The sequence below is a fragment of the Diplotaxodon limnothrissa genome, linkage group LG12, assembly GCF_057381915.1.
Source record: "Diplotaxodon limnothrissa isolate DT_005_m linkage group LG12, D_limnothrissa_male_GT1.1, whole genome shotgun sequence".
NCBI classification, from domain to species: Eukaryota; Metazoa; Chordata; class Actinopteri; order Cichliformes; family Cichlidae; genus Diplotaxodon; species Diplotaxodon limnothrissa.
The window spans coordinates 13,406,078-13,478,166 of record NC_140607.1 but is presented as its reverse complement, the minus strand read 5'-3'; the positions used below and the strand labels follow the sequence as shown (position 1 = coordinate 13,478,166).

Below are 72,089 nucleotides of genomic sequence, written 5' to 3'. Positions count from 1 at the left end.
AATAAATAAACTTGACAACGCCACCTAGGGGAATTACACCCCCAGGAAATATATTTAAGAAAAATAAATAAAAGGAATAAAAGAAGACCGCACAGATTCAAGGATGCACACTGAGGCAGGTTGGCTTCCAATATTAAAACAGTTTTATTTATAGAAATAAATAAAATATTATAATATTTTATAAATAAAATATTAAAAGTCAAGATGTAGCGTCATTATTGACAGTGTCCTACAGTAAAAATAAACAATCGTGGAACTTGGACTTACCAGCAGCCGTGGAACCAAAAGAAAAATCACACCAAAAGAATCACTGCAGACCAGGGGCGGAGCGTGGGGGTGGCTTACGGGGCTTAAGCCCGGGTTGTTTTGTCAGAAGCCCGGGGTCTTTTGGAGTGTAATTTTTTCATAGCTAGATGCCTGGCTGACAACTGTATAAAACAAAAAGTACACACAATATTCAAAGCACATAGTGCACACTGTGGGAATTTAGGACTGTGCGTGAATCCCCCCTGATATTGGTATGATCCGAGCTCAGGCACTAAGCGACTGAGCGAGGGGGCGGGACATCTGCTGCCTGTGAGTGCGCTGTTGGAGAAACGGAGCCAGCCATACTAAGGAGAGCTTAAGTTTGACCAGGTACCAAAGCAAATCATTCACACCGTACAAATAATGTAAATATGACGGTGCATCACGAAAGATTGATATGAAACTGATCACTTGACCAATATTATTTTACTTGCTCTTCAAGTGAATCAACAAATGGCGAAATGAAAAGCCGAACAAATGCTATTTTTTTTAGAATCTTAGCTTACGTGTGTTTATTTCATATTTTCAGTTCTTACCCTCCCCGACTAAATCGGTTTCAGTTATGTACTGAAATATAAGAATGGACATTAGAGGCTTCTTTCAAAGAAAAAACTCAGGTAAATGTTATTTTATATATTATGCTTTGTATGTTGTTCAGTATATTTCTATGCAAAACAAGAGGGGTTTCAGTACACAGCAGGATATTCACATTTGTAACCAGATATTTACATACACTTTAGGGAGAAAACATAAAACATTTTTACTGTACAACATCAATTTAGAGTAAACTTTTGTTTTAGATAAATATTGAAAATATGGGAAAATCAAGAGACATCAACCAAAACACCAGGAAAAGAACTGGAGCTCCATAAGTGTGGCTCAATTTTGAATACAATTTGGTGCCATTTGCAATGAAGAAATACAGATAGTTTCTCTCTTTACTCTTAGAGTTAACAAATATGTTTTTTATATTTATCAATCTAAAAAAATAAACATTTAGTCTGATTTGATGTTACAATTAAAAAAGTGTTTGTGTTTTGATCTGAAGAGTTTGTAAATATCTGGTTTCAACTGTATATTTGATGATTGTCAGCACAGAGAGGGAGAGAGAGGAACAGAGAGGGAGATGGAGAATGAGGACAGAACAGAGGGTCTGGTTGAATTGGAGTTTAGTCCTCATGTCTTGATACAGCCCCGGTTTTGTTCTGCCTTGCCGCTTAATTAAAAAACTAGTTTAAGGTGTCCTGCACATGTGATATATATTTTTCCCTATATGAAGTTACTCTTTTGAACAAAACTCAAAACAGAGCCTATTAATCTTTCAGTCATTTCTACCCCCCCCCCCCCAAAAAAAAAGAAAAAAAATCCCACATGCATACTACCCTTTAGGGCTAAGCCCCGGGTGTTTCAAATGTCTGGCTCCGCCTCTGCTGCAGACCACCCAGTGCTGTACAAAAGAAAGTGTGAAAACGACCCACCACCTGAGGTCCCAGGGCCACTGGCTCGTCCTCCTTCACTGAAATAAAACACAGAAATGTTAAAAGAATAAAAGGACACTGAGCGTCAGGCTCGCTACAAATCATAAAAAGACTAAAACACACTTTAATAAAAGAAATCACACACACACACACACACACACACACACACACACGGCTTATTCCCCACGGGTCAAACTACCACTCGTGCTGGTAATAATTATTCTCAGGCGTAGGCCGGTCTGGCTCCCCACCGGCTGAGACCGGCCACCCAGGCGATTTAGAGTCCCAGCACGACACTCGGGCAGAGAATCACTTCAGCCCGATCACAGAAGTGTGGGTACGAGCAACAGTCCAGGGTAAAATAGAACACCAGGCGAACCCAAAAAAAGGTAAGCCTACTTAATAAAAACAAGATAAGACAGCAGACTCCACCAAGGAGGAGTTCACAACAGCAGCTGAGAAGGCAGTCCACTCTTCCAATTTAGGTTGGACAATTTACCATGGAGAGGTGAGTACAGCAGTGAACCCTGAAACAGATAAGTGTAACCTTAAACTCTTATAGCTATGAATGCTAATAAAAGTAGTTCTAACAGCTTACCCCAGGACCGGAGGCACCATACTCTCATTGGTGGAGATACCACGAACACCTCTCTCCGCAATGGCAGAATTAAACAGACTGCTGCGCTACAACAGGCCGGAAAAGGATATTAACACCAATTCCAGTATTCGGAGGGAATCCAAGGTTAAGCGAGAGCATACCTGTAGCTGTCGTATAATCGGCTCTTGCTGATCAGTCCGTCGCAGTACGCCAGCATTTACTGCTGTATCGTACCAGAAGCTCGGGAGGAATTAATCCAACAAGACATCGGCTTAGCTTTATACAGGCTAGCGCCACCCTGCAATCAATGTGCAGGTGGGTTCCCAATTAACCCGATCACCTGATACAAGGAGCGAGTGCAGTGGAAAGAGAGCGAGGGTGGTAGAGCGAGCGAGAGAGAGAGAGAATGAGAGAAGAAAAACAACGGAAGGCGAGTAGCCCATCTGGCTACACATGTTTAGTTTGGAAGTTTAGCTTGGGAATCATTTCTGAACATGCAAAGTCAAGTCCTTTTAGCTCTGCCTCTTCGTCATTGCAGCTAGGATCAGGAAAGAGGTTTGAATTTGGTTAGTTGAACAGGCAGATGTCAGGGACAGAGTTTCATCTCTGCACTTTTCCTTTGAAAAGTTTCTGAAGTGCGAAGTGTTTACTAGTGAAATGCCACCGGCTTCCTGCACATGAATGCTGCGTCAAGTGTTTAATTTCCGGCGAGCGGCGGAGCTCGTTGCCATAATTACTGTCCATTTGACAGGTTGTTGTAAATGTCGCATGTCATTCCCGAGGACCTGATGCCGTGACATAAAACGCCTGCTGAAACTACTCAAAAGTTACATTCATCCAGCAACAGCAATCAAATGAAACTTTTTATTACTCGTGCTTTTCCTTCACAGCACTGGCAGTCGGTTTCACTGTGGAACAATAGGGTGCCTGTCGATCGAATTGTCTCAAAAGGAAAACTTTATAACGTTTGCTGTTCCTCCAGAGCCATGCAGCAAATTTCTTTTCCAAGAGCTCTGTTCGTATAACCTTACTTGGATGACCTTAAGGTACCGGACTGCAATGTACTCAGTCGAAAAAACTCCATGGCTTTTGTTTCAACCGTTGCTCTAGTCAGACACTTAATCAGCCCTAAACTCTCATTTGCACGGCTATTTGTAGCAGATGCTGTACTTGATTACTCCCCTATTTGTGGACTAGAAGAATAAAGTAGAGTAATTCATGGTCTGTTCATTTGCAAAAACATAGCTGGTAGCCTGCTGCATAAAGATTATTTTAAATGCGGATCATTATGCTTGTGTTATGTTACCTCTGTCTTAATACCTTAAATTGAAGGTGCTTAACCACTGTTACCTAATGTTTGTCTGTCATGGCTTCCCTGAGCCAGCCATAACAACTTAGCCAATATTTAGTCAGCTATTTCCACTGGTCAGGCCATTAAAAAGACTGGAGCCCCAGACAGACAGTATTACACCAGTGTGTCTGTTCAGGCAACATCCTCAGATTATGTAAACACTGTGCGTTATAGTGCTGAGTCTCCTGTCAGCATAGAAGTCTGCATCTGTGACAAAGACTGTTATCCACTATGTGTGCTTCGCTAAACCAGTGTCAGAGTATTTAAATTTACTTAGTGTACTTTTTACTGCCAGCTTTTCAGCAGCCTGATTTAACATTCTCAAACCCAATTTCCTTTTTAAATCTTTTAATTGTGTGCACGTGTGCATTAAACATTTAATTAAGCTGTGAATCAGCCCTCGTTATGCAATCCATCATTTGTAGTTTTAGGGAATCGCAGCTATCAGTGGTTTTTTGCCTCCTATACAACATGCGGAAGTGGTTAGAGGGAGTCAACAGGAGACAGCTGTCTGCTCATTCAGCTAAATAATTCTTTGATATTTCCTGATATTGTAGATTTTCTTATTGTTTGCTTTCCTTATTCTTCTCTGAAAGAGAGAGAGACTAAGAGTACTGTGCACAAGTCTTGAGCCACCCTTTCTTTCTGTTTAGCTTCTTGTAATTCTTAAAGTGGAAAACAATAGTTGAGCAATAGTTCTCCAGGATTTCTGATGGTCTTCTTCTTTTTTTGTACATTGGCTGCTTTCGCATTCGTTTTCAGTCTAGACTTTGTACTTGACCATTTTCAAAACAAATTGTCAAGATTTTTGTGTTAAGCCACTTTACAGTCATTTAAGCATAAAAAAGTCACCTAAGTTAAGGGATGAACCACTGTGGTGTCTACACACAACAGGCAAATTACCAATGAAACAATCTAAAATTGCATCTTTAAGCAATTTGTTACAAGCAGCCTGTCATCAAAAGAAATAATTTTTTATCATCTCTTTGGTTAAATCTTTGAGAATTGTATGGAAGACCATTTCTACCACAAAAAATATATCCATAACTAAGTATGTCAAAAGTAAGTCAAAATTTTGACTTATTAACTCAAATTTTTGAGAAAAGTAACTCGAAATTTCAAGTTAGCGCTGCCAATGACTTCGTGAATGACGTAATTTCTTGTTACTCGGAAGCTGAAGCCCTCAGCTACAAATGCTACAGCTAAGCTACCAGTATTGCAGTCAGTCATGAATGCACAAATTGCTGAGTATTTTCAGCGTGGCTTCACAAATGATGAAATCCTTGTGTTATTAGCTGAATCACATGGCGTTACTATCAGCAAACATACTCTCGAAAGCGCCAATTTGTTGCTATACATTGGTAGCTCACGATCTGGTTTTGAGTGCACATTCCTCTGCTCCATATCCTTCCGGGTAATAATAATAATAATAATAATAATAATCCGGTAATAACTCCAAATTTCAAGTTATGGATACTTTTGTTTTGATTCCCAAGAATCTATTAAAACTAGACATAACTCAGCAACTGGATAAGTGAAGGCCAAAAGACTGAGCATCAGGCTTCCAAAAATAAATAATGAGCGATGTATTTGGCCCTTCAGCTGATACATGAAGTGACCTCAGTGGAAGAGTGGCTGTCAGGAAACCTAAAGGATGGGAAACAGGGAGAAAAGACTGAGGTATACCAAATTACACAAGAACTAGAGTGAATGACTAGACTGTTTTGAACACAAGTATCAAGGAGGTTAGGAGCCGGTGGTTAAAAAATGGTTGAAATTATGAAAGCAGAAAAGCATGGTCAGATTTTCATCCACCAAGCAAGACAATCTAGAAAGCATCTGATTGGCAACAGCTTCTTCTTTCAGCATGACAATGATCCCAAACATATGGCCAATGCAGTAAAAGCACACGTGGACAGCAAAAACGCAATTGAACACTATCAGTCATGGATCATGGATCAGTCATGGATCAAGATTATTGGAGCAGTGTGGGATCATCTTGACAGAGAACAGAACGAAAGGCAGGAACATCCAAAGAAGTGCCTTGAATATATTTCAAGATGTCTGGAGAACTATGACCGAAGACTGCTTAAAGAAATAAGAAGAAAGCATGGCAGAGTTCAGGCTGTGTTGAAAAATAAAGGTGGTCATGCCAAATACTGACTTTCAGGCTTGTTAGAATTGTTCAAAACTTTTTTTTCCCTTATATACCGTATTTCTATGTGTGTTTGCACATGTTTGCGCAAGTCACTGTACCTGTTTCCCAATTTCTGAGCAATTTGGGATAAAGCTAGCTGGATTGTCTTTTTTTTTCTTCCACAAGCTATTTGCCATTGCATAACAGCAAAGTAAAGATGTCCTTGTTATGGAACCTCCAGAGACACTACTGAGAGTAAAGACAGCAGCTTCTCCCTCAGCAGCAGCTCAGCCATGCTGAAATGCCAGAGTCTGGCATGCTGGTCATGCTGTAGAAAGAATTTTGGACCAATAATCATCTACTTCCTGACTGTATTGTAAGGATAATAATCTAAACGTCTAAAGTACCTAAAACCTTTGCCCTGTACTGTATATTCTCCATGTCCTATGTTCTAGTTTAATTAAATAATTACAGGAAGCAGTGTTTGCATGTTTTTAAATTCTTTCCTGTAGTTGAAGAACCTTGGCTTAAACGTGGCCTTTGGACATCTGAAACCCGACCTGTCCCCATGCATGTACAGCAAAACGCTGCAAACCAAAATGAAACTTTTAGCTAACTCAGGTGTAAATTTAGACTTTAGCTACTATAAAGTTGCAACAGTTTGAGACGTGGGAGTTTATCCCTCAGCAGTTTAAGTCATTACAACCTCTTTGCTACAGGTTGGAACTTTAGCCCCGAACAATGAACCTGGAGAGCTGATGGAAAAGCCATCTATACTGAGACTGGTTTTATTGCTTTCCAGGCCTGCTTTCCCCCCTATGAGGTAATTTTGGAGGAATGTCCCAGAGAGTAAAGTAAAAGTCAGGTCAGAGTACTTGACCTGTTTGTTTTGAGCCTAACTCTTGCAACTTTCCTTTTTTGGAAACAAAGCTAAGAAGCTTAAATTTCTTGACTCCCGACTTTACTAGTGCGCTAACATCGAGCTTGTAAAAGAACAGTGCTTGTGTCAGCACCCACAGTGTGTATCAAATGAATGTAAGACCTGTCTTGGGGGAAGCCTTCATTGAGGTTGTAAAATTGAGTCACTGACTTGTAGGTGAGGGTACTGTAAGCACTGGCTAAAATCGCTCTGTTTCATATTTTACACACTGACTAGGTTCATAGTAGTGTGTGAAATATAACAGCTTAGCCTTGTGATAATATACCTAGAAATAAATCCTCCCCAGTTAACAATTTGGTTTAATTCCCGGTAATAAATAAAATAGAGAACATGCATCTCTAGAGTCTTAAAATAAGTCCACAGAAGAAGTGCAGACTGCTTCTGCTGATATCACAGAGAGTGGGTTTTACAGTAGTTTGGCCTGGGATGTTTTCACCAACCGTGGGCAGTTCGCAGAGTAGCTGTTTTTCATTAAATTTAAGTCGGATCGTTTGTCATAAACTCAACGGCGCAACAAATTTGCAAAAAGGATGGCAAGGCATAAGGAAAAGCTGTGTTAATACTTCGTGTTGTTAACCAGATGAGATCAAAGAGGCAAACGGTACATGCTGTAACAGCTCAGTTCTGATAAGTCAGTCTGGTATAGGTACTGCTGTTTATTCAAAGGGGGCAATGCATATTAATTCACATAAGTACTTAAATGCATCATGTAAATGTGCCAGATTTAGCCACACAGGCTAAATTTCACATTTTCATATCTAAAATAAAAGACATACCCACATAACACTGAAAACACCTATGTTACGCACTATGACAAAAACATCAGATTTATTGAATTTTACCGTACTGTGAAGAATTATATGCCCATTTTATCTAATGTTTTAATATCCAGTTGGTGCTGCTCAAAAACCCCACTCCTCTCCAAGTGGGATCTCACCGAGGCTCGGCATTTTTTTTGGCCTCTTCAGCTTTGATTTTTCTCTCTCTGTTTACTATAAAAGCTCGTGTGATCACCGGCCGTTGGTTTATATTTACTGTGGCAACGGATAAGCTCCATCCTGACTGTCAACGTCTGAAAGTCTGAACACGATGTTGTCTCCGGTCGTTGTATGTTTTCATGTTTATGGAGAGGAGGACTGTTGTAATCACTCAGGCCAGAAGTTTTTAAAAGAAGTCAGCTGTTTATACCAAGTATTTGGATAAAGTCTGATCACTAATGACATTGACCGGTTTTGACTTTATTTACTAAATACTCCTAGAAAAATGTTGTGCCTCTACCTCAGTGCATTTCTGAAGCGAGGAGTAATGAGTTATGGAAACAAAGATCACTTCCACTTAAACTCGTGACGTCACGTGTCAAAGGATTTCAGCTTCTTATGGCCTCTGTCTTCATTTGTAGGTAGAGCAGAGCTCTAAACTTACACTGCGATTCTTTGAATAGTTAAGTGATTTCCTAAACTTGAGATGTGAGATGTGGCAAAAACAAATATTAAAATTAAGCTGATTAGTCAAATATGCCACAAAGAGTTTCTCCATTTTCAGGGGATATTGTGTGTGGCGCTTACAAGTGCTAACCGTGCTATATGAGAAGGTTGATGAAATATTTTAGGCTTTAGGTTGCTAACTTTTTTTTTTAAGAAATTGCAACATAATTACCCGAATGTGCTGATTTATTGCCCACAGCTGACTTCCATTTGTCATTCTTTTTTGGTTGTTTATCGCTCTGGTCACTCGCTGCTACGTGTCATTTGCAACAACAAAGAAACAGCAGAGCGGTTGCAGTTCGTTGCCATGGACAGGATTTCATACAACACCCATGAACGGTTATGTCTCATACTAGAGCCATGAGTCTTTGTTGGCTCTGTCCGTGTTGTAAAATGTGGAGAGGACAAGCTAAATATAAATGTGTATTGGATTTCAAGAAGCACGAAATAGACGGTGCTGAGAGGAAAGCCGGAGAGCACACCGTGGCTGGTCCCATGGCACCGTCTGTGATGGATGGCTGTCAGCCCCTCCAGTGCCACCCCATTTCCTGGGGTCACACCACTGGAGGTCATGTCTCTCTGGAAGTCAGCCACCAGAACTCTCAGCCCCATGACGGGAAAAGCTCCGATACATCTTTGAAACTCATAAACTGTCGAATAGAGCCAAAGCAACAAAATGTAAATGTTGCACTAAATGGCTGCCAAGACAAACAGTGTCTTCGTGGTTTTTTCCAAGACTTCTTCTTGAAAATATACAACATTGACTGACTCTCAGATGTGGTATAGCGTGTCTTTATTGGAACCATATAAGGCCCATTCTTTTCTTATGAGGTAATTCTGTTTGCAGTTATATGGGGGGGTGTATCCAGTGATGTCACCCCGTAATTTACCCTATGCTCTCTTCACAGATTTGCTGATGGTCTATGTAGTGTCTGACTTCTCATCAGAGGCAGGAAATGACCAGTTATGGCTGCAACTGTTGCTGCATAAGAAGAGTCCTTAAAGACTTCATTAGTTCTTTTTAAAGCACAGCGACACATGTTCAGCTCTTACTTAACTAAATGATTTAAAAGAAGTTGGTACCGTCTAAAATATGAGAGTAGCTTTTTCAAATCATTATGCAACCGGTTGTTCAGAGTCATAACCACTTTTTCCCCATAGACGCTGAACGGAAGACTCTCGGCTTATCCTGAACCTCTTTGTTGCAAAGCTATTTATAATGCTGATATTTCCATTTCGTCCCGTTCCAGGCTGTAGATGAAATGAATGGAGCGTCGCACTCTGCCAGCTGCAGCTTGCTGGTGTTGATTGCACTGAATATGTGTAATAAAGTCAACTCTGAAATTGGAAAGCACCAAGTGTCTACAGACTGGGGACCAGATGTCAAAAACACCTAACATGAACAGCGTGACCTTTTAAAAAGTCATTTCACAAGTGTGTGATTACGGGCGTGGAGCAGAGAGGCATCTGGTTGATAACGAGGGAGTTTTTCCTCCTCACTGTCTCCAAGCGCCTGCTCACAGAGGGTCGTCTGATTGATGGGGCTTCTTTCTCATATTGTAGCATCTTTGCCTTTATGATATAAAGGTCACCAAGGCAACTGTTGTTGTGATTTGGAGCAATGTAAGTAAAACCGAATTGAACTGACCTATGCTCATATTGGTAAAGTATCTTATATATTATAGCAATATGGAATGTAGTTTGTAAAATTAACAAAACGTATGTGTTATGTCTTACTCAGGGAGTAAATCTTGATTTGCAGTCACACGTCTAAGCAACTATATTTCTGTAACCAAAACACTAAAACTTGCAATGTAGCATGTGAGTTGTTGCAGGGCTTTGGCTGAGGGGGGGTTCATCTCAGCGTTACTGCCTCTGGTTTGGGGCTGTAAAGCACTTCTTTAGTATCAGTCCTACACAGCATGGGGTGTGTCTAAAAGTCATTGCTGGAGCAAAATTGACAATTACCTATCCTGTCAGGGCTGTAGATCTAAGCAGAGTGATTAGGTAACAACTGTGGGTCTGACCTCACTAATGGTGCAGACACAAAATATCCTGAGGGAGCAAAGAGTGCTTGTGCCGCCAACTATTTAAACTGGCGGGGGTTGCAAGTAAAACTAGAAAAAATTTGCATTTCCTGCGAAAATGCAGTGTGGATGCCTTAACGCTGAAGATGTCTGCTGAAAAAAGCTGAAAAAGTTGAAACAAAAAAAAAAAAAAAAAGCTGCCCTGAGCAGGATTTGAACCTGGCCCTCCTGGTCAAAGGAGCTCACTGAGCCAAACACTTTCTCACAAAGAAGAGGTGGAGAGATTGACAATTGTGCTGAAATGAGCAGAAGCTGCTGATAAGAGGTGGAAAGGCTGAAAATTTTTCAGAAGAGGTGAATAAGCAGAATTTGGGCAAAAAAAGAGGTGAAAATTCTGCTGAAAAGAGTTCAATCAGCAGAATTTCTGCTGAAAAGAGGTGAATGAGCAGAATTCTGCTGAAAAGAGGTTTTTGCTGAAAAAGAGCTGAAAAAGTTTGGATTTGTGCTGAAAAGGGGTTTAAAAAACTGAAAATTTTGCTGAAAAGGGGTGAAAAAGATGAAATTTGTGTTGAAAAGAGTTAAAAAAAAGTTTAACTGTTAAGTGAAAGAAATGTTGCCATAAGCTGGATTTGAACCCAGGCCTCCCAGTCTGAGAACGGATGCTTATCTCACTGAGCTAAAACACAGCTCAGCCCATCATGCAAAATCAGTGACCACATTGATAATGTGTTCCATTCATTTCAATGGTCAAAAGTCATAACACACATCATCAGAAATAGCAGAATTTTTTAAAGTTTAAACATAGTATTTCTGCTCAAACTTAGTATTTATACTAAATAATATTTTTTTCCTGCCAAATCATAGCATTTGTGCTGGAACACAGAAAGTTCTGCCAAATCATACAATTTGTACTAAAACATTATTTATGATTTAGCAGAAACACTGGGACTTGGTAGAAATACTATGATTTACATGAAATACTTTGACTTAGCAGAAGTACTACAATCTAGAAAAAAGTACTACAGCATAGCAGAAATTCTATCATTGAGCAGAATTACTAGGATTTAGAAGAAATACTAAGATTTGGCACAACCACTGATGTGGCTCAAGAACCTTTATTGTGCAGTTATACTATGATTTGGAAGAAATACTATACTTTGGCACAAATACTATGATTTGGAAGAAATACTATGTTTTAGCACAAATACTATGATTTGGCTCAAATACTATAACTATCCTCGGTCAGAAGGAGAGGCTGACATCCAGGGATTAGATTACCACAGGTGGAGTTTATTGCGGTCAGATGGATGGTACAGGGAGGTATGGCATACAGTAGGAGGATGTGGAGAGGTGATATGGTGTGGTTTCTATGATTAAGAACAGGGTATGCATTACAACATGCATACAGATTAAAGATTAAGAAAACTGGCAACAAATTTCTCCACTACAAATCAGTCTGATGCCACTTTTTACAGGGTTCCCGTTTACTAAGGCACTACCCAAAAGGCGCCACAAGAGGGCACTCCAACACAAGAGATGACCTATTTACACTATTTACAAATACTATAACAACGCAGAAATACTATGCCTTAGTAGTAATACTATAACATAAGAGATATACTATGGCTTTGCAGACATACTATGTTTTTGCACAAATACCATGATTTGGCACAAATGCTATGATTTAGCAGAAATACTATGAATGGGTACAAATACTATGATTTGGCAATAATACTGCGTTTTAACAACAACTACTAAGATTTGATTGAAATACTATGATTTAGAAGAAATACTATGACTCCATACAAATACGATGCTTTGGCACAAATACTATGTTTTGGCAGAAATACTATGACTTAGTAGTAATACTATAACATAACAGTTCAATGTTCTTGCACAAATACCACACTATGGCAGAAATACTGTGTTTTAGCACAAATACTGTGATTTGGTATAAATACTACGATTTGGCACACATACTATATTCCGCAGATACACTATAACATAACAGATATTCTACGACTTAGTAGTAATACTATAACATAACAGAATTATTAATTGGGCACAAATACCACGATTTGGCAAAAATACCATTATTCGGCACAAATACGATGACATGGCAAAAATACTATGATTGGGTTCAAATACTATGATTTGGCAATAATACTGCATTTTAACACAACTACTGAGATTTGATTGAAATACTATGATTTAGAAGAAATACTATGACTCCATACAAATACGATGCTTTGGGACAAATACTATGTTTTGATTCCAATACTATGATGTGCAACAAATACTATGATTTGGCACAAGTACTATGATTTAGTACAAATACTATGATTTGGCAGAAATACTCTGATTTGGCAGAAATACTCTGATTTAGCAGAAGTACTATCTTTTGGTAGAAATTCCTGCTAAAAGGTAGTATTTCTGCGTTTTAGCAGAAATACTGTAATTTGGCATAAATACTATGATTTGGCATAAATACTATGCCTTAGTAGTAATACTATAACATAAGAGATATACTATGGTTTTGCAGACATACTATGTTTTTGCACAAATACCATGATTTGGCACAAATACTGTGATTTAGCAGAAATACTATGATTGGGTTCAAATACTATTATTTGGCAATAATACTGCGTTTTAACAACAACTACTGAGATTTGATTGAAATACTATGATTTAGAAGAACTACTATGACTCCATACAAATACGATGCTTTGGCACAAATACTATGATTTGGCAGAAATACTATGACTTAGTAGTAATACTATAACATAACAGATTTCCTAAAAAAAACTATGAAATTGCATTAATTCTATGACTTGGCAGAGATACTACATTTTAGCACAAATACTATAACAACGCAGAAATACTATGACTTAGTAGTAATACTATAACATAACAGTTCAATGTTCTTGCACAAATACCACAATATGGCAGAAATACTATGTTTTAGCACAGATACTGTGATTTGGTATAAATACTATGATTTGGCACACATACTATATTTCGCAGATACACTATAACATAACAGATATTCTACGACTTAGTAGTAATACTATAACATAACAGAATTATTAATTGGGCGCAAATACCACGATTTGGCAAAAATACTATGATTGGGTACAAATACTATGATTTGGCAATAATACTGCATTTTAACACAACTACTGAGATTTGATTGAAATACTATGATTTAGAAGAAATACTATTACTCCATACAAATACGATGCTTTGAGACAAATACTATGTTTTGGTTCCAATACTATGATGTGCAACAAATACTATGATTTGGCAAAAGTACTATGATTCAGTACAAATACTATGATTTGGCAGAAATACTATGCCTTAGTAGTAATACTATAACATAAGAGATATACTATGGCTTTGCAGACATACTATGTTTTTGCACAAATACCATGATTTGGCACAAATGCTATGATTTAGCAGAAATACTATGAATGGGTACAAATACTATGATTTGGCAATAATACTGCGTTTTAACAACAACTACTAAGATTTGATTGAAATACTATGATTTAGAAGAAATACTATGACTCCATACAAATACGATGCTTTGGCACAAATACTATGTTTTGGCAGAAATACTATGACTTAGTAGTAATACTATAACATAACAGTTCAATGTTCTTGCACAAATACCACACTATGGCAGAAATACTGTGTTTTAGCACAAATACTGTGATTTGGTATAAATACTACGATTTGGCACACATACTATATTCCGCAGATACACTATAACATAACAGATATTCTACGACTTAGTAGTAATACTATAACATAACAGAATTATTAATTGGGCACAAATACCACGATTTGGCAAAAATACCATGATTCGGCACAAATACGATGACATGGCAAAAATACTATGATTGGGTACAAATACTATGATTTGGCAATAATACTGCATTTTAACACAACTACTGAGATTTGATTGAAATACTATGATTTAGAAGAAATACTATTACTCCATACAAATACGATGCTTTGGGACAAATACTATGTTTTGGTTCCAATACTATGATGTGCAACAAATACTATTATTTGGCACAAGTACTATGCCTTAGTAGTAATACTATAACATAAGAGATATACTATGGTTTTTCAGACATACTATGTTTTTGCACAAATACCATGATTTGGCACAAATGCTATGATTTAGCAGAAATACTATGATTGGGTTCAAATACTATGATTTGGCAATAATACTGCGTTTTGGCAGAAATTCCTGCTAAAAAGGACTATTTCTGCTTTTTAGCAGAAATACTGTAATTTGGCATAAATACTATAATTTGGGATAAATACTATGATTTGGCACATATAATATATTCAGCACATATATTATAAAATAACAGAAATATTATGATTTGGCCTCAAAACCATGATTTTGCACAAATACCATGATTCTGCAAAAATACTATGATTTAGCAAAAATACTATGATTTAGCAGAAGTACTGAGATGTAGCAGAAGTACTTTGTTTTAGCAGAAATACTATGATTGAGGAGTAATACTTAAACATAGGAGAAATATTGATACACAGACACACATACACAGACAGTAAAGGGAACAGGAGCTGTGGAGAGTCTGGGCTTGGTATATGTAGGTCAGTTAAATTAGCTGCACCTGCTGTAGTCAGCCCTTACACACACAGACACAGACACAGAGAGAGGTGTGAGTTTTCTTCAGTGTATTTCTGACATTCAGGATTCCACTCGAACAAATGGCCATAATTTCCTAACCGTAGAGGCTAGAACGGTCATTCAGGCATCGTTTTATTCAGAAGAGATGGGGGAATCTTCAGGTCTTCATAATTCAGAGATAAAACATAAATTATTAAAGATATATGACTTGTAATACACTGTAACTGAGTAGAGGCGAAGCAAAAACTGCCTTGACTTGCGCTCAAACAACCTTTGGTAACTCTAAATCTATATGGAGCATCAAAATCATTCTTTCACCGTAAGAAACAGCAGGCTTTGGTGAACAGTTATGGAAATTTTCAGGGCTCTGTGGAAATCCATAAAAAAGATATGACGAGAGAAAAAAGTGCCTCATTTCCAGTGTTTGAAATCTGATGAAATCTGAGCGAGGGACAAATTTCCTACCCTCAAACAAGTCCAACTCATTTCAGAACGGTAATAGGTGAGAAAGAAATTCTTGAATTGTGAGCGTCAGGAGTGTCTGAACATATACGGGGACAAGCCTCATGTCTTAACTTTGCTTCGTTAAGGAGATATGACAATTTGAAAATGCCTCTCATTAGAGAAATCCAGCGGTGATTTTGAACAAACTCTCCATTGAGTTTATATGGAGAGTTTTCTGACTTTGTGTTACTCTGAGGAGATTTGCAAAATATCTATGAGTCCCACAACAATGATAGGGACATTTTCTGAAAGCCAGCAAAAATACCTACGTTTTGATGTATAATTTGTGGGGCTTGAGTGGAAATTGAGCGAGTAGCAAGAAGTTGTTTGGACATGAAGAGAAAATTCAAACAGTTTCACTGTCCCCTCTGAGTTAATTGCATAGCAACCATAGCAACGCATGTATTTTCTGAAAAATCACAATTTTGCAACTGAAAACTCAAAGAGGGATAAGATTAAAACGGTAGAAGATCTGAAAAAGCTGAATCATACAGGAATAGCCAAATCATTTGAGAACATTTTAAAGTTTGAATGGAGTTTCTAGGTGAAAGTATGAGGCAGTAGTTAAGTTTCAAAGACAAGAAAGTTTTAGCAGAATTGTGGAAGTTTCCCATTCATTTCAATGGGACAAATTAAAGGAAAAAAGTGTAATATTTTAAAAAGTATAATAGTAATAAACACCAAAAGTCATAGCCGGCATTAGCAGAAAGAGCAGAACAGTTTAGAGTTTGAACGGTGAAAATAGCACAAAAATTGTGGAAGTAGATCCACGGCGAAAAGTGTACGGAAACACCCGGAATAATAATAAAGAAGAAAGAGAAACAGGATCTCAATAGTGTGGATGCCTATTAAGGCATCCACACAATAAAAGTCTTTTTATCTGGAGCTTTAAACTAGATATCTACACACAGCAGAGACCTTTCTCTCTGCTCACTATCGAGGGGCATACCTGGCTATCTAAGTACTCGATTTATCATGACAAGAGTTCTGTTGTTAAAAAGTCTTATTGTTGCCTGCTGTTGCTGAATGTAGCATTAATGAGAGTAGTGCGGTTGAGCTGGAAGAGCTGAGCTGAAAGGCTGTAGAGAATAGCACAGAGGGCTCATAATTATCACTGGATTTCTCACAGTGAGTTACAGCAGTTACATCATTTATTACTATATTGATTATAGCAGCTTTATAAGTCTCAATGTCTTTGTGTAATTCTCTATAATTATGTAGTTATAGCGGTTACTGAATTATGCGCAATTAAAACAACAAAATTCAGTTCGTGCACGTTACTACTCTTAGTGGTGTGCTGCGTTGCTTTATTTTGCTTGGACCTCTTCGTGCAAGTGGTTATATAAGAGTTTTATTCAATTGAGCCTGGAAAGTCTTTTTTCTAAGAAGAAATGTGAATGTGAGGAAGAAGAAAATCTGGCGTCTGATGTCCTGCTATAATGCCAGGACTGATGTGAATGACATTAAATGTCGAATCGAACCCAAAACAGTAGCTTTGAGACTTTTGTGTAAGAGTGTGTATGTGGTGGTCTTTATTCCTATTTCCTTCTGTAGCAAAAAAATGTTTGATTTGGTACAACGCCCCCCACTCCCGCTCCCATCTGCAGTCCCGTGGAGTAATGGAAGGAAGCGGGGCTTGCCTGGCAGATTGGGTAGCAGGATGGATGGAACTACTGTGGTGAACTCTGTGGGGATGAAGTCAGTGTCTGGCTCGCATTAAATCTTTACCAGACACATTCAGTCAACCAACAGCTAGATTCCAGCCAACATGCTTAGAACACATGAAGGTGTTAGCCTAGATCAAGACAAGCTGATGTCTCTGTTGCATGTGTTGGAGGAGCGCTGCGGGTGGCTGGAAGAGTGTCCCAGTAATGATTTCACTGGCTATTCTACAGAGAGCCATGTGATGTCTTATACAGCGCTGTAAAAGGTAAAGACCAGTTCAAAACTTACTAATGTTCTTGGCAAGCTGTTCACTGACGTGTGCAGGAAATATTGTCAAGCTAGTTGAAAAGAATGATGTCAACGAATATGCCACACAGCATTTGTGTTTTATTGCCCCGGCGAGAGGAGAGATGGCTTTGAGGGCTTCGCTGGTGCAGATTTGTAATGCAGGTCGGTGTGAGCTTGTAGACATGTCTGACACGTCTGCCTGAGATATCAGCCTCTGATCATAGTTAGCCTTTTTTCCATGCAAAAAATAAACATAAATAAATAAATAAACATTTTATCCTTTTTCACAACCGCCTTAGTGAGAGAAAGTTCACTTAGCACCACAAAAATTAAGCTAAAATGTGTGAGTGCACGTGCATTATAAATAACCTTTTAAATACAAAATTACCCAAATTATTATTTATGGACCATGTCTGCATTATTCCACACTTACCTATTTTCCTCTGGCTTACTTTCATAAAGATTTTCTTTTTTTATGTATGTATGTTCAACTGCTGCTATGGCAACAAGTAAATATTGCCATGTCATGCTTTTCATCTGTGCACAAGTGGTTTCCAGGAGGGCACAGGGTAATGTTATGGTTAATACTATACTGCGTATGTATGTTGATTATCACATTTATTGGCAGCACAGCTGTATGGAGCAAGAAACTTAAAATGTCATCTGGAAAATAGATTTCAATTTTATAAATTGGTCTCCACACTTGAGTGCTATGCTGACAAAGTATGTGCTAACAAAACGCATTAATGGCTCTCAAGCATGTTGCCAGCATCTTTATATTCACGCAGTTACTGCAGTGTGCAGCATGATTACATTTGCATTAGTTGGGCCTTTGGTGACCCTCATCCTCTGTTTCAACTTCATGCACTGATTCGGTGCCAGACAATCTGCTCTAAACTTCACATTTTAAGATGTCTAACAATAATGATGAATATGCAAGAAATACTCAGTGTTTGGCGAATTGGCTCAGACTACACTTTTGCTCATGGACATCCTCCATTACGCTTTTACCAGTAGTTCAGTCGCCACTTCATAGTATTACTCAGTCTCTCCACAGATGCTGGTGACCATATGAATGTTGGACATTAGTCATATTCCTTACTGGTTTGGATTCCAGTTGTGTCTGATGTTAAATAAAAGGGTGCCATTGAAAAAAAGCAAAAAAAAAAAAAAAAAACGTCTGGAAAACTTCTTGTACCAACTTTAATGGGTACAGGCTCTTTCAACACACACATGCTTTTCTTGCAAATTCTTGAGTTTTTCCTTCAATTACCAATGTTAAACAATCCAAAGTTACTTTAAAGGTATATTTAGCTGTTTTTGAGGTTATTGAAAAGAAAAAAATAATATTGTGCAAGGATAAAATGTATAAATGTAGAATTTTGTGGACCCCCATCCCCCTTACTTTAGAGTTTCCGGTCACAATGGACCAGTCAGTTTTAACAGCTCTTAAATTAACACAACAAACATTTTTCACCAACAAATTCAGTTCAATAGGTCGTTCAGTGGGTCTTTTATTTATTTGGTCATTCACTGGGCCATTCAGGGGGTCAGAGGCCGAAAGGGGTGGGGGGTGGATTCCCATTCATTTCCTATGGCGGACACTTTTGACCGGGAACACCACATATATAACAAAGTTGATTAAAGCACTCAAAATTCAATGAAAGAGGTGCTCGTTACTTTTATATGTTCAAGTTCATAGTGTGGAGGATGTCATAAGGCCTTGAAGCAATCAGATGTAAAACACAATATTTATGAGTGTTTTAATTTGTAAATCAGTCAGATTTAATCCGAACACGACAGGAAGGTTTCAAGAATACACAGGAACATTTGTGGAAACCGAGATGTTGTCCCATCATCTTAAACACAGTGGCCGAGATGGACATGGCCGTTCCACCTAAGTGCGTATTGAGTTTGTGGCGAGGGAACGGCCACATACGCGTAACCTGGAAAAAAAAAAAAAAACAAGAAAAGGAGATAACTCACAGGTAAGAAAACAGAATTCAGTTGACTGCAAGCTGTTATCTACTGCCATCTGGTGGTGAGATTTTACACGCTCTACCTTTAATTATGAATGTTAGACTATTCAAGGCTACATGAATTGCATTAAATTTAGGTTTGAATCGGGAACACAGTAAAGCTGAAAATCATCTGAATACAAAATTTTGCAAGTCGTTAACTTTGCTGACAAAGCCAAACATTAAGCAAGTTCAACAATATGAGACATATACTGGTCAGCCTCTTCTGTTATTCCCTGATATCATTTGTAAAACTTTTCCGAGTCTCAGTCTGCTCACAAAAGAAGGACCAAGTTGAAAAGCTGAATCTGGCAAGTTTTTATTGAGCCAAGTTTTGGTCAGAAGAAAGCAACAATTCCTTATCTGCTTTCAGTCTTAGCCAGAGAAGCTCTAATTTATTGTCCATGAAGCTAAAGCTGGCTCAGTCAGTGTACCATAAAAAGTACTTTGAGTGTAATATTTGGAGGTAAAATGGTAACATATTATTGCCTTAACTCTTCTGTTGCCATTTCTGGACAGTTGAACTAGATATAAAAACACAGCATTGACACATTATCAGCTTATAAAAAAATGTATTATGAAACCAGTGCTTGCTCGCACACCCTACACATGGCGAGAAATGTGAAATATTAAAACCACTTGTCTAATATTGTGTAGCGCTCCCTCATCCCTACAAAACAGCTCTTTTACCACCGTTGCACTGATGAGGAACCTCCTGTGTCCTGTGGTGTCTGGAGCCATTCCTCCTTTGTTTTATAGCAAAGTTTGAAAAGGAGTTTATTTTTGTGGTACACATATAAGTAACATCCACAAGAAATCCAGAGAGACTGCCCAAGACGATCAATGCTCCTTATTTCTCACGTCAGTGGTTTTAATATCTGACATTCATCCTCCTATTAACTGCTTTTTTATTCCACTGACTTCTGAGAAAATCTCTTTATCAACTAAATATCCCAGTGTGTTCACCAGATGCTAACTTTCTCAGTATACTGATGCTCAACAGGTAGTTTGAAATACATCTATCATTGGATTTTTTTGAATAAAACCAGCTGCCTGCATCTGGAAAAGAGAGCTTAAAGACTCAAAAGAAAAGCTCTGCAAGAGCTTGAGAGTTGAATAATAATTCTTTGTGAGTTCATCATGAGCTAAACCCTTCATATCACACACTGTCATTTTTGTTTAAAATATGGACTACTTCAGCACTTTTTTTTGGGGTCTTTTTAAATATTTTTCAGGATGTGAAAGTTTTCTGAGTGATTAAACAGCGGCTGATTTGTGCGTGAAGCAGAATCTAGGACAAAGTGAAATGTTTGACAAGAGTTTGACTCGAAGAATTCTTTTGTTTGCAGGTTTAATTTGTTAATTATGGTTATGCTCCGAGCTTCATTGCTTATACCTACTAATAGGCAGCAGTGTTGTGCTCATTAGCGAGTGGAGCACAGCAAGTCCCCATTTCTCCTGACATCCTGACTGTGTAAAGCAGTAGGGGAGATGGTACTGGTAGCCATCGCTCAGACGTAAGCATTCATTCCCACTAATACTTTGTGTTTTATAGAAAAGGGAAAACAGCCTTCAGTCTGCCTTACAGCGCTTCTTTTTTTTTTACACGTGTTACAGGGAATTAGTGATACTTAATGAAGGATAAGCTTCCAAGTTTGTGTGCAGTCCTGCTGTTTTTCTCTGAAAGAAATGGGAGAAGGAAATGTAATTTTTTCTCATTTTAATGCTATTTTTAATTATTTGCTACCACTGCTCGTTCTATTTACACATATCTGTTAAAAAATTCCAGTGGTAGCACTGATTTAGTTATTGCCCATGCTTCAGAAATATTAAAGACGCAGCGCAGATGGTTTTAATTAGCCTGGCATGCACCATAGTAAAAAAGAATTAAGTTTAATGCGTGTTTGTTTAGAAACTCGAGCAGCATGGAACATAATGGGACAGTATTCACAGACCTGCATTTATTTTAAAAAGGAAACATTTTTACCTAATAGTAATGTTAGTATTGCTACATGACAGGTTTTGGCTTTAACAGAGTGCTCCAACATTATTTCAGCAGATCAATTCTCTTGTAAATGTTGCAACAAATACTAAATCTTCACAAACGCCATCAGCTTTGTATTCACTAGTTATTCCTAACATGCAGTCACGGCTAATGAGCACATCATAGAAAACAACCTGAGGCAACTGCACACACACACAGCACTGAAGCATCAACAAACACGCTTCCCCGGTACAGCGCAGGCCAGCTTTCCTTGACCTTCTCTATTACTCATTTCGGGGAAATGAACAGCAAAGAACTGGGTTCTGTATTCCAGATGAGCACATCATAGGTTTCAGGAGAAACCGTGTACGATGTGGGGGGGCTAATATAAACATCTCTCCTGTAAAGTTCGAGCTGCCCAGTGCGATTTGGGTTTTGTCAGTTATGACCAGCAGCTCAACATCTGAGATTAATGACGCTAAGAGAGCACCGTTACCCAGCAGCGAGGACTTTAGAGATCACCCGCGAGTGGATCTTTTTAAAAACGGGCTAAATCCTGCTCCATCTACAGAGCAGCTGAGGTATTACCTCAGGCAACGGCTATTTACTGGAGATTTCCTGTTTTCCAAAGTGAAGAATCTATGATTCATATGACTTCCTGGTTTTGATTAAAGCGCTAAAAGATTCTTGATTTAAAGCATATTTTTGTCCAGAGCAAATTTTATGTTGCAGATGGGGGACAAATTAAAAAACAAAACAAAAAAAAAGCAGGAAGTTTCTTGGTGTTGGGCTATCACGTGGTGTTAGAACAGCTTTACTGTGTTGGCATTGACTCTACTGAAGGGATGGTTGAGATCTGGCCACTGTGAAGCTGATGATCTAAATCATGACCCATCATGGCCTGTAGATGGGGATGTTGTCATTCTGGAAGAGATCACTCTTATGAGTACAGAAGTATTGTTTTGCAACAATGTAATAATTGTGATTAATTTTGTATTGGTCGGACTCTAATGTGTTATCCCTGTGTATATCCTGTTAGATTTGACCCCTTTCTGATTGAAATATAAAACTGCTTTTTTTAGATGTAAAAAATCCAGGTTAAATAAAGGTCTGGACTGAGATCACCAAAAAGGAATAATGATATAACAAGATTAAGCTCAAACACTCAAAGTTCTTCTTGCCCCATTAAAGGGAGGATTTTCTTAGTATGGTCCCCAAAGTTAAAGTTTGTTTTTTGAGTTTTTCTTCTTCAACAGAAGATAATTAAAACTACGGTGGTACGGCAGTAAGATAGACAAAAACAAAATTGTGGTCCATTTTATTTCTGTGGATATTTGACATTCATTTACAGCAACAGGGACATACTGTACTTAAACTGCACTTTATGGTTTTCAGGTTATGTTCCTTTTCAGATTTGTACAACAGCGGCACATATTTGACTACTGAACACCATCGATAACTTTCAATACAGTGCTCTGTACAGTGGTGTGAAAGCATGCTAGTTTGTAGCGCCACGCTGGAGAAAATGTAAGTGCAGTCCAACTGTGCTTCATTATTTGTTAATAACTATATTACCTTTGTAAAATCAGCACCAATCACATCGCTTGTAATGGTATCGCCAAAATACATTCAGAATAGCACCTTTACAATTTACGTGACAACAAAACGTAAGAAAAGAATACAAAAATATTAAGATAGATGAAAGACTGTTGTTAGCTAGTTACAATGTGCCATTACAATGCCAGTAGATCCTTAATAAGTCAAACTCTCTGTGACAGGAAGTTTTATTAACCAGTGATGTGTTCAAATTCCTTAAATAAATTAAAATAATAGGGGTAACATTGTACAGTTTCGTAGCTGTGATAGTAGCTTAGCAGCAGGCTTGTATTTCCATGCTGCAAACATGTTTTTATATGAAAAGGAATTTTTCCCAGTAATAGAAATGCAACACTTTAAACTAACATACAAAATGTTTGATAGAAGAACATAAAAAAAAAGTTCCTGATACATTCTGAATTTTCAGATGTGAATTAGATGCTCTCTGCATTTTTTAACCACAAAGAGGGTGCAGGGTAATGAAATGAACTTCAGATGTCTTCCGAACAGGATGTTCTGCTCTGTGATCAAAAGATCCCACAGAAGCCAAGATTTGGAACAGGACTTTTCCTGCTATGATTCAGTCGCAAGTCAAGATACACAATAATTATCCACTTGCTAACATCCTGGGGGGGCAGAGTCATGTGGAAAGCAGCATGGACGATCAGTAGGGGTAGGGTGAGATGGAAATGTAGATGATAAAGATGCTCTGGTAGGTAATGCGGCCTTGCAGCGATATAGTGGTGGCCTGCACTTTGAGCCTCACTAGTCCAGGTCTGTCCAGAACCTGCAGGGTGTAGATGATCCCTCTGCCGGCCTCATCTCTGATACCGAACACCTGCCCCAGCCCGCCTGCCTCCGGTTCTTGCTCAAGTATTGTAAAGGATGTGCGCTCCTGCAGGATGCCAGACTCTGAGAAAGCTGACAGTCGTACCACGTTGTGATTGGCTGGAATGCCGGAGGGAAGAGTGAGCAGCTTGTACTGCAGGAGCAGAGGAGAGCCTCCGGTGGCGCAATCCAGCAAGCAAGGCCTGTAACAGGTCCTTTAAAAGTCGTCCGGAAAAAAAAAAAATTATTAATTCATATAATGAACATAATTTTGCATTTGTGTGGTATCTACAACTTAATTAATAACCCTGTATAACACTTATTAATGTTGCAAATTACCCGGGTCTTCTTCCACTCTGGTAGGATGCAGGGCAGGGTGTATCCAGACACTGGTATCCTCCTCGGGTGTTAAAACACATCTGGTTGCGTCCACACTGGATGCCTTGTTCTACACACTCATCAATGTCTAAGAGAAAGAGAGGGGATAAGTATATAGCTGTAATAATTTGAGGGGAAGGTGGAAGTTTTAAAACAGTTTAAGGAGACATTTACCTTTACAGCTTCGGCCGTTGGGTAGCAGCTGGTATCCAGGGGGACACAGGCACTGGAAACTACCAATCGTATTTCGGCATTCATGTTGGCACGGTTTCTTGAGGAGGCACTCGTCCACATCTGTAAGTGGAAAACAACAGAACATTGTTTGGGCTTATATTGTAAGAATCCTTTGTTATTTTACATCTTTTGGAGTCTTTTTGATTTCAACTTACCAACACACTTGCCGTCTCTGTTGGTGTACCCGACAGGACAGCTCTGCCTGGTGATGCGAGATACTCCATGGGAACGGGAGAGGATTGGCCTGCCGAGGGATGACACCAGCTGTGGGACGAGTCTCGCCCTGACTCTGGTTCCGTTTGTGAAGGTGTGCCCTCTCTCAAGCCCTGCGCAGGAGCGCCCATCGCCGAGTAGCACTGTCCCAGGGGGGCACAGACACCTGAAGCTGCCCGGCACATTGCGGCACTGATAGGCGCAGGGATTTGGCGTTTGCAGACACTCATCGATGTCTGGAAATGAAAAACAAAAGTTAAGTAGTGATTTGTGCTTCCGTTGGGTGTGATGTTTAGGGTTTTTTTGTTAAACAAACGTAATAATTACCCAAACATGGAAGCCCAACTCCCTGAGATCGATAGCCTCTGGGACACACGCATCCATAACCTCCGACTGTGTTTCGACAGATCTGAGTGTAGCGACACATGTGACTTCCATCCTGGCATTCGTCAATATCTGAAAAATGTCCAGATCAAAAAAGGATGATTTTCACACAGTCATATCCAGTGTTGGGTAAGTTACTTTAAAATAGTAACTTAGTTACATTACTAGTTACTTCTCTCAAAAGTAACTCAGTTACTTCAAGTTACTCGTTACTTTCAAAGTAACTAGTTACCAGGGAAAGTAACTTTGGTTTTACTCAGACTTCTCTTGTTAATGTGTTGCTTCCATAACTTTGCCAGTCTTCTAGCTTGCTTACTTGCCACAGTGCACTGTGCCACCTACCAATAGAAAGGAAAAGATAATGTGCACATTTCCACGAGAGAAATCCCACGCCTGGACCGTCATTGACTGCTGCCATGATTCTAGCCTACGTCACAGCGTCATGTGCGCCTTTTACATCCAACACAAAAACTGCAGTCGTGGTGCTTTGATTGTACTCAGAACTCGGAAATTCTGCCTTCTGAATAGGAAGATGTAGGTAACACCAGACTGCAGATGAGCTGCATACAGAGCTGGACTGGGACAGAAAATTGGCCCGGGCGTTTTGACTAGAGACTGGCCACCATTATAGGAAAAATCATAAAGCCTTTGAATGAAAACAAACACTGTTGTGACAGTGATGTTCACTGTTCTGATGGTATATATGCATCAGTCTATCAATCGTTTGTTGTAAGATTCAGATAATTATTTAATAAAAGCTAGACATTTTAAATGAGAATAAGAAAGAAAAGTATTTCTTTGTGCCCCCCTCTCCCTGTTAATGCCCTACATGCCCCCCTGGCAACACTTTGCTAGACCCGCCCCTGCACAGTTACCAGCTGTCAGCTACCTAAAAAAGGATCCTGGTGTTATTTGTCTCTCAGAAACAGTTCATAACTTCAACTCATTCATGTCACCTAAAAGGTAAACCTGTTTCTCCATCACAGCTCTGATGGTTCAGTAAGGACATCTCCTGGTTTCATCTTCATGTTTCCCTCTCACCACATCTCCAAACCGACATCATGACCAGCAGCTTTACAGCTGTGGCTCCAGCAAACATCAGCTGATACTAGAAATTAATATTAAATAAATTCTAACAATAGCTGATCAAGCTTAAACGTGCTGCTGTTGTTTAGCGCGACATCCGTTGGTTTCCTCTTTCTGGCGCAAAGTGAGCGATAAACAAACAAGGGAGAAAAGCCGATCAGCTGATCATTGATCAGTTTTCATGACTGAAGTAGAAACGGGAGAGGGAGGGGCAGAGAATGAAAGAAGAAGAGGCAGCTGTGCAGCGTAAACACAGAATAACTCCAGCTTTGTGCCTTTTTCATTGTAGCTGAATTACGGGACAAACTGTTCCTTTTCACCTCAATAAGAAACGCATAATATTTTCTCTGAATACCAGACGGGACGGTTGGCAACTCTAATAACTTATGAACAAAATAAAGTTCAACATCATTAACTTCACAGCACCACCCAGCTGTATAGAAACTCCGTCATGCTAGCTAGCACGCAGTACGAAAAAGTCAGAATAACGAAAATAAACTCCACCTACACTTGGTTCATATCTGACCCAGAGAGACTGCAGGTCAGAACTTCTTACCTGAAGTTCAGTTCACACTTGGACCTGCGGCCGCCTCGGGCCTCTCCTCCTCCTGCCTCCCCTTTCCTTCATCCAGCTGCTGGCCTCCACCACTTGCTAATGTTACTGAATCTGTGGAAGCTCCGCGATGCCACCACACGAAGTAACGAGTAACGAGCCCATCTAAATCCCAGTAACGACTAACGCGTTCCTGATTTTGGCACAATAACTAGTTACCGTGCTCGTTACTACAATAATAACGTAGTTACTGTAACGCGTTACTTAATAACGCGTTAGTCCCAACACTGGTCATATCCAGCTATACCTTAACGATAGATTAAGGTTAATGGTTATATTGACAAAACCGATAACTTTAGTTTGCTTTTCCTCACTTTGGCTAAATAAAGGTTGATTTAAGCCTGGATTATGCATCTTGTTCTTGTTGTATTTTTCCTGAAATTATCATTTTCTCTTTATTAAGAAAAAAAAAGACCCCTTTACACACGCCTGTGTTTAGTGATTGCTCCTACACTGCAAACACTGCCTCTTTTACGTGAGTGCACTTGGCTAGATTGGGACGACCTGAGCTAATATGTGTGTTAATGCTGACTGCGATTGCTGACATGAAGCCAGTTAAAGAGAAGATATCCTGAGTACCTTAAAGCTGCCGTGCAGCAGTGTCTACCATAAACTCTGCTGCATCTTGTTACAGAAGTTTTCTTTTCGCAGCAGTGGATTTACAGTTCATAAAATCTTTTGCTCTCTATTTGGCCTCTTTTGACCAGTGATCAGTGGTTCTTTTGGCTTTCAAAAGGATTACAGGGGGTTTCATTTCCACTTATTAGGAAAACCATTTTAGCAAATTCACGATACAGTGTTGAAGGGTTGGAGGTAGAAGCCAAATCTGAGTCTTTCAAGGCATGAATGAGTTCATGCTGTCAGTCAATAAATTAAACAGTGATTAATGAACAGGAACTGTTAAATGAAGCAATGTCTAAATAAATAAAGTGGATAAAAGCAGCTTACCCACGCAGGCCCCATTCTCTGCTTTGGTCATTCCAGCTGGGCAGCTGTCGAAACACTGGTATCCTCCTTCTGTGTTACGGCACTGCTGGTGAGCCGGGCATACGTTCCTCGTGCATTCATTGATGTCTGCAAAAGTTAAACCGTCACATCGGAGCTGTTAGTAAATATTCTGCAGGGCCCGCATTACTGTGGATGCTGTATCAATGGAAAATACATCCAAGGGGAATAAACAGGCTTTTCAACATTATAAGTATAAGAAGCAGCGTTACAACAAAGAACACAAACTGAACACAAACTTCCTTATATTTTGTGCTAAGTTTGTATATAAAAAAATGCAGTTGGGTGTAGTCTTATCTTTTGAAATCTTCTGTAGCATAACTTAATAAGAATTCAAACAAGTTAAGGCAGGCAGGTAGTTTTTGTTCTTTTTATCTCAACTGACCAATGCAGTGACGTCCTGACAGCTGGTATCCAGGGTGGCAAACACAGCGGTAGGAACCCAGAGTATTGAGGCACTGGTGCTGGCACGGGGAGACAGCGGACTCTTGGCACTCATCTACATCTAAAAGACCAATTCGACACATACAGCAGGGCTTTATCGCTGATTAACACTTAAGTGATTGGCAAGAAATGAGATTTTTATTATTGTTGCAGGTGCAAATATAATAAAATATTACACGAACAGGAAAATAATGAGACGTTTATGCCTCCATATGAAATGCTGGACATTTTAACAGTGATTAACAGCTGCTTGCCTTCACAGCTGGTTCCTGTGATGCTGGCCTTAAATCCTGGTCCACACTTGGCCTGGCAGCGATACGTTCCCACTGTGTTGACACACTGCTGGTTGTAGTGGCACATGTGTGAGCCTTGGGAACATTCATCGATATCTGCATGAGGGAAACAGTTAGTGAGATCATTTTAGATTTACTTAAGTAGGACATTATCTCTGTGCACTGTGTATTGTAATATTGGATATTGCAAAAAAATCACCCAGCAACTTTTCTTTGTCTTACCTTGGCATACATTGGTGTCTGCAGAAATGGTGAAGCCAGACGGACAGGTACAGGAAAAGCCTCCCATAATGTTGTTACACGAATGAGAGCAGGGAGACTGGAGCGCACACTCATCTTCATCTAATAAGAATGCATTTGATGATAATAATAAAATAGAACAGTCACAAATGTTCAAATAAATGGTGTTAAAAATGATTGAGGTATTAAAAAATAAGCACAGCATACCAGCACAGTAGGAGGTGGTGTCAAGAGTGAAACCTTTAGGGCATGCGTCTTCATAACCATCTGCAAACACAGAGTACATGCAATGTTAGGCTTTCCAACAGATCCTGGATTTCATGTAAAATCGAGTTTAAATTGCTGGAATTTTTTAATATTTTTGCAGACCTGGTACGTGTAGGCTGGCAGTAACATGGAAGTCCAAAGTGAGCGTAAACATGTTGTAGGCACTATTCATCCCAGAAACCTTGAGCAGTTGAAGCACAGGACCCTGGCGCTCTTCCTGGCCCTCGTAAATAATTGTGTGATTACAACGCAGCACCATGGGGCTTCCTCCTCTCTGGTGGGTTTGCGTTGACCACGAGTACAGCTGCCCTTGGCCCGTCTGCACATATGACTCATCGAACTCCTACGGGGCAGGAGTGAAATCGGGTCACACAAACTAAAGAGGATCGGAGGTGTGAAACTAAAGTGTCATGTCTTTAAGTCAGGATTTGATCTGAATGATCTTTAAATACACATTGCGATGAAAGCTGTGAACACACCTGAAGGCTCATGTGAGATGATGATAATGAAGGAGGAACAAATCCGTTAATTACTATGTCAATTAGCAAAACACCCTCCGAATCCAGACCTCTGGCAACATGAGTCAAACGTAGGATTTCCCCTGTTAGAAGAGATTAAAAAACCAAAAAACATAACACTGTAAATCCACTTAAAACCACAAGGGAGCGTGCTGTAACTGCTTAGAAGCACAAGCCTCCATGTTCAATGTATGTGACTGCTAGTAAGTGCCGCCATCTACTGACTGTTTTACAAAAGAGCGCATAATGGACATGAAAAACTCAACATTTGTTGTTGTTCCTGTAAAATCACACCACAGTTTAGAAGAAACTAAACAGAAATAAAAAGAGTTGAACAAAACTTATCTTAAGCCGAGTACTTTCATCGATTAAATATGCAGTGCATGACCTTAAATAAATGAATCAAAAGCTTTAAATATTAACTGGCATATGCACGGAAAACAAAGCAAAAATGTGTAGTAGGCAAAGCTCACCAGTCTCGAACTCCAGCTGAGACTCCTGTCTGAACTGGCCCTGAGTGAAAGCGTAGCCATTTCTGGCTGCTCCATTCTGCAGCACGGTGGTCCAGTAGATGGGTGCAAACACAGACACCAGCACCCGCAGCAAGGGACCTACAACAAGACAGCATTAGCTCTGTGCCTCTGCTGCTCTGCTACACATCAACATGTGATTTGAACAAGATTGGGAATGCATCCCCAAGAATTCAACTCTTTCTAGTAAAATTCAGCGTGACCACTGTTTAATGAAGTGGTAACTGTTAGGTATGAGGCTGAGGTCAACAGCAACCAATGGTACACAATGGTACATGCCATCACTCACCCACAGTGGGAGGAATATTGTCAAGGCGTGCCTGCACAGTGCTGCTCCCCTCGTCATCATTGTCTGTAATGTTGGCCTCCAGGTAGGACACACCAAACTCTCTGTCATTGACCATTCCTATCAGGCTGCCTCTAGTCCTGCGTGGAACCTCACCTGGCAGCACCAAAATACGTTTAAATAAGCTACATTAACTGAAATTCATTAATATCAGGTTGTCCTAAACGCTCCCTGAAAGTGTTTAAAGTTACTGACATGGACTGGAAAGAAAGAGCATACTTCTGTGTTAGACACCACTCCTCATTTAATTATTACTTATTATTAATCTCTGGCTTTCTTCCATATTGCGTCTCTTGTCCTGTCTTCCTCCCTTCACCCCCAACTGGTCACAACAGATGACTGCCCCTCCTTGAGCCTGGTTGTGCCGGAGGTTTCTTCCTGTTAAAAGGGAGTTTTTCCTTCCCACTGTCACCAAGCGCTTGGTTTTCTCTGTATTATTTTTAGTTCTTATGGTACTGAGCTAACTTGAGGGGACTGCTGTTGTGATTTGGCAGTGTATATATAAAATTGAATTGAAGGGTTGAATAATGAAATATTTTGTAGTTATCGGCAACGGCCAAGATTGCAAATACTGAGATAATATATTTTAATTTTCAAATTTCCTCATGCATTACACAGACATATTTTTTTGGAGGCATCAAAATGAATCGAAATGAATAACAAAGCCACTGGTACCTGGACACAAGCCGACCTGACATTTTCTAGAGTCGATACTGGGGCCGCTGCATGATCGGCCTCCATTAGCTGGTTCTGGGTTGTTGCATAGTCTGATTCGCTCTTGGAAGCCTTGGCCACAGGTGCTACTGCATGGTCCCCACTCCTGCCAGCTAGAGTAGCCTCCATTGACTAAGAGAGGAAGAGAAGAAAAGAATTTTCAACAGTGGGTCCTCAGGAAGTTCATTTGCACAGGTTATGTTGTGCAAACTTGCTGTTGTGCAAAGGAAAGGAGCACTTGCAACACATGAAAGCAACAGACATGAATAAGTGAACACGGGGGGAAACTAACATTTTAAAGTCGTTCTTAAAAGTGGATTGGAGGCAGTTTGGGAAGTACATTATGGTACAAACTTGTTTGAATTTTTTATTTCATAACCCGTTAAATAAATCATATAGACAGAACTCACTCTGAACCTTGAGCGTAATGGTCCTCTCAGCTGTTCCAGCCTCACTTTCAGCCACACACTGATACTCCCCTTCATCTGCAGCCTGTAGATCAACCAGGTTTAGCTGATTATCGAATTATCTAAGGAACAGTTATCCTTTAATAGGACTACAAACCTTCCAGACAAACATATCTCTGAATTGGGTACAGTTTTACAGTTTAGGGAAATTACCATACAAGCAAACAAAATCTGACATTTTCAATGGGGCAGTTGACTTTATTCCATTGAATTGTTTGTCATAATTAATATTACAGGGACAGAGAGAGGAAATTTCATAATAAGAGCACTCTGCTGGAAGGACAGTCATCTGTCTGTGAGAAAGTCTCAGCTGCAGGCTGTGCAATTACAGCAGCAGTTAGAGACCATAATAAGGTTAGAGGCTACGGAAAGAGGGGCAGAGTCTGGGAACATACAGCATTCTGTTTGTTTCTTCCCTCTGAGCCTAATGCTGTTAGCCTCTCCGGCTGAACTGAATCTGATTTAGATGGGAGCAGGACACTACAGGACAGTCACACGCTGTTCCTCTACCCAAGGGTATTGTAGATGAAGCTCAGATGGGATGAATAAAGCGCCGCTGTTCTACTCAGATTGCGTGATGGAGCCTTCTTGCGCAAACTACATCGGAAAATGTTTCATGCCAGAGTGAGCTAGGCTTGACAGAACTTGTTTAGAAGCAGGATTACTGCTCAAAAGAACAGAAATAGGAGGCGAAAAGAAAATGTTATATTTACAGTGGTGCTGTAAATGACCAGAGATCCGTTGTGGAGGGTTTGCATTCGGAGGAAGCGAGGTAGCGGTTTTCCATTTCTGAGCCAGCGGAGGACAGGGCTGGGGTCTCCGTGGACGGGACAGTCAAGCACAGCAGAGCCACCCTGAATGACTGTCTGAGACGTGTGGGCTTCACCCTTCAACACCGGAGGCTCTGGAAACACATAGCATGTGTATTTTCAGATAGAATGTGTCATAATGTAAATATCTATAGAAAGTTCAGTGAGCGGGAATCCTCGAGGATAAATCTCACCTCTGATACGGACGAACGAGAGCGCTCTAATGGAACCCACGCTGTTTGCTGCTATGCACACGTAGGTCCCAGCATCACTCCGAGTCACATTCTCAATGATGATGGAGCTTCTGCCTGCCTCATCTACAGTGGCACCTGCAACAGTTTTGCAGTTTTACACCACAGTTTTATTTTAAATTAGGCTTCTTTTTTTTTAAACTGAATGCATTACACATAATAACAAATACAGTAATCTGTGTGGCAATTATGAGCTGTGTAACTGAAGAAAAAAAGGAAAACACTACCTGCATAGGGACTGTTGTTGACAGTCCAGGAGATAGTAGGAGAAGGCGTTCCCTGAGCATGGCACGATAAGGCAAGAGTCTGCCCTTTGTTTAGCATTGCATCGCCTGGCAGCTCCTTGAATGCAGGCCTCATATTGATGGTCAGTCGGATGTCTTGCCTCGCAGAGCCTGCTGCATTGGTGGCTACGCATGTAAACACACCAGCGTCTCCTGACTGTTGAAGGAAAGAAGCAGCAGCTGAGTGTTGCACATGGAACTACAGAGAGATGCAGTTCATAATAAAGTGCAGAGAAAGCATGACATAGAGGCTAACCTCAGCCCTCTCTATGATCAGCTCTCCTGACCGTAAGACGGTGAATTTGCCAGGGAGGTTGGGCACCACGCTGCCGTCCTTCTCCCATGACACTTTAGGCTCTGGTGAACCCTGAGCAGCGCAGGGCAGCAGAGCCTGAAATCCTTGGATAACTGACAGTTGCGTCTGTGTAGGAGCAATCACGGGTGGGACTGAAAAGAGACACCACTATTAACACAAACATGTTACGACACAGCGCAGCTTGTAAAGTGCTTCACTCACCTTGAATGAGCAGCCTCATATCATGGCTGGCTCTGCCGGCGGGGTTTTTAGCAGTACACGTGTAAAGACCCGCGTCGCTGCGCTGGGTAGAAATAATTGCCAGAGTTCCATTGGAGAAGACGCGCACATGAGCGCCATCAAGCACAGGCCTCCTCTCTTTGTGCCAGGTGACTTCAGGCAGAGGCTGCCCATCAGCTATGCACTCCAGGCTGACTGGCTGGCCTAGCACAGCCATGTACTCGACATGAGGCACGCTCAACACTGGTGGAACTGCGGAAACATAAGATGAGCAGATATTTATTTGCAAATTTCCTAAAATGTATGTAATGTTTCATAAGATTATGAAACATTACATAATGTTATTCCCATGGTGAGATAAAAAAATCGGCATTACCTTGAAGGACTAATTTTGTCCGGCCCACAGCTACACCAGCTTCATTCTTTGCCAGGCACTGATAGGTCCCTGCATCACCAAGCGTCACACGGGAAAACTTCAGAGCTCCGTTCGGGAGCACAGCCAGCCTGTGACCTAGACACACAGTCACATGAAAATTACTGGTCCACATGAGACAGGTCAAATTAAAGCCCACAGCATGATGACATTGCTGTCTTATCTGTAAAACGTTAAAACAAAACAAAGAAAAGATTCTTGTTGGAGTATGACTTAGTTGCTGTTAAATGTGTTGGATTCTAATATATGAAAACTGTGCATAATTACAGCAATGTTCATCTGTCTGTCTCTTCATAAATAAGGATTTGGCTCATATTTTTTGTACCGTTACCTGTTGCTATGGGAACTCCCTCTCTTTGCCAGGTGATGGATGGTCTGGGGAAGCCCTGAACCTCACAGGGGAGAAGAGTCCCGTGATTCAGCACTACTTGTACCTCTTCTGCCATTGGTCTGATCTCTGGCAGCTCTGTGTGTGGAAGACAGAACACAGTGTCATATGGTTTCATACATTTTAACATAAACATAATAAGATAACATATGTCCTTGGAGGCCTACCATGCACTGAGAGAGAGATGTGTTTGTGAGCCACTCCAGCTGGGTTTCTGGCTGAGCATGTATATTTGCCAGTGTGACTGGGCAAAGCAGCAGTTATCTCCAACTCTCCTGCATTAAAGTGAGTACAAAGAACATGTGTTTACAGAGGACCGTGATGTATGAAAATGTAAGGAAACAGCAACTGGTGTGCTGCTTTACCAGTGGGAAGGATGCGGTAGCTTCCTCCTCTGGAGCTCAGTTTGGCTCCACCCTTCGTCCAGGTGACAGTGGGCATTGGGCGTCCTTGTATGTGACAAGGCAACACGACAGGAGACATTTTCACAGCTTTAACTGCCGTAACATCATCTTCAATAGATGGAGGGACTACGGGAGAGAACAGCAAATTTGTGGGCTGAATTATCTGAAACAGCATTCTACAGCCGGCTGATTTTCACAACACTTTAAATCAATACCTTGCAGGATGACCTCGATGACTCTGCGCTCCTCTCCAACATCATTGACTGCAGTGCACTCAAAATAACCTTCATCCTCATTGGCTGGGGACAAAAGAACCAGAGACCCTGAGGACAGTAACCTGAACAGATAAGCAGAACTGCATCAGCTTTGAAGTTTTTATAGCTGTACGAGTTGTACTGCATACCAATTGTGTATTTGAAGCATACAGGCATAGCTTTGTCTATACCTGTATGCACCAGGCTGCTGGCTGATATCCAGGGGAGTGCCATTCCTCTTCCAGGATACTTTAGGAGAAGGTATACCTGCAGCCTCACAGCTAAGCAGGGCTCTGATACCAGTGGTTACTGTCACGTTGAATGGACCCGGACTGATTGAGGGACCCACTAAAAGGACACAGAAGACCTTCAGCTAAGCTGTTATAACAATAAAAAATTGTGCTAAAAACTGAATCTGCTGGCATCCCCAAAATCTTCATAAGCTAAGTACTGCTTATACTGTCTTTACCAAACACACGAAGATCCACTCCTCGGTGATCTGAGCCAGCCTGGTTGGACGCGGTGCAGTAGTAGCGACCAGCGTTATTCAGCTGAGCTGCATGTACGCGCAACGAGCCCTCGGATAATATGGTGTATCTGAAATGCACGAAAGATGAATGAGTTGGGGATACACCGCGTCTGTGTTCGACAGATACAGTCGAGTGTGACGTATACAATTACAGACACCTGTGAGAAATCTCAGGACGTACTTATTGTTATCTTGACGCACGGGGAAGCCGTCTTTCCTCCACATGACCACAGGTGAGGAGTCGCCTTTGACTTCACAGGGTAAAACTGCATCCTGGCCAATATGTACAGTCACCACTGAGCTGCTCTCCTTTATTACAGGTGGTACTGGAAGTAAAGAGACAGAATCTTGTTGTGTTTAGCATATAAAACTCTTTTTTTCTCCCCAGACATGAATGTTGAACGACACACCAAACACTTATTTCCCTTAAAACCACCCTAAACGCACAAACAGTGGTTTCCCTTGAAACTTGCTTGAGTAGGTGGCTCTTTTTAAGCCTCTCTTCAAATGATGATGTTACATGTTACCACATGTTACTTCTAATTCTTTACTCAGCCTCCTAAATAAACTTCTTGAACTTTGCTCCAGCTACCCACCTACAGTCAACCTTTAATGGCAGCATTAAAAGTTGAAATACGACAGGGGAATTTCTCTTTCATCTCTATTAGTCCTCACACATATAAATATTTAGGAATCTGGATCACATGCAAGTACAAAGTTACTTACCACCTTTCTAAATTAATACAACACAGAGATTTGATTGGTTTCTCACAAAGTGATTGCACATGTCGCCCAAACTTTGTGCAAACAGTTGCAGTCTGTTGCAGACAGGTTGCCAACAGTCTGACTGAGTCTTTGTTAATGAGCAAAACTCAAGGGGACTCAACTCAACGGACTGCCAGTTGGTTGTATTTTAGTTTTATTCCTATACAGCAGGAATGCTGCTGAGGTCAAATATGTCATCTTTATCCCAGAGTTATCCCAGTTGATGTATTATCAGCTATAATAGTAAATATAACAGTATAGTAGAATAAAATAGAATAATAGTAGACTAACTCCATCTTATAGAAACATTTATGGCAGGTTTCAGTAGCAGTGTTGGTATATTTGACAACCTCATTATCCAGCAGGAAAAATGACTTGAGATAACTTTATCTTATTGGATAAAAAGTGTAACTTTGATAACATGATTAGCAGATGAAAAAGGGGATAAATCACAATATATGTGCAATATTCAGCACTCAGCACATCACACTAGTATTGCATTGTGAAGAACTGTGATAATATCATACTGTGGGGTGTCTGATCATTTCCACCTCGAACAATTAATTAGGCTTCTGTTCTATTGTACTGCAGAGCCTCAGCTACAACTAGCTACTCTTTGCATGTATCTATGACCTTCTTATGTAAGTTCAAAATAAGTCATGACAATGTATTAAAGTGACAGCTCTTTTAGCTCTTTTAAACATTTGTTTGTTTTTTCTAACAGGCATTTCAGAAACTAGTGGCTCCGTGGTGTAGTGGTTAACACATTTGCCTTACATGTAGGTCCCCGGTTTGACACCAGGAGGCGACAGAAACCCAGCCTCAGGGGCTCACGAGGTATCGTACTTGCATTTGTCTTATTCCAAGACTGGATCAATTAGAGCAGGGGTCCCCAATCCCAGTCCACAAGGGCCGTTGTCCCTGCAGGTTTTAGATCTCACCCTGGGTCAACACACCTGAATCACATGATTAGTTCAATACCAGGCCTCTGAAGAACTTCAAGACATGTTGAGAAGGTAATGTATCCATTTAAATCAGCTGTGATGGATCAAGGACACATCTAAAACCTGCAGGGACACCAGCCCTCGTGGACTGGGATTGGGGACCCCTGAATTAGAGGGTTACACCACAAAGGTCATCCACTGTTTGGGGGTTTTTTCATCTGTGGCAAGTCAAAGCATCCAGATGTATTCACTGTGGCAACCCCTTGATAAATAGCAGCTCAGTGTGCCATTCATTCATAGCTCACTAACACTTTTACTGCAAAACATTTTTAGAAGCAGCTCCATTGTCTGCAGTGTTTGGCATGACTCCAAAGAATGGAGTATACTTTGGTCTTTCACTCTCTCCTTGATAACTTGGACTGGTTACTAACTGCAGTAACTGGCAACTTGCTGAGTTAAATATTTGGTTGTCATGTGTTTATGTCTACGGTTCAAAAGTTCAACAGTTTAAAAACAAGATATGACAAGTATGCTTACAGAGAATTTCCACAGTGAAGAAGAGACTGCTGCTTCCAGCTATGTTGGTAACCACACAGCTATACTGGCCGCTATCCTCAGACCTGACTTCCTGTATCTCCAGGTACTGACCCCCTGCCAGCTGCTGGATACGACCACCCAGCTGATACAACAGAAGGAAAGGAAAGATAGAATACGCAAGTCAAAGAGGAGATCAATACTTTTAATAGTGGATGACTTATTTGAGTTCACATTCTGCACCTGCAGTTTGGTTTCACCCTTGTACCACTCTATGTGTGGAGGAGGGTCGCTGTCAGCCAGGCACTCCAGAGTGAGGTGACCGTTAACCGGCACTGTCAATGTCCTCACATCACCGGAGCCAAGGAGCGTTGGTGGTACTGCAACACAACCACTGACCATTAAGATTTATGTGATCCACAATAACAGCAACAAAAGGAAAGTAAAAGAAAAAAAAGTGCTGTGAGCCTGAAGTGCTCCTTCAGGAAGAGCTTGGTAAAGTTATGAGGCCGTGTGGAACAGATGAAGTCAGAATGTAGATCGGGGACAGGTATAAAAAGCATGTGTTTTCACTTAAAAAAAGACATTACTAAAAAAAGTGCTATAAAAATGTGTGCCACACAGTTTTGAATCTTCTAGAAGAGTCTTAATTATAGGAATGGGGAAAAGAAACACCATGAATTTGGGAAAACACTGATCTAAGCAGTCTGGCAGGTCTTAACTGCATTGTGTATGATTATATTTATAGAAGCATCATTTTACTCAAATATTAACAAGTGGAATAAATGATGAGTAGTGCACACTCATAAATTAAAGTCAGGCCATCAATAAAAACCCAAGAAAATGCACCCTGCGCTGCATGCATGTCATATTGCGTGCAAAACAGCGAGACCGATATACAAGCAGCGCAAGTCTGTTTTTCACTTGTGTAAAAATCCAGACTTTTATTCCTGATCGCACACAGAGCTTTATTCATGCAGTACCAGGTGCAAAGAGAGGAGGAAGTTAAGGGAAAAGGGGGGCATGACATATTTCTTCCATGCTGAATAATATCCAAGAACAGCTTGTGTCACCTTGGACCCGGACCCAGTGGTTTTTTCCATCCTCTCCGGCTAGGCTGCTGGCCAAGCAGGTGTACAGACCTGCATCCTCGACCTTTAAAGAGACAATATCAATCAGCTTGAGTGGTTCTTGCATGACAATGCTTTATTTGAAAATTTACACTCAACTAAAGTGACGACTAAGGTTTAAAAAGAGTGGGTATGTTTTTCTGTTTGTTTTTTAACAGGAGTGATTGCTTAGAAAAAGTCTTAGCGACATACATTGTCTTAAATAAAGTTTTACACCTTAAATTGCCAATCTCAGGAGAACATGTGCTCGCACAGTCAGTAATTTATACCTGAACTTTGCTAATCCTGATAAAGTTTCCGTCCTGCTGAACGATATCAGATCTCTCCACGGGCCGACCATCCTTGAGCCAGCTGAGGGTAGGAGGTGGGACTCCCACAGCAGAGCACTCCAGCTCAAGTGGACTGTTAACTGCTATGGTCAGCTCTTCTGGTGAGTCGGAGCTGACTATCTTTGGAGGCTCTGCATTAGAAAGCAAAATGTGTTAGCTTATGTTCTTTTTCTTTATTGCAGATATAAATAAATAAAAAGAGGGTGATCGTACCAAGCACGGTGAGGTTGAAGCTCTTGGTACTGCTTCCAGCCTGGTTACTAGCCACGCAGCTGTAAAAGCCCGCATCTGAGGGGGCCACGTCAGGAAGCTGCAGTCTTGTCTCCTGTCCATCCAGCAGCAGGTTGCGGTGAAGGGACAGCGGCTGTCCATCTTTCATCCACGTTAGCGTCGGAGGGGGGACGCCACGTGCTTCACAGGATAAAGTCACCAAGGATCCCTGGATTACTGAAACTGGCTCCACCGGTTCGACGTGATTCACACCAGGGGGCACTGCAGACCATAAACACAGAGTGTGAAACCCCACCGACCCAGCATGTTCTGTTTTCATGTTATCTACTGTTGGGATTGTACCTTGGACTTGGACATTATAGCTGAGCTCTGCAAGACCAGCTTGACTGCGTGCCACACACGTGTAAACTCCAGAATCAGACAGCTGCACAGGAGAAATCCTTTTTTTTTTAATGAAGAAAGAGAACATTTAGAATGACCTCATCCACCAACCTGTAATCTTTTTACAACACAGTCTGTAATCATCTTAACTGACCTCAGCAAAGAGTCACCGGAGAGGAGGCGAGCGCGGTGACTGAGGAGCAGCGGATGCCCATTCTTCAGCCAGCTGATCTGAGGCGGGGGGTTTCCTGCTGCCTGACACTCTAGCGTCACAGCGCTGTCCTGCGTGACCTGCACCTCTTTGGGGATGGTGGTCTCACCAGAAATAGATGGCGGTACTGCCACAGATGAAATAGACTGTGAAGAAATCGCTCAGAAACTTAACGCAGATAAACAAAGCTAAGGGGTGAAAAACCAACCTAGAGTAAAGACGGTGTAGATTTTGCTCTCCTGGCCGGCCGAATTCACAGCCAGGCAGGTGTACGTCCCAGAATCCTCAGGACTCAGGCGCAGCAAAGTCAGTGTGCTGCCATCAGATGTCACGCTGCCAGAGAACAAGCACGCTTTGTTTTCACATCCATTTTTCTCTATTATTTGTCCACATCTGAACCTCGGTGTAATTCTTTCATTATCACCCACATCCCACAGTTTTCTCACAGTCGCATGCAGATACATAAACACAGTCGCTTACTGTCTGATGACCACATAAGCTGGCGAACAGCTGTGAAGCAGCTGCTTTTACAGTTTTTCATGATCTAACTGGGCAAGACACTATAAACCATTTGTTCGTCGTGCACATCATTCCCTTAATGAAGGCTGTTCATCGATTCAAATATTTACCATTGTTATGATTACTTCACACTTGACAGAGCGGGGCCTGAGAATGACTTACGCAATGTGACGGGCATCCGATCCCTCCAGAGTCACTCCATCTTTCAGCCAGCTGAGGCGAGGTGTGGGGATTCCATTTGCTCTGCACTCCAGGGTCAGCTCCTCTCCTCTGGGTGCACTCACTTCAGATGGGAGGTCAGAGTCCAGGATGGTTGGGGAGACTGAGTAGGGCAGAGATTACTGTTAAACACCTTTTGAAATCATTTCTCTCATAACACATGCTTTAAGAAACCTCGTTACCCTGCACGGTGACTGTGTACTCTTTTCGTGTTTCTCCCTCGCTGTTCTTGGCCACACACGTGTATGTTCCGGCATGAGACAGGCTGAGAGGCCCCAGCTCCAGCCTGGTGCCTCGAACAGACCACTGCCACTGCAGGCTGCTTTCTGGAAACCACACAGATCCACTTAATCTAGCTGTGACACCCTTTGGCAAGTCTGCATTTCTCCACATTTCCATGTCACTCCCTCCCACTTACCAATAGGAGTTCCATCTTTAAGCCAAGAGATGCTGGGAACGGGTACGCCTGTGGCCTCACACAGCAGAGCCACGTGGGAGCCCAGGCTATAATTTAGAGACTCTCGAAGAGGTCCATCCAGGACAGGTGGAACTGTCAATATATATTTATGAGAATTTAGTCCATTAAAGACATTTGTCTATAGCGATTTTGTTCCAAAATGCTACAGAGTGATTTTTACCATGAACCGTCAGCCTAAAGGTTCTGTCCGCCTGTCCAGCCACATTGGACACTTTGCAAGTGTACGTGCCACTATCTCCCATCTAGTAACCACAAAGGAAAAAATTGTGAGTTGTGTTTTCTTTACAAGTTATAATCCAAAGGGATTCATGATTTTTTTTTTTTTTTTGGAACACCGGCTTCAAATGCTTTCAGATGGGTGATCTCAGCTCGAGCCTGTTAGAATTAGTCAGAATTATCTCAGGGGTTTTAAATGCACCAGATAAAGGAACAGTGAGTGCAGTGAAAATATGTATACATTACACATCAGCACGCTGTTGAAAACCCCTTAAAATCCTTTTTTATGTTTTGTTTGCAGTCATAAAAAATGTCTGATGAGTCTGACCTGGACTCCTATTATCTCCAGCTGGTACTGATCCATCTTTAGTCCGTTCCCTGCAGCCAACTGGAGCCCATTCTTGTACCACGTGACTTCAGGCTCGGGGAAGCCGTGGGCTTCGCATCGCAAGGTGACTGAGGAGCCAACCTGAGGGGTCACCGAGTCTGACTCAGCATCGTGCCGGGGCTTCAGGGTGGGCACGACTGTTGGTTTGCACATTTAGAGAGGACATGATCTCAGTTTGATTCATTCAGAATTCGAATGAGTCACTCCTGAACTCTTCTCAGTCACAGCTGGCTTGAGATAAACAGATTTTTTTTGCCAGGCAGTGTTTTGGGATTTGATCATCTGTATATGTGGCTGAATTGTGCAGATGGGTCACAGTGTGTTTGCTCACCATAAACACTGAGGAGAATACTCTTCTGGTCCTGCCCTGCTGAGTTGGTGGCTGTGCAAACATATTGCCCTGCATCTTCTAGTCTGGCCCGGGGCAACTGTAGCATCTGGCCACCTATTACATATATATATAGGCAATATATCAAATAATGATATGAAATATCAGTGCAAGAATTAGATTCTACCCAATATAATGCTTCTGATTGAAGGATTTGGGTATTGAAGATGGCCCAGAGGCTAACCTGGCAGAATGTGAATGCTGGTGCTGAAATGGAGGACTTGTCCATCTTTGGTCCAGGTAATCTCTGGAGGAGGGTATGCTTGGACGTCACACAGCAAAGACACCATGTGGCCCTCAGTCACACTAACCTCCTCCTCTTTAGGGCCTGTTATTCTAGGAGGGACTGCAAAAAGAGAAGAGAGTTGCATATCACAGTAAAGACTTTTTTGGGGGTTTTTTGGGGGGGGGGGTTTACCTTGCACTGTCAGACTGAAGAGCTTCTCAATTGTTCCGACCTTGTTCTCCGCTACACACGAATACCCAGCCATGTCTGAAACCTGGACACTGAGAAGCTGTAAGTTAGGACACAAGCGTTATTCTTCACTATAGAACGTTACGGTTGGATCTGTCTATTTGCTGGCAACGGTGCACAAAGGTCAGAGATAACTAACTTGAAGCTGAGTCCCATCCTCACTGATGTGGTGCTGTGAGTCCATGTGCACCGGCTGCCCTTCTCTCAGCCAGGAGACGACTGGAGCTGGATGTCCAATCACGTCACAGTGTAGAACCACGGTGCTGTTAACCACTGCTCCTATCTCCTCCATAAACTCCTTTGATGCTCCAGTAATAACAGGAGGGACTATGGAAGTTAAACACAACTGAAATTATTAAGTTACATCTCTATAATCACAGATTTTATTATGCAAACATTTTAATTACATCTAACTTAGGTATATGTACTCACTTACCTAGAATCTCCAGATCAAAGTGCATGCGATCCTCCCCTGCCTCATTAACAGCCTGACACGTATACCTTCCAGCATCCTCCTTCTGCACTCGGGCAATTTGTAGCACTTGTCCCCCTGTCATACATTAAAAATGACTCCTCAGTTACATATAACAACTGCACTAGTGGTTTTACATGAGGTTTTACAGAGTTTTCCCTGACCTGGAAGAAGCACCACTCCATCTGCAGAGGTTAACTTTTTGCCGTCTTTATACCAGCTGAGCTTGGGAGGGGGAATGGCATTGCTCTCACAGGACAGGCTGATTTGATGGCCTAGCACAACTTCCCGCTTCTCCACCACGTTCTCATCATTAAGGTCGTCTTCGTGTCCCAAACCCCAGGATGCTTCCCTGTTATTCACCCGGTGGAAAATCGGAGGGACTAAAGAGACAGCGGCACATTAGAGCCAGATTGCTTTCTATACAAAGGTTTTAAAATGAAGTGTTTTTCTAGCTGCTATACACTGAATTAACCGAACACACCTTGAATAGTTACACGAAAGTGTCTCTTGTCCTCTCCTGCAGAGTTGGTGACCACACAGGTGTACTGACCCTCATGGGACAGCATGGCATTCTCTATGTGAAGGAAGTGGCTGCTCTCTTTAATGCCAGCATGGATGTTTCCAGTCAGCAGCTAAAACACAAAGAAAATACACAGTTAATGTGAAGTATTGCTCGCAGGAATCTGTGGGTTGATGAATAAATAAAACAGACTGTCTCTGATACTTTGTTCAAAAGTGCTCTTTAAGCTCGATGGAGCCTCCTTAAGATTTGTTGCCTCTTTGAACTACTGTGTCAAGAAAATATTTAGCAGATCTTTAAATGTGGCTTTAAAACACCCAAGACATACAGAGCTTCTACCCACACTCAGAAAGAAAATCATATTTTACATCATCTTTAATCCAATTCCTGCTTCTCATATTGTAGGCCCTGCAGAATATTCATACACGTGCACTTGCATTCTGAACAGAATAAAGGACACAGTACATCAAAACACAGTAGGTCACGAAAAAAACAAAAAAAGAAATCGCACAGTGTTTTATGTCTTGAGGTTTAATCACTGGATTCTTCCTCTATGTCTATAATTAACTGGCTTACTCATCACACTAAATAAGGCGAGTGGAGGTGGGTTGTGCAAGAGGGTTGCTGTAATTCATACCAGTTGCCAATAGAGGCTGGCAGAGGTTAGAACTTGTTCCATTGAAAACACATTTTGATTTTAGGAAGCATAGCTTTTAACGGTGACACACACGGACCTGTCCGTCTTTGAACCACTGGACTTTGGGCTCGGGGAAACCTTTGGCGAGGCAGGACAGAGTTAAGCTCCCGTTGATCCGCACTTTCTGTTCCTGACCACCAAACGTTAGGGAGGTAGAGTCTCCTTCTATCTGCGGTGGGACTAAAGAGATGAAAACATTAAAAATCAAATCCCTCTTTTATTTTTCACCTTGTTAGAGATGCACATGTCTCTTACCCAGAACACTGAGTGAATAGTGCTTGATGGCAGTGCCAGCTGGATTTGTAGCCCTGCAAGTGTAGAGGCCGCTGCTGTCTCCCTGTGCCGAACCCAGCCGCAGGGCCAGCCCACCGCGGGTGTATGTCAGCTGGGGAGTGGATACGATGGGGTGATTGTCCTTGAGCCAGGTGATGCTGGGTGTGGGGAAGCCCTCGACGTTGCAGGGGAGGATTGCAGGGAAACCCAGCACCACTGACACCTCTGATGTCTCAGTAGTCCCCTTAATAGTGGGAGGGGCTGGAGTAAAAAACAGAGAACACGTTTATTTTTAACAGCCAAATCATTTTTTACTGGCACACAGTACAGAATAACCAGAGCAACAGGCGAATGCTTTGCTTTTGTGTAGGAAACCTTCTAAAAAAGAAATGCAGCGTGTGGTACTCTATTACTGCACCTGACAGAGAAATGTCCCCTTAAAGAGAATTCAATATGTGCACATCGACCACATGGCTAAATACAATGTTAACTTATGTTACTATAGAGGCTGGGCATTCACATGAATTATATATGATGCCTCGCAATTCTCTTTCTCAGAGTGTTGCCATAACAGCAGCAATTTAGGGAAAAATGTCAGAGTAATATCCTGAATCTATACAACTGTTTTGTTTTTTGCTTTGTTTTTTTCATAGGTGTTAAATCAATAACTGCTGTTAAATTCAGGTGAGTGTAGTTGGAGGTTTACATTTTGTTAAAAAAAATGTTCAAAACAACCTTGGACGTTGAGTCTAAATTGGCGCATCTGAGTTCCTGCGTCGTTACTGGCCAGACACCGGTAAAGACCCTGGTCTCTCGGCCTTACTGACTTCACCTTCAGCACCTGGCCATCTTCCAGAAACTCCACATGAGGGTCTCCATCGCGGGACAGAACCCTGGAGAAAGAACGGAAAGGATGATCGAATCAATTCAGTGAATCCTGCATCCTGTGTACGCTGCTGAATGTCACGTCGATAAAAGAGATTCTTACTCTCCGTCGCGGCTCCATTCCACTCTTGGCGCTGGTTTTCCACTAACCCGACACTGAAACTCCACCTCCTGGCCCAGTACCACAGTTAACTCCTGCATTCGAGACGTTCCTGAGATCACAGGTGGAGCTGGCGAAAAACACCACATGCTCAATGACTAGTTTGCATTAAGAATGAATGCTGAATGTGTATCTTATCACAGATCCCCAAACTGGTCTTTCTTGCTGCCTTATACCTTCCTCTTAAATATCCATGTGAAAGCAGGTTTATAATGAGCTCACCTTGCACCACTATGTTATATTGTCTTTGGGTCTCTCCAGCTGAGTTTTGAGCTGTGCAGACAAACTGTCCTGCATGTTCAGGCTGAACTCTGTAGATTCTGAGCAGCCTATTTCCATTCTCAAGATACACCCCAGGGTTGTCCACCTGCACACACAGAAATCAGCTTGAGTGCATCCACACTGTTTAAATGTTATTGAAATAATTGCCACTTGGTGGCATTGTACCGCTAGAGATCGACAAGATAGCATTTACAGTAAAAACATGTAACCTGGCTTTTAGATTTTTCTGTAAATGGGAATCCAGGATGACACACTCACAGCTTTGCCATCTTTAGTCCAGGTGATTGTTGGAGAGGGGATCCCAAAGGCGTCACATCCCAGCGTGAGAGGCTGCTTCAAGGTGACAGTGAGGTTCAGCGGTTGGCCATTATCTTGAATTTCAGGGGGAACTAAGACAGCACAGAAAGAAAGGTTTATGGACCATCGTTATGTGTAAAATATACTTTTAACAGCAGGAAAACAGCCATGAGATAAGTTCTCACCATTCACTTTTAGCCTGGTCTTTCTCTCCACAGAGCCTGCCTCATTAACTGCCACACACTTGAAGTCCCCACTGTGGCTGGCAGACGCTGCGCTAATTACAAGAGCTCCATCCCTCGCCACGGAAAAGTCGGGTTGTTCGGGGTGTATCTCCAGGCCATTCTTGAACCAGCGTACTTTGGGATTAGGCGAACCTGCAGGTGCAGCGACAAGAAAAGCGAGTGAGGATAAAATGAGCTTTATTGATCATATCGGACAGAAAGAAGAGTTACTTCCATCTCTCTTCTTCTGTGCAGGATAACTTAACGGGCAAGCAGCCCAGACTACAAAAAAGCCAGCTCTCTACATTTATCAGACAGCAGGACAGCAGGGAGTGGATGCCAAAATGGTTAGAGTCCTTGTCGCCTGCAGGCTTAAGATTTCAAGGTCAAAGTCACATAAAAAAAGTAAAACACTGCATAGAGGAGTGACGGAGGATGTAATACTTAAAATGCAGACAAAGATTTATTGCTAAACACTGGGATGAGAGTGAGTAGAGAGAGTAAGAGCTGTAAGAAAGATAGTGGTTGAACAAGTGGTTCAAAGGCACTGGCGTGTTTCCTCAGGAGCCTTAAAAACACATGTGTTTGGTGGATTATTGGGTGGAAATAGAGCTAGAAATGCCCGACAGAAGAAAACTGGATCAGGGACAAGGTGGAGAATTTAAAAAGCTTTGTAACCCTCCAAAAATCTCCACAACAGATTCCCTAACAGACTAACAGAGCAGCACAGAGCCACACTCCCTCGATTTACAGAGGTGACACATATACAAACACCACTTGAAAAATCAACCGCAGCACCCTTCCTTCTCCATCCCCCAAAAAGCAGGAGAAGACGCAGCACAACCAAAGGTGACGTTACTGTCTGTTTCCTCTCAGAACACGTGTTTACAGTTAAGGAGCTCTGAAGCAAATTCATTATCTCATTGCTGCGGGAAATGCATACAGATGTTGTGTTTTAGATGTTAACAGATCTCATTAGCAGGCTCTGAATTTATTTACCGGGGCTGACGAAGTCTGAGATTATCTCTTCCATGTGTTTCTCCAATAATTACCTCTATCAAATGCAATGTGCTTGTTGGTGAATTAATAATTTCCTTCTGGCAGAGACTGTGCTTGTTTCCCCTCGTGCAGATAGATCTCAAAGAAAACAAAAGGACCAAAGAAAGTGGGGATCCTCGTTTGGTGCTGCAGGCTGACTGCCTCTCCGGCCCGTCAAGAGCATCAAGCATTTCTGTATTTCTGTGCTTGGTACTGTCAACCCTTCCGTATGACTCAGAAGAAAGGTGAGGCCAGCGAGGCTTCGTCTTTCTCTTCCTGTGCTTCACGGCGCACCTCAGACATCTCTGTCCTTTATCTGCCAGAAGCAGCCTGTAATTAGGATTCCGCTCCCAGCAGGCCCGACACACAGGAAAGCAGATGTGGCTCACAGAGGCAGGAGGCAGACTGATGTTCCAGCTGTTGCTCCACATTATACACAGTGCTCACCTCCTCTCATTGAGCTGGTTACCATGACACAGCTCCACACAAACAATACCTGTTTGTGCGGGCTGCCACTGAGTAGCCATCAGTCCAGACGGAGACGCGACACCGACGCTTGCTGCGTTTTGATAAAACAGCAGGTCCTCCACATCCCTACAGAATGTCTCTCGTTCGCAAATGGATGTTAGGAAATAGAGACAATGGCATGCCTCCGGGTGCTGCAGTGAAAAGAAGTTTCTCCTTTTAAGATGGCAACTAGGAGTCTGTGGTGACAGTGAAACATTCTTTTGATTGCGCACAAAAACACATCACTGTCCTACATATAACATTGATTTCTCTCTTTTTTTTCTCCTTTCTGTGTTGCAGAAACAAACTGAAAGATGACAGAGTTCAGTTTTAGGCTCCCTAAAACTTGAATTACACCTTTTCAGTGTGTCCACGCTGACTCATCTGTGAATCATTCCATACCTTTAGCGGGGCAAGGGATGATGACCTTGCTGTTTGCCACTTTCTCCATGATAACATCTCCAGGTTCGGCAAAGGTCGGGGCCTCTGTGAGTACAGAAAAATATGTTAAGTGCTAGTTCAAAGTGCAAGGGCAGCTAATAAATAAGAGGTGCAATGACAATTAGTTTTAGGTTTCGGAGTAAGAAGAAGCCTCAATAGGATCTAAACATGATTTGAAAAACCGAACAGATTCTCCCCAATGACCAGAGCGTGCATCATGCTTTGACAGCCTGAGCCAGGCTGACTTCTTTTTCTTATCTCTTAAATCAGACAGTCATATTGAGATCGAGATCATTTTTTTAAGAGAGAGACCCCAAAAAATGCCACACAAAGTGACAGGACCACACAAACGGCACATGTAAGTCAAACTGAAACCAACAAGTCAAGCGTGAAATAGAGAGAATCAAAGCAATTACAGGGGTTGCTGCAAAAAGAAACAACAGCTGTTAAAGCCTGAACATCTGTAAGAAGAATGGGAAAATCCAGTTTTTTGCTTTTAAAAGATGAGTTTTGGTTTAGGAGAGGTTAGAATGTCCCTGTGCGCTTGATCCCCTTGATGTTGAAAATGAGTAAATGATTAAGTAGGGAAGCTGGGAAAGCATCAAAGGCAGACTGCAGATGAGTAAGAGCATGTGTCAGAGAGGAACAAGGGCATGGAAATATAAAAGGGGACTGATCGGGAAGAATAATATTATTTATATATCACGTAAATAACAACAAGAAAGCTTGATTCAGTACAAATGGACACGACTCTGAGTTCTTAACCCGAAGTCATCTCCCTTTGTGAATGTTTATCAGAAGGTCAAATAGCTCACTGTTTGCCAGTTTGTACGGTCAATGTGCGCCTAAAGTGAATGTGCCTCTAAACGCTGAGAGGGCCGAAAACAGATGCATCATTAGTGAACCTTCATATGACCAGTGATAGTGAATAGTTGTTCAGATATATCATAGAAAACAACCATGAGTCACAATTTAATAGTTCTGCAAGTGAACAAGCAGGTCTGAGGAATTGAACTCGTGACATTCACCAAGAATTTCCAGCTTGATCTCCAAGGTCTCCTGTCCTGCACTGTTCGAGGCCACACACCGGTAGGCGGCCTGGTCGGCGTGGCTGACCTGCTGGATCCTCAGGGGTGTAACATTCTTGTCCCCAACAGGTGATCCATTGCGAAACCAGCTGATCTCAGGGCTCGGCTCTCCCTGCGCTATACATGGCAGAGTCACTGTTTGGCCGAGCAGGGCTTTCAGGAGGGAGGGTGCTGGCAGAATCCTGGGTTTAGCTGAGGACAAAACAAATATCCTAAATATTAGATGCACATAGTTTTGAACATTGACACAAACTTTATCACATTAAAGTTACAGGCTGTCCATGCTGTAGCTTTGAATAATCTCCAGTTCCCTTTTCCTGCTAAATTTATGAAGAAATAACAAAGGGATGGCCCACAACTACCGATAACCAACTGATTTCGCATCAACTCTCAAACCTGAAATGAAAAAAAACATAGAGAACTGTGCATAAAAATGAATGAAATTCCCCAGCTGTTAATGCAATATTGAAGCTCGACAGCAGCTTTAAGCCCATCATAAAACTGTAACTTGAGTATGTCATGGTAAATGGCTTTAAAGTAGCAAAAATCTATGTGCAAAAATATTTGGAACTGTATTCATACACACGTCTCACATATAAGTGATATATTCACACAGAGACTTAAAGATATTGGCTGAACAAACAAGTTTCCATAAACTTCAACTTTTACTGAAACCCTGTGGAGTTACCTTGAATGTGTAAATTGTAGCTTAGGGACGCGTTGCCTGCTGGGTTTTCTGCAGTGCAGGTGTACAGTTTACTATCAATCAGGCGCACATCAGTGATCTTCAGAGAGCCTGAAGGCAAAACAGTGAACCTGGGGAGTGGTTAGGGGTCAAGGGCAAAGACATGGAGAAAACACAGAACTTTATGAGTCACTGAAGATCTACAGCTACTGTGTTCTGATAAAATAGGTGTGTCTGTTTTCTTTTTCTCTCCTATATCTCCTATATTTTGAAGCATGCATATAAACCACCTCCTGCAGGCCAGAACTCCTTTAAAGCTGACTGAGGAAAAGTGGAAAACTGTTCAGTGTTCAGATGAATCAAGACTTTAACTTCTTTTTTGGAGAAAATGGACACAAAAATCTCTGCAGCAAAGAAGAGAGGGAGCGTCTGTGTTGCTATCAGCACTCATTTCAAAATCCTGCAGGGGGTGCAATAGCAAAAGTGGCAGCTTGCACATCTGCAAAGCTAGAAAGATTCCAGAGAAACTTTGTACCAGATGATGTCTTTTTCAGGGATGGTCTTGCACATTTCAGCAAAACAATGCTAAACTGCACACTGCATCTATTACAATGACTTCATAGCAGAAGAGTCTGGGTGTTGAACTGCAGTTCAAAACATTTACCAACTGGAAACATCTGGCATCATGAAGTGAAAAACATGACAAAGAAGATCTAGGACTGCTGAGCAGCTAGAATCCTATATCACATAAGAACGGGACAACATTCCAAGAAGTCCCACAGCTGGTCTCTTCAGCTCCCAGATGTTTATGGACTGCTGTTAAAAGAAGAGGGAATGCTACACAGTAGTAAACATGGCCCTGCCCCAATTTTTCTAGATTTGTTGCTGCCATCAAATTCAGAATTAGCTCATATTTTTTCAGAGTTTAAACATTTAATATCTTTTCTGTGCTGTATTGTAAATAAAATGTGGGCTTATGAGAGACGCAAATCATTACGTTCTGGTTGACATTTTATACAGCGTCCAAACTTTTTTTTTTTTTTTGGTATTTGGGTTGTACAACAAGTATCAGAGCATTTGACAGGTATACATAAATTGAATTATGCTGTCAAACACTTAGTGGTCCTTATTCAATTATGTTGTTTTGTTGAAATGGAAAAAGAAAATGTGTGAGGGTTAGAGTTCATAAAGAGCAAGCAATAGCCGGAGTCTGGACCTCATCCAGAGCTAAGTACGATTGTCTGGGATAATTACAATGTGAAAGGGTCAGCAGTGTTTGACCTGATAATATCACCATGGGAAAGGTTGTAGGTTCAAAAAGATCAATGCGGATTTTTCTGTTTGCGTGTGCAGCTATTGTGCGTTTACGACCGCGGGGTCAGGAAATAAAGATAAAGTGAAAATCAAAAGGTTGACTTAATGGTGGAGCTCGAATGAAAGGTCGCACAGGTCTCCAAAGTCAAAGCGTCATCCTTCCTGGGACCAACTAAGTTCAAAGCAACGTTTTGGCCCAACTTGCCATTTGTTTTTTTTGATGTTTGTCAAAGTCAAACAAGTGGACAGATGGTGGTCATCACATACACTCCAGTACACAACCTCAGCTCCAAAGTCAGGCCTTGCTTGCTGTGGGTCAGCAACTTTAAAGGAGGGTGTGGTAACCTGAAATGCTACAGAAGCTATCCAGCTGTACAAATGTATAATATACAGCAATGTAAACACACCTCTGCGATTTATCTTTGATAAGTGTGTCTGCTAAGCAACCAAATTCTAACAATAACACGCCTGTCTAAGTGGAAACGAGCTAGAAGCACAAAGAGCTCTGTATTTTAGACGCACATATGGTGTAATGTCTTTCACCCACCCCCCCACCTCCCCAAACAGCCGTAGGAGAGACGACAGCATCCAGCTCGAAAACTGAAAGGCGGCCTCTGCAGTGGTTAATGTGAGCTCAGGCTACAGCGGTGCTGCTCCGCATGACATGAACAGCCCCTCTCGCTCATCCATCACTCCCCACATTGGTGTCATCTGTGTACACAGTGCGACTGGCCAAAGACTAACTGGGACAAATTGGCCTCATCAGGATCAGGTCTCCTGTGACCAAATCTTCTGACTCAGTATTGAAAAAAGGAAAGAGAAAAACAAAAAACTCCCTGCCTGGTACTAGTCTGAATACATGGATATGAGATAAATATCATCTCCCACTGTTTAAGTTATTTTAAAAATCAGCACCCCTCAGTTATTTCCTCCGAACCTCAGAGTGTAGCTTAAAGGAGTTAATGTTCCTTTACAGAGCCCGCTCCTTCCATAGGTCCCTGCGTATGCAAAGCATGACGCTGGGTTTGTTCACAGGGATGTGTTATTCTCATCAGACAGGACTAGTAAAGAGTCAGCATGTTGTTTTACTGCCGAAACACCGCGGGGAATCTGAACATCAGACAGACACAACTTGTATCTCTTCCACTGTCAGTTCACTTTCCGCCCCTCTTCCTGGCACCCCCTCCCTCCAACGCCACCCCCCACCGTTTCCTTCTTCCTGACCCCCATACTGTATCTGAGTCACAACGGCTTTCAACTCCCTCTGTCATTCTTCTATCTGCACTAAATGATTCGGCCTGGTGTCTGGCCCAAAGAGTCTGCCTGTCATCCATCCAGCTCGTGTCTCGGGGCAGCCTGCCTGCCTGTCTGCGCCCAGAGTGACCACACATGAAAGCCAGGAATCAGGCAACCACGTGGGACCAGATGTTTTACCTCAGTTTAGCCAACTGGTGATGCCCACACACAGATCTCTAGTCTCTGCTGCCTCTGCCTGGCCGCTCTTCCAGAGGCATTACGACATGTTAGCAGAAGCTTTGAACAACAGCCAGAGCTCTTTGTAAAAGCTGACTCAGGTGTTAGTTAAGTCAGAGGTAAAGTATGGTTAGTGCTTTTGGATTATGTCAGCTTATATTTGAGACATTTAACTGCATGATTGTCGGGGTGAGGTAAGGCTTCCTCTTACCCAGCTGTGACGGGGGGGATGGGATGCCCGTTTCGGCTCCACGTGACTAACGGAGAAGGACTCCCTTCAGCCTCACACGGGAGAACAACCTCTGCCCCCACCTCTGCAGCCATGTTTACTGTGTTGTCGTGACCAGTCACGCCCATTATCTTTGGCACAGCTTGAACACAACAAAAGAACTTGTTAGACGACCACATAGGCACTTCCTTTACAATTCCAAACGCAAACTGTTTGCCTCCGTTCGCCTTACTATTGACACTCAGCTGGATCTCGCGACTAGCATAGCCCACAGGACTGGTGGCAGTGCAGATGTAGATGCCTGCATCTTTGGCGGAGGGGTTGGGGATGTGGAGGTGTCCCTCAGAGTCAGACTGAAGAGCGGAGCTGTCCCTGGGCAGGGGCTGCCTCCCCTGGCAGAATAAGATCAGACAGAACATATTATATTAGAAAAGTCCTCCACACAAGCGTGCGCATGGATGCTAAGATTAGTTCAAAGTTTACAACCCAACCTTTGATGTCTAATGGAATTACTGGCCACCCCTTCGGATTGCTCTCTATCTGCAGCGTGCACACGCAAGAACCGAGGCAGCTGCGCATCCACTCGCTCTGAACATTAGAGCGCTTTAACAGATACACTTTTATCTGACAAGAAGGTAAATTTACTTGACTCTAGAGTAACATTTTGAAAATGTTAGGGGAAAGGCCGGGTGGAATATAAATCTGGCTCAGTTCAGCAACATGTAGACAACAACAGCATGCTGACCTCGTGCAGGGTAGTATTAGTACAGGGTACGTAATAGTGGCAGGGTATTTCATCGGCCATGTTTTTCTTGCCTTTAAAGAAAAGATGATATCACTGCAGTTCCTAATTTCAGTGGTGGAAGAGAAACAGATGCATTAACAGTATACAAACTGCCGCTTCTGCTTCACTACACGTCAAAGATAAATGTACACTTTTTACCAGGCAATATTTATCTCACAGCTTTAGCAACATTACAAATTATTAATCTGTTATATTGCAGCGGCTGTCAAAGGCAACGCTGCAGTACCACACAAGCTGTAATAAGATCTGTTTTTGCATCCTGGATGGATCGAGAGCATCGGCTTAGCACCGCCTGGTTGCACATAAACTTTTGTGTTTTCCTCTCGTGATATGATGAAGTGTTGTACTAGGAGGGGATGCGGGAAAGTCTTGAAATAGATTCCTAAGGTACGATAAAAACAGGGTGATTTGCACCAGTCAAGCAGCAATATAGTAAAGTTGCCATGGTTACTTCCCTCCCTGGCCAGGTTAATCAAGTCTTGATTGCAGTGGAAACTGTTTTTGTTGGTGCTGTTTTGTTTTGTTCTGTTTTTTTGTGTTCTGACAAATCAAAGAAAAGACCAGAGGGGAAAAAAAGAAAACTGTTTGAATAAGACAAAAAAAATGTAATTGTATTTATGTAAATGTAATCACAGTAAGTGAAGGCGATTTGAAGTGCTACAGATGTATGTGTAAAATAAAAAAAATATCCAGAGTAACTCAGTGTGCCTCAAAATGAATTCAGAATTAAAACCCTTTTTCATTATCAGTCATTTCACACTGATTTGATTCTGGTTTTATTAATATCGTTATGCTTGTATTGACTGGCACGGTCCAAGATTGCACTCTTAAGGATAATCTAGATCCCATCACCGCTGAGTATTGATTTTTGCTGTTGCCTGATTGTGATAATTATTTCCAAAGTGCTAATAATGACTCATTGTAAGCTGAACTGATACAAAGGGCTGACCTTGGACTAGACGGTGCTGTGGAAGTCACGCTTGATTTACTGAGCTGAAGCTGAAGGTTGCGAGTGTTACCTTGGACCAGACAACATCTGGTTTGGGAACGCCGGTGGTTTCGCATGATAGCCTGATGGCTACACCCTCGTTGGCTATGTAGTGGTACGGACCAGCGCTGATCTCTGGGGGCACTGTGGAAGAATAAGGTCATAAAACACTGACTGAGCGTGAAGAAGCGATCTGCTGCTGCATTACCACCGGCCTCAGCTGACCAGCAACATCGGCGTTTGAGGCATTTCTTCATTACAAACTGATGATGAACCGTGATCCTGGCTGTCTGTCATTACATGCTCATGACTCCATTTATCAAAGCATGCAATAAAGCAGGCCCTCTCTCTGTGATGACAACAGGTGGTCGATTCATTCAAAAATTGTTTTCCATGCTGAGTTGGCACATTTTTGGCTTAATTGTCCAATTATATAGCCTGTGGTTGCAAACTTTGCACTGAGAAAGTGCATTCAGTGAGTGAAAGGGTCTGCTTTTAGATTAGGCTCATATATTTTCTTGCTGATATTTTATTAGTGCACATTAAATATGACGATAGAACCAGATGTAGGAGATGTAAGTTTAGTTTAGCTTGGATTATGGAAGCTTAGTATAAAGACTTGAAGAAAGTGGGAAACAACTAACCTGGCTGTGCCAAAAATGTAAATTACACACACAATTTGGGATTTTACAGCGGGTCATTTACTACAATAATTTGAGTCAGTTACTTTCTGGAGTATCTCCAAGACTATAAGCCTGTCTTAGCTGCTTGTGCTTATTGTTTGCTGGCTTTGATTTTATTGGTAATGTGAGTGTTACTATTCCTTTACTCTCCTACCGTGAACCTCCAGGCTGACTGTGATGTTCGCGGAGCCTGCCACATTAACCGCAGTGCACACATAAATCCCAGTGTCCTCTGGGATGGCTCTTTCGATGTACAAACTGCCATCACTCCTCAAGAACATCCTTCTGTTCAGATGGAACTGTGCAAACGAAAAAAGTAAAAATATTCCTGTCATACACAAACACAGATATGATCCATGGGAGAGGCAGGTTTGAGTTTGATGTTTTTACCAGCCTTACAGGTTTTCCATTCTTGGACCAGTGTCTTTCTGGAAGAGGAATTCCATCCAACAACATGCAAGGAATACTAAGTGACTGACCGCTCCCGGTGGTGATCACTGGGGCAACTTGGGCCAATAGAGGTGGCTCTGCAAGAAAAAGGATTTGAAATGATTATTAAACAACAAGAGCAGGAATATATGTGTTATAGCCACAGTGTCCTTCTGTGTGTTTCTGCTACATGCATATATGGGATCACAAAAAGAGCCTACCCAGTCCAGTGACACTAACTCTGGCCTCAGATTTGATGGTTCCAAACTGGTTCTTGGCCTCGCAGATGTATAGACCTTCATCATCCAGCCAGACACCTACAGTCAAACACACATCATTGAAAAATGCACCCCGCCGCACATTACAATACATCTGAGAGTAGCAGCATCATCACACTTACCAAGAAAGAAAACAGTCTATCTAAAAAAACTAAATAAGTTCATGCTAATAGCAGCTAAGACCCCTACTCAGTAACAACTGGTATTATTGGCCTGACAGTGCTGTAATTAGGAGCTAAAAATAGAAAATAACAGGATTAATGGGTTTGGCTCAGCTGCTATCCTGCTGTCCCACTCAGTAAATTCTCTTGAGATCACATCTTGGAAGATCAACATATGTTTCAATTCTTCTGTCCTAGCAAATATTGAAGGATTCCAGGATAAAGCATTAAAGGTAACCCGTGAGGAGCACGATTCAAGGAGATAGTGGCGTTTGAGCACTACGCAATATGAACAGAGACATTTCTGAAACTGCAGGTAAAAAAAATAAAATAAAGCCATCTGTAGCAGATGGAGCCAATCAGGTCAGAGGGCAGCCGCAAATGGAAACAGTGACAGAAACGGCCCATGTAAATATGTCTGTTCCTGTCCAATATTATATTTCACACTATAAACATTTAGTCTCAGGAGCACAAAGCATCACGGTATGTGGCTAAGAATAGTCATGTTTCAGGCTGAAATATCTTCCAGAGTTCACAGCTTTGATCCCCCTGCCCTGATGAGGACAAAGACAGACGCCTTCTCTTGCCAAATAATTAACAACATTTTAAGGAGAGTCTTTTCACAGAGCAGAGATAATGCTTTTAGCAGGATGGATATTCGAGAGGCATCGGTTTACTGTAACTTTACCAATGGCAATGACATCCCGGCTCTCCCACCTCTTAAGAAAATGTTAGCTGGATTTAATATGATACTCTTCTATATATACTTGCACAATTTGAGTCAAGCCAGTTCGAGCAGGGAAACCGTGAGGCTGCCGCACAGCACACCAAAGCTCTTTGCTGTGATAACTCACTCTGGATTAGAAGATGTCCGTTCTCCAGCTGCATTGTTTTACTGTGGCTGTCTGAACGCATGAGAATCTGTCTGCCATCCTGTCTGCGCCAGGTCACCGTCGGCTGCGGGAATCCCCGGGCAGTGCAGGGGAGGGTGATATTCTCCCCGACATTGACTGTCACGTCAGCCGGTGCCTCGGAAAACAATGGACCCGCTGTGGAAGGAAGAGTGGTGCCAGATGGATGTTTTTTCCTTTGTATAAATGTGAGAGAAATACAAGTTTTATGTGGAAAACTGTAGTGTGGCCTCACCTCCAACCACCAGACTAACAGTGCCAGAGGAGGTTCCAGCAGAGCTGCTCGCCACACAGCTGTACTGACCAGCGTCGACCTCCTGCACGCCACGAATGTGCAGCGTCCCGCGATGTACGTCCTGCTCAACAAAAGGAGCAGAGCCCACCTCGAGTTCACCTGGAAGTACGAGCAATATAAGCTTGTCGTCCTCTAACAGAGACATCTCCACAGTCATTTTAATAAAAGCACTGTGTATGGCGTTAACTCACCTTTGAACCAGTGGACAAGAGGGGACGGAAAGCCTGTGGCCTGACACTCGAGAGTTGCATCACCACCAACAGTCACTAGCACAACCTGCTGTACCACTGTTATTCTTGGTGCCTCTGCAGAACAAAAAAAATCAGTGGGATGAACTTTTTATTCCAGGGATGTCCAAGTCATTTTACATCATAGGCCTCGGGACTTTGATTTTAAACGGACCAGTGAAAATCCCCTTTCTATCGGTGCAAAGGAGTTTAACTGCACATTTAAACCCTGCGATATCTCAATGTAAGAAAAAGAAGTGGAATTTCAAAGGTGCGTCTCAGTTTTTCCACGTGATAAAGAAACGCTGCTATAGTAAAATAAAGAAATTTGTCAGCATGACTCTGTGGACTTAAACTGTAACAAATAAATGTGTAAAGTTACAGAAGTACTGATAGTTCGTGGGCCAGATTCTCCTGTGGTTTTAAAGTGGGGCATTTTTGTTGTTCTATTTTATTCATTTATTTAATTGTTTAATTGCAAATTCTATTTCTGCATTACTTTGGTTTAGTATGAATGGCTGTTTTGGAGGTCTATCAGTAGGACAAGCTTACAGTTTAAAGTCCAAAATTTATGCTCTCCTTCACATTTTCTAAAGACATCTAGTGGGCCGGATTGGAGTTTTTGCTGGGCCAATTCTGCCCCCCGGGCCTTATGTTAGGCCCCCCTTTTTTTAGTTTATAGCAATGCACCGGTCTTTCATGCAGCGCTACTGTACGTGAACAGTAATGTGCTGTTTGTTTATACCAGCAAGGGCATGAGAAAAACCCTGATGTGAATGTAAAAATGATGCTTATACTTTAGACCCAGGCAGCTGAGCTGAAAGGATGAGATGATCTACTGTGTTATAAGGTTTTCCCTGATTTGACAGATCAGTGTTGTTCAGATCAGATCAGCAAGCCCCAGGAAAATGCTGCCATAATCCATCAGTGTTACGGTTTCTGTCAAGCACTAACTGACAGCCGTGAGTGAAACTTCAGGCCCACAACTGTCAGCGCTCACCAAACAAGGAGAGAAACATCACGTCGTATGAGACAGAGCTGTATGTGGCCATGTTCGCTTGCTGTATACTCTGCTCTATCCTGCTGGATATCATTAAAAGAAATGCGCCTTAAAAACAGTCAACACGGGCAAAAATGCTTCGTGTCACTGGAAGTTAAAAATGAAGTCAGAAGAGAAGCAATTATTCAGAACAGAAACTTTAACAACTCCGAATGACGAAAGGCTAATTCCAGCAACAATATATCTTCGCGCTGGCATCCTCAACCAGACATCTGTCGGGATGTGTTGACTTACCCGCATAACTAAGTGACACAGACTGAGAGGCAGTCCCAGCCTCGTTGCTTGCCAGACATGTGTAGTTCCCAGCATCCTCTGGGAGGGCCCCTTTAATGGTTAGAACTCCATGCTGGTTCAGACTGAACCTGTAGCATACAGTGGACAGGATTCATGTTTGTTGATACTTTTGTTGATTACAAGCGCAGATGTAAAACAGAGATCCATCTCTCTGAATCTTTATGCTGCTGTTTGGTGTCACGGGAGAAATTTGTGTGTGTGCGAATGTATATTTCACTGCTGACATATAAAATACTTGTGGTTTGGGGGAAAAAAAAAAGGGTTGACATGAGTAGATGTAAATTTCCAAAGCGATGCAAACAAGATGAGGCGATGGCGCATGTAGGTCAAGTGGAACGTAATGACTCTCTGAGTCCTTTGTGCCAGAGGTGGCGAGTGGGCTGAGAGTTCCCCTCTTACCTCGGCCGATTAGTTAGGAACACGTTGCCTTGGCTCCAGAAGAGCCGGGGAGGGGGGGAGCCGGACGCCGAGCAGACCAGGCGGATCTCATCGCCTTGGGAGAAAGCCAGGGACTGCGGGTGCACTACCACAGAAGGAGCCTCTGCAGTTGAAATCAAAGGAAGGCAAAAAATGTAAAAAAAATAAAAAGCAGACGATGACTCAGGGCCTTGTCACAGGCTGCATGATGTCATTTATAGCTATCACAAGCTTAACAAGAGCAAACTTGATGCTGTGGGCTGCAAAGCAATTACAAAAACACTCCATGTCTGACTTCATAACTACAGGATATTCTTGAAGACATATTTATTTGCCTGTTTGTTGAAGTCATTGCAAATATCTGAGTGCATTCCCTCAGTAGACGCCACACTTTTCAACACGCATAAGTCTTTGCTGATGAGAAAAGGAAGTGGCTTAATCTGATTGCAAGGAGGTCGAGGCAATAATGGAAAACAGATGACGGGGGCCCGCGAGGATCCGTTAAGCCCTGCCGCGTTAAATGTTTAAGCAGATGAGCCGCAGGGTATTGGGCTATCATACCTGGGACGTGGAGCCACACGGCGATTCTGCTGTCTCCGTAGGGGTTGGTTGCCACGCAGCGGTACTCCCCAGCATCCTGAGCCCGCACAGCGCTGATCTGCAGGTAAGAGTTGGGCAGCAGCTTCACCCTCCCTGCCCGTGCCTGGATAGCATAGCCCCCTCGATGCCAGGTCAAATTGTGGCGCATGTTTCCCTCCACCTGACAGGACAGCACAGCCACGCCTCCCACAGAAGATGTCACATTCTCTGGGGGCTTCAAGACCGGAGGAGGATCTGTTTTAGTGGAAACATGAGTGCAGACAATGTTTAAAACAAATATTTGTGCAGACATGCTTTCTATCTAGTTTATGTCTAAACGATAAAGCAGAGGTTTGTATCTAAATGGCTGGAACGCACCCACGTCCAACTGAAGGGGAGTGTGCGCTTGCATTGTTGTTGTGTGACATACCTCTAACAGTTAACTGTGTTACAGCCCACCCCTGCCCTGCGCTGCTCTGCGCCATACACTCATACGGGCCTTCGTCCTCGGCTGATGCCTTCGGAATTTCCCATGATGCAACGGCAGAATACCTGAAGCAAAGACACGTTTGGTTTATTGGCCAGCACATATTCCTCTTATTTCATGTCACACCCAGTGGCTCTTTGGCACATCCACGCACTGGAAATAATTTTCATCAAAAGTCAGCTGCACTTCATGAAAGTAATTCAAGCCAGAGAGTCAACACCAAGACAAAATAGTTGCTTTGTTAAATTGAGTATGTGATGTTTAGAAAATCAACTGTGTATATATCCACTTGTTGACAGATGAACCAATAAAATGCAAGAGTGAGGCAGCACTAATGCTTTACAGGCGTGCCCACTGGTAAGATTAGGGAGTGACTTAATTAATGCTTTTAAATGAGGTAATAGGCGCGCGAAGCTTCGGGGATCTGAGGGAATCGGAAGGAAGGCGAGCCAAATGTTATGGAGTGCTGAGCAAATAGAGAAGAGACTCACTGAAAGAACCTCTCGCTTCCCAGTGTAATTCCACTTCTGGTGAATCTTAGTCTGTAGGGAATGTCACTCTTTACAGAGCAGCCAATCACAGCTGGCTGCATATAAACGCCCTTCACTACAGTCGACATGCTCACAGCTGGAGCATCTGCACAAGGGAGGAAACAAAGGTTAAAGGCTATAAAGAGATTGATGAGGTATGGGAGACACTGCAGTGTGGCTTTGGTGAAGAGGGATGCCTTGCCTGGAATGATGTTGGTGTAGGAGACGCTGGACAGCCTCTGGAAGCGGTAGCCCTCTTCGTCTTTGCCCGTTACCTTGATGAAGAAGCTCTGGGAAGGGGTGCGGAATTCCGGGAGACTCCACAGGCCTTGTTTTCCAAGGTCAGAGGGCAGCGGTACAGGGATCGTTCGCAAGGAGCGGCCTGAGCCTGACACAAGCTCCACATGGCTCAGATGACCTGGAGGCTTCAGGCCGGTGCATTTCAGTAAAACATGGGATGGGAGCCCTGAAGGACAAAGGAAGATCGGCATGAGGTAATTTTCTGCACATGGTCTCGGTCAAATAAAAGGCAAAGAGCTAACAGACACATGCCAGACACCTTTTATCGGCCTCTCTCTCGTGTGGTTGAACTCTGTAACAGGTACGCTGGAGAAGCCTGCGCGGAAGTCGAGACTGCTGACTCCTGTGACCCTCAGAGTGTGACGCCCACTACAGCTTATCTTTAGAGTGAAACGTGTGAAGTGAATTCAGCATCATAAAAAAGTCAGACAAAACACATTTGTGATTTATTCACCAAAATAAATACCTTCAGTTTCCAGGCACCGGGTCTAGGAAACTTGAGGTTTATCACACGAGCTGAGTTGGGAATATTCAAGAGTTCTTTAAGGCCCTCCTCTACACCAACTGCCCGACCTTGGAAAAGGAAACATAACAGATGTTATTTCAAAGAAAAACATGACTTTCTTTAAAAGCACTGATAATGCTAGGAGTAGATAAGAATAAATAGGAAAAGCAGGAATGAGTTACCCAAAGGATCGCTGAGCTCGATTTCTGGTGCTGGTCCACTGAGTGACACCGTGACCTCTCTGAGGCTTGGGTCAAAGGGAACTTCCCAGTTGTTTTCCTGGGCACTGTCATGATTGGAGGACAGAAGGTGGACCTTCATGGCCTGAACTGTTTCCTCTACCCACTTTAAAACCTGGCAGGAGGCAAAACACAGCATTTGCAGGAGCACAACCAAGCAAGATATTCCTGAGTGCATTAATCAAACTGTCAGAGAGGTAAACTTCAAAAGGCAGGAGAGGGACAGGAAGGACGCACTGGCCTTAACTCCGAAAGCCCCCACAAAGCCCTTGCTTTTCCCTGTTCTTCGTCTTTCGGACTATTCTTTCATCACAAAACTATTCATGAGACGGATTTTGCCTAAACAAAGGAAAAGTGAAGCAGCTCAGCTGTCAAACTGATAACATACAGTTTTCTGCACTTTCAAGCACATATTCCCAGAAAAAGTGTCTCTCACAGTGGAAGCCTGTCAGGCAGCAGTCCCGCTGCAGCGGCGCAGGTTTTATTAATCATAAAGCTTGTTCCTCAGAAGACAAAGCGGAAGCGGTGGATCGGGTTGTGGGAACGGCCGTGGTTTTGAATTAAACCTAAGCATTAAACTGAATCAGGCAGGCATTTCACACTTTTCTGCTGAAAGGTTTAAGCTGAAGAAGTCTGATGAGGTCAGACAGTGACTCTCTTCTTAGTCATTCCACCACTTTGAGCAAAGATTACAGAAAGGTTGAACAAGCTGATTGTACATGATGGTAAAAACAGTCATTACTTAGACTTTAATTTCCCTCAGCAGCTCTCCACAGGAATCTGTGATGTTACAGGATTTCAGCTTTGACAGGTGCTTGACCCTCTGGGTGTAATCATCAGCGAGGTACTGATTAAAAATGCAGTTTCTCTTTTGTTTTCACTCAAATCAAAACAGAAGCACAGCAAAAGCCCACTGACTTTTCACAGAGTCCTATTTCAGCGGTCACAGCAAACTAAATGTCGTCCATCTTCCAAACGCTTAACAAGCAGCTGCTGTCTAATATTTGTTTTCACCTCGTATTGAGAGGCATCACGGTTTAACTGTGCCTGTAATGAAGCCAAATGAAAACATTTCCTCGGCAGGCCCTTCAGAGATGAGGCCAACACCAACACGTTTTACGACACAGACGTAAAAATGAAACAGGGAAAGCCTTTGATAATTTAATTATCAGCCCTCGACTTCTCCTCTATCGGGTCTGCAAGGTCCTGACAGCAGCTGGTTCCTCTTGCCATTTTACAACTGGAAACAGCTGTAATGTCTGCCACGTGTGCAGTCGTCACAGTCAGAGCAGGAAACTGCTTAGAAGTGACCCACATCTATGTCTGTGTCTTATGCGGTAGAGCAAAGAGGAGTGGGCATTTCTCTGCCCTCGGACCTCAGATGAAAGAGAAGAAGAGCCCAGAGGTGGGGCCAGTTCCCTGTCTGGGCTGGCCTGCAGGGTCTAGAAGAGCCGAGCGCCGTAGCCTCTCCCTGGCTCTACCACTGGGAATGCAAAGGACCTTAAGTCCCCGTGAAACCTCATCCAGCGTGTCTCAGATGATCAGGCTTACAGGGCTGTAACAGGAAAGACCCCCTGCTGCTATTCATAGAAGCATGACAGATGGGGCAGAGAAGAAGTGTTACCTAAAGCTGGGGTGATGGTGTATTCCCCACATCGATTCAGGTACATTACCTGAAGAAGAAAATGCGTGACCGCGCCACTGTAAGGTAGAACAGCTTGCCTCCAGACCTCCCAGCGGGCTAGAGGTCAGCTCTGTCTTTACGCAGGTATAAACACAGCATTTACCGGATATTTGCATGAAGATGGCCCGCTCCAAATCAAGGTTATTAAAGTAAACGAGACCCAGACAGATCCCCTGCTCCTTCTGAGTGGGAGTTTCCACATAGAGAGGCTCAGCTACAGGATAAGCAGTGCTTTTGTTTAGCCGGACTGTGGGTAAAAGGTACCTAGATTTTATGCCTGGCAACCATTACCATTGCCATTTCCCTTAACTCGCTGCAGCACCCATAATCAGAAAAGACCCCGAGGCTAATCTTATAAACAACTCATCAAGGTGCTCGAGTTATCCATGTATGCACCAACTAGAAACACAAAACTAATAAATCTCAGGTCTTTCTCTGAGCGAACATCACATCACCCAGTAAAACATCACATTCCTCATTGTTCTTCAGCACTTTAGGGCACTTAAGAACGCAGATATTTTTAAATGTTCAACACTTTAAAGACAGCGGTTCTCATTGCCTGTGTTCTGTGTTACCATTTTCACTCACTTATCATAACCAATTAAAATTTAAAGCGCGTAAAGAGCGCGTTACACAGAGCTGACAATAAACTGTTGTGCGAGGACCTGGAGCCAATTCCACTGGGCAGCTGTGTTGGAAGAAGCGAAACCATGAAAGATCACATCCTGGGATTAGAGAGTAAAATAAGCAGTCTGTTTTCTCTGCGCTGGCCCCCCTGGAGACCACAAAAAGACACTGTATATTTCATTTGGCTGCACATTATTAAACTACTATTAATGGTGAATATTTGGTTAGATTTGTACTACTTCTGAGGATTTTTAAGGGATTAAAGGATTTGCATTAATTTGGTAAAAGCATGCCACCCAGGAGCTAAAAAAAATCATACAGGTTAAAAAAAGAGAAGCGACTGACAGACAGCGTAAATCCAAGAGGGGAAAAAAAGCCTGTTTATATGAAAATGTACACAAAGACTATGTTCAAAATAATAGGGCTACATTAGCACAAAGCCATCTGGTGTTGAGGTATAAGGTCTAGACTACATTTGGTCCCCTGTTCCCTTAATACGACAACAGTAAAATGACTTTTAAGCACTCCTTAAACAGCTGGTAGGATTATGGAGTGATAATGAAACGAGCTGCCACACACACACACACAGGCATTGTATGTCTAGCTATATGCAAGCATGACTTGACAGCAAACAGACCCCCCCACACACACAAAGACCCACACAAACACATCTGAGTTCAGAGGTTCAGTGGGCCACCAGTGTGCAGAGCTGTTGGCTCCAGCTCAGCGCTGCCCAGCCATCTCCTGTGTTGACATGTAGGATACCAGTGTCTCTTCCAGAGGAAACTCTGGCTTCTTTTACGTCTGCTTGGGAAGTGAGCCCCGCTGTCTTTGGCTTCTGAGACTCAGCTCCTGTTACATGCTGCTTCCGATATAAAGGAACCACCGGCCCGTATCGTATGACCAGGAAGTCTAATATCAGCACTGGAATCATTTGATTAGGCTAAATGAATTCCTCATTATCATCTATTATCGGTGGGTCAAATGGGAGTTGATGTTGTTCTGCTCCTGCTCTCCTCTGTTATTAGAAAATATCACCCCTTTCATATTCAAATACACTAGAGAGTTCCAATTTAGGGGCTAATTCATTATGTGTGAGGGCTTAATGGGGGTTCGGTGGCCAGTCGTCAGAGCGCACGGTTACTCTGCGTTGCTCTCACCTCGTTGACCTGCTGCTTATCCAAGTGAAAGATTTGCCCAGAGGAGGTGGCGGCGATCTCCTCGTACGCCCTGTAACCAGGCTGAGAGCGGTCTCCACAGTCCCCGGTCAACACAAATACTACCTGGGAACGAAGAGGACAGAGGAGTTAAGAGGATTACATTTGTTGAGTGTTTGCTTTCTGCTGAGTCGCTTTCACTTTGCTCCAAATGCTCATTGTCATGCATCATGTAGGGGCTGAGACGAGCAACTTTCCTGCACTCAGCTGATCCCGGGAACTTCTTTGGAATGCAGATGGTTTTTCTTTTTTACAGCATTGCTGTTGTATCCCTTTTGTGACAGCGTGCAATAAATGCAGAGGCTCTAAAGACAGTGTGGGATGGGGCTCGTGTTTGTAGGTTCAACTGTGTTCCAGATAACATCAGTTAAATGGCATCTTGATCATTATGGGAGTATTCAGCACCAGTGAATACAAATGAGATGCTTGTGGGCATGTTTTTATTTTCTTTTAATCAGTTTACATACCATAGATTTGATCAAAGAGAAGCCTGCATCTATCGGATGTTTGACATTGAATAAAGAGCACACATTGGACTGATTAAGTATGTATCAGTTTTGTCCTGATGTATAAGAGGCCTGTTTAAATTCCCTGCCTTGTACCTGTGATTGACGGAGTTGCACCAGTTGCAGAACATCTCTCTTCAGGCGGTAGTCTTTGGCCCTGGCATCAGTAAACACATAGATAAAGGATCCAGGCAGGGAAACCTCCAGTGCTTTCTTTATGGCTCCGATACTCATTTCAGGGCAGTCGCCTCCACCCTGTGTGATAGAATCACATTTGCTTAAAAACTCCAGAAAAAAAAATCATATATTTATATTTTTTAAATGTTCATTCAGATATCGTGTTGTTGAACACATCCATTTTGTGGAGAGACACATCAAATGTTTCTTAAATACGTTTAAATCACTACCCATAAAAGCAGCACTAATTTACTTTTGAAAGAAGAAAGAACCGGTCCCATAAACGATGTGCCTTATATGAGTAAACATTTGAATAACTGTTCAATTCAGTACAATCTGGGGTTCTTAACATTCAACAGATGTGCTGCTTATCATGATTACAGTTTTAGGGGCTGGCAATCCACATACTGTTCACCATAATCTAAAGGTTTCATTCGTACAAAATTATTAATTTATGTAATCTGTGTCTGAACCTGGACAAACAGCTCTTGCAGATCCTGCTGGAACTTCTTTGGGTCGGTGGTGATGGACACGGGGCCGATATCTGTCAGATTAAAAATATACATCAGGAAAAAAAACCTTTCTGTGAAGAAAATCAAACCCAGTCAGCCGGTTCTGTTCTGATTTCTGAAGAGTGTATGCCTATACAGAACAGGATAATCATTGCAACCACAAAACGCCTATGGTCTGGAATTTTTAGAAGGGAGAGCGTTTGTTTGTTTCCTCTTAGCAGCTTTGCCCTTATGAGCAGAGGAAAAGCACACAGCATCAAAAACCCTATTAAGCCAAAGCACATTTTATCAAGGCCAGAATGATGCCCCACAGCCGTTGTGCACCACATGAATATCAATCACACATCACAGGGCACAAGAGAGGCCGTGCTGACAAAATTACAGCGTAACATTTTGTTTTACACAAATCACTAAAAATCTGGCGACAGTTTGCACGATGACGGAATAATCATTTTCCAGACCCAAGGATGATGGATAAAAGCCTGTCAGGGCCTGACACTTATTTGGATGTCTTCTGGGGCCAAACTACAGAACAGTAAACATTAACCAGTGCAGAGGGAATGCATTGTGTTGCTGCCCTCCATAAACACGAGCACTTCATCACAGTTATTACAGAAAAAGACCCTCATCCAGTCTTGTATACCTCATGATTTTGGTGTGTCATTGCTCTTTATTCCAACTGTCAAATATAATTTTGAAGTATCTTTGTGAGACTAATGATACAGAGTTTGCAGACATGTGTCAGGGCCATGACATTTCTAATTCATTCTCGGTGTTTTCTCCAGCTGCTTTCAAGTGCTTGTCGACCTCTCAAGAGTGCCTGAGAGGAAACACCGACGGCGCTGTCACGCCTCTTCGTCAGCCACAGAGGGCTTCTCTGGGATCTTGGAAGTTTACAAGGTCCCCAAGGGCATAGGCGCATTAAACACAGACAAAATGTGTGGCGTTAGGGTAGGCAACCCCCACAACTCCCCCCCCCCCCCCGGGTGGCCAGTGGGGGGGCTGCGAGGCAGAAGAGGGAGGAGAGGCAGGGTGAGTGTGGGGTGGCGATTGGGGTAATTACACACACAAGCAGACAGCATATGCTTCCCATCAGCGCACAAACACCCTCCCCCCATTGGAGCACTCTTATTTTCAAGCTGTAGCTTTCCCGTATAGAAAGGAAGATGCTGGGCTGGGATGAAGAGCCTTACCTGTCCCCAAGACCCACTGTGAGCTCGCATATCCTCCCCTGCATGACGTCTTGCATCAGTTTCACTTCTCTCTACAAGTGGGCTTCCACTGAAGCCGCTATGCAGCAGCACACTCTGCTACACGTTCTGAGATGCGTTGCAAGTATAAGTGTGTAAATGGCAGATATAAATAGTAAATCAGTGCAAGGCGCGGAAACTATAAAAATACCACGCTCTCTTTGTAGTAATTCAAGAAAGTCTTTTCCTTTGAAGTCAATGCTCCAATAAATTATAATCATATTCATGAATTAACAAACATACGCATTCCATACATCCACTTTCACGAAAAAAAAGTTTCTTAAGTTGTGGCTCTTTAGTTAAAGAACAAACTTGTGTTAAAGGTAGAAAAAGTACCTGGGTCGTGGAAGGGGACCAGGACAAAGTTTTTAATGGGTCTGGTCCTCCGGCTGAGCGTCTTCTCCAGGATCCGTGAGGCGCCCTCTATCACCTGTTTCAGATCGTCGTACATGGAGCCGGTAACATCGAACACAAAGGCCAGGGTCGAGGCGCTGTCATCGGATTCATCACCCGTCTCAACGCGGGGGTCTGCCAAAAGTCTGTGCGCGCATACTGAGAGCGCCAAGACTAAGCACTTTAATAAGGCACCGGCCATTTTCCAAATTTACTGCATCTGTCTTTTGGAATAAGGCGAGTCATATATTTAAAAAAAAAAAGGATCACAAAGTTTTAAAAAGTTTTGATTTCGAAGCCGCCCAAATGACTCTGGCACTGCTTCTAGTAGATTTAGAACAACGCGGCTCAGCTGAAACACTTCAAAATCCAGTGCTGAATACTTCCACGGGAGTACATCCGTGCGTAAAGTTTGGAGGAGCATGTGGACTGGCCCCAGGAGAGCTGGTGCTCTGACGCTCCAAACGGGGGCGGAGATGGGTATTAAAAAGTTCCCGGGACCCAACCTGTTTTTTTCTCCTTTCCTTCGTGTGTTTGTGTGAAAGTGTGTGTGTGTGTAACTCGACCCCACTGTGACTTCCAGGCTTCTTTAACCCTATTCAACATTTCCCGTCAGTTTATTTTTCTCTACAATGGCGGTGGGCCCCTGGAGATGCACTTTTTAACAGCTTTCCCCTGTTACCAGCGGGGCCTGGCGTCTGTATTTTGGACGTGTCGAGAACATTGTCTCAGTAACAGCCTGGTTTTTATAAATAGCCATAGTTTATATTCAGCTGACACCAACCTAATTTTATACATAGCCCACGCTGACAAATATCTCCTTGACATATGAATGAAGAGCAATGTCACTGTGCTTCTTTTCTTTTCTGCTGATGTGGATGAAATGTTATTGATCATTAAAAATGTTATCTTCGTGGACTTGGTGCCCAGCTATGATATATCGTTTTTAATGTGATCAGACCTCACAGAGGAAGCCACCACCCACCCCCAGATCTTACAAACGCAAATATGTCAGCTAATTCCAAAGTAAGCTGCATAAAAGCAGAACATTTCTTTTAAGAAACTGATTATTCACATGAAAACACACTCGTGTTTTACTGTACTTAAGTTACACATGCTACATTTGAAACTTATGCTGAATAAAAAAAAACCCCGTAAAGAAACAGTTTCAGGTCAAGGCCCCAGACCCTTCCTCCTCTTGAATACACCTGCATCTGTCCTTCATGAAGGGGGGGGGGGGAGATAAGAGACAGGAGAAGAAAGAAAGCAGGTCTGAGCAGGCCCGGAGAGCCCAGCAACTTTAAAAGACACGAGCCCCACCCATTAAACCCATCAATGCCAAGACGTCAGAGTTTTATGCACTTCATTGTTCATCACATAACTACACAGTGCAGGCTTATACCACAGAGCAAGCTGGCATGTTAGATTCTGTGTTATAAAGCATTACATGACACCTTCCCTTAACAGTGGTACAGCAGTGCAAAACTGGACTCATAATAAATTACATTTGAATCACAAAACATCAGGGTCTGTGCAAACTTGAGTTACTTCTTGAGAGTTGATTAAGATTCGTAAAGTTTAAAATATTGCAAATAAACACATGAGCAACAGTCATTCTACAAAGCAGCCCCTTAAAGTTATTAAAAGCTGTTAAAAAATAATAATAATAATAATAATATTTTTTTTAATTTTTTATATATATATATATATATATATATATATATAATTTTTTTTTTTTTTTTTAAATGAAAGTTTTCTATCCATTACAAACTAAGGATACAGTAATAGAAAAGATAGCCACTTAAATGCATTTTATTCTGTGCTCTTATACTGTCAATCAACAGGAAAATGACATTTAGAATTTAGTAAATTTGCATAAGGCATAAAGATCAGTGAAGCTGAAAAACATCTTAATGCTCAAAATGAAACAATCCAATGGAGAAAAAAAAAAGGCATCAATACATGTGCAGGTCTCACACAGAACAAATACCAAGCAGACAACTGAAACCACAGAGCTCACAAAAGCTTCACAGTCAGAAATGATGTCCGTTTGTGGCTCTCAGTGACCACGGCTTTGTGTTGCTGAGGGTGCTCTCCAAAGAAATACTGAGCTTCAATTCGGCTGCTGTGAGAACCGGGCTGGGCTGCTTGGCCGGGCCATTCGAGAGGCGGGGGCAGCAGAGCGAATAACAGCAGGGAGACTGAACCACGATGGGATGCACGGGCTGCAAACACAGCAAAATAATCCATAGAAAACTCTGTGCTACTTCAAAATTCCTCCTCACATGAAAAAACAAAACAAAAACCCTGCTCTCTCGAGAAAAGGAAACCTCGGGGCGTGACAAAAATGAGAATCGGGCAACAATAATGAAAAATACAGTGCAATACATTTCAACAACCTTTGATTTAAAAATAAAACTTCATTCCATATTTATGAGGAAATTCCCATAAATGCAGCAAAAAAAAAAAAAAAAAAAAAAAAGCAGAAAATAAATTACCATTATATTTACATTATATAATACACACTATACTGCTTTGTGTCTTTAAGTTAGTGTTCACATTATCACAAAAGTAACACTTTCTTCCCCCCCGACAGATTCTCCTGTGGTTTAGAGTCTCTCTGTGTGGTGATGAAGCAGCAGCACAGTTCCTCTGAGTGAGCAGTTCACTTTGCATCTGCCGCTTTACAGCATGTGAACAAGATGCACACGAACATCTCCACAGGAATTCAGTACCTCGCACTACACAATACTCCAAAGTCCAGAGTTACTCAAGGGTGTGATGCGATGCTGCGTAGCTGCAGAAGCACGCACAAAAAACGGACGGTTTTGCAGACAGGTTTGGATTCGCTATCACATCAGACGATATATTTGTTCACAGTCCGCTATTGGAAACGCAGATGGGCAGATACTTGGGAGTAGAAAAGTTTGCAATCTGCTTCTGGGTGATCGAGTTAAAATGTGGCTTCCTCCCATTATTAGTGTGATGGTGCTGCACTGCTGTGTAACGGACAGTGGGGGGAAGCTGAGTGGGATCCATCTGAGGTGTAAGAGGGATGTGAGTGGAGCAGTTGAGTTATGATACCTGGTTGTGTTCAGAGCATGCTGGGTAATCACTAACAGAGCTGCTGTGTTACTACAAAAAAAAAAAAAAAAAGAAAAAAGTCTTCACAAGCTCACTTCACAGTTGACAAAACGCTGAGCAGGATGTCAGCAACAATTGGCAGCAGCCAGTGCATTACATT

The 72,089-nt window shown here is 42.2% G+C and overlaps 1 protein-coding gene across 1 annotated transcript; it reads right to left on the bottom strand.

Annotated features, from left to right (window-relative positions):
- Positions 1-23,554: 23,554 nt before the first annotated feature.
- On the bottom strand, positions 23,555-69,054 carry hmcn2 (hemicentin 2). The gene is made up of 81 exons (XM_085367145.1): positions 68,789-69,054; positions 67,164-67,234; positions 66,610-66,768; positions 65,951-66,073; positions 62,423-62,594; positions 62,202-62,308; positions 61,995-62,115; positions 61,638-61,901; positions 61,397-61,541; positions 60,849-60,970; positions 60,401-60,673; positions 59,822-59,963; positions 59,363-59,490; positions 58,033-58,146; positions 57,782-57,940; positions 57,490-57,684; positions 56,418-56,513; positions 56,167-56,294; positions 55,922-56,066; positions 55,116-55,228; positions 53,524-53,683; positions 53,274-53,433; positions 50,279-50,406; positions 49,531-49,782; positions 48,464-48,547; positions 46,478-46,669; positions 46,254-46,384; positions 45,936-46,080; positions 45,657-45,783; positions 45,404-45,561; positions 44,651-44,929; positions 44,433-44,575; positions 43,660-43,810; positions 43,340-43,558; positions 43,140-43,253; positions 42,843-43,030; positions 42,647-42,743; positions 42,413-42,574; positions 42,172-42,285; positions 41,781-41,977; positions 41,397-41,478; positions 41,177-41,308; positions 40,941-41,084; positions 40,702-40,861; positions 40,229-40,353; positions 39,964-40,147; positions 39,771-39,868; positions 39,411-39,689; positions 39,138-39,328; positions 38,812-38,893; positions 37,982-38,118; positions 37,742-37,883; positions 35,677-35,821; positions 35,436-35,563; positions 35,158-35,314; positions 34,928-35,049; positions 34,674-34,838; positions 34,476-34,583; positions 34,252-34,386; positions 33,864-33,998; positions 33,470-33,739; positions 33,209-33,399; positions 32,896-33,109; positions 32,612-32,746; positions 32,322-32,512; positions 31,552-31,633; positions 31,103-31,273; positions 30,371-30,523; positions 30,025-30,162; positions 29,513-29,634; positions 29,136-29,376; positions 28,974-29,033; positions 28,749-28,868; positions 28,488-28,622; positions 28,175-28,294; positions 27,733-27,858; positions 25,029-25,157; positions 24,644-24,937; positions 24,429-24,548; positions 24,216-24,342; positions 23,555-24,091 (listed from the first exon to the last, which is right to left on the bottom strand). Exons 1-81 carry the CDS (start codon positions 69,045-69,047, stop codon positions 23,713-23,715), a joined length of 12,606 nt encoding a protein of 4,201 aa, XP_085223271.1. The 5' UTR covers positions 69,048-69,054; the 3' UTR covers positions 23,555-23,712.
- Between the last annotated feature and the right edge of the window lie 3,035 nt (positions 69,055-72,089).

What these genes read in the sequence shown, in the direction of transcription:
- hmcn2 (XM_085367145.1), bottom strand. Translation starts at nt 69,047, where the DNA reads ATGGCCGGTGCCTTATTAAAGTGCTTAGTCTTGGCGCTCTCAGTATGC. An exon ending in ATAAGCAGCAGGTCAACGAG is followed by an intron (nt 62,595 to 65,950) that starts GTGAGAGCAACG and finishes GCCTCCTGCCAG; the next exon opens with GTTTTAAAGTGGGTAGAGGA. An exon ending in CGGACATCTTCTAATCCAGA is followed by an intron (nt 56,514 to 57,489) that starts GTGAGTTATCAC and finishes GTTTGACTGTAG; the next exon opens with GTGTCTGGCTGGATGATGAA.